The sequence below is a fragment of the Rhea pennata genome, chromosome 1, assembly GCF_028389875.1.
Source record: "Rhea pennata isolate bPtePen1 chromosome 1, bPtePen1.pri, whole genome shotgun sequence".
Classification (NCBI taxonomy): Eukaryota; Metazoa; Chordata; class Aves; order Rheiformes; family Rheidae; genus Rhea; species Rhea pennata.
This window is the reverse complement of record NC_084663.1, coordinates 28,379,252-28,451,340: the sequence shown is the minus strand read 5'-3', so window position 1 is coordinate 28,451,340 and position 72,089 is coordinate 28,379,252. Positions and strand designations below refer to the sequence as shown.

At 35.8% G+C, this 72,089-nt stretch overlaps 1 protein-coding gene across 4 annotated transcripts; it reads left to right on the top strand.

Moving 5' to 3' along the window:
* Positions 1-16,663: 16,663 nt before the first annotated feature.
* On the top strand, positions 16,664-68,331 carry MDFIC (MyoD family inhibitor domain containing). Of its 4 annotated transcripts, none has more exons than XM_062583482.1 (5): positions 16,664-16,740; positions 18,768-18,923; positions 29,839-29,970; positions 53,278-53,553; positions 64,807-68,331. In XM_062583482.1, exons 2-5 carry the CDS (start codon positions 18,833-18,835, stop codon positions 65,052-65,054), a joined length of 747 nt encoding a protein of 248 aa, XP_062439466.1. In that variant the 5' UTR covers positions 16,664-16,740; positions 18,768-18,832; the 3' UTR covers positions 65,055-68,331. The 4 variants fall into 4 exon arrangements, with proteins under 4 accessions (XP_062439466.1, XP_062439455.1, XP_062439473.1 ...); XM_062583471.1 differs by lacking the exon at positions 16,664-16,740 and adding an exon at positions 18,314-18,509; XM_062583489.1 differs by lacking the exon at positions 16,664-16,740 and adding an exon at positions 18,314-18,509 and having other exon boundaries at positions 18,743-18,923.
* The last annotated feature ends 3,758 nt before the right edge of the window (positions 68,332-72,089 follow it).

The window sequence follows — 72,089 nt, the reverse complement described above, 5'->3', positions numbered from 1 at the left end:
ATGAAGAAACTTCTAAGGAAGAAACTGAAAAAGACAGCCAAAATGGAAAATCATGAATTAAGGAAAAAATTGAAAAAGGCATGAAGATGTAAAACTTTTTTTCAAACATATCAAAAACAAGAAGGCTGCCAGAGAGTTTGTGGAGACACTAGATGGTCAGGGTATACAAAAGGAAGACTTAGGGAAAATAAAGATGAGATGAAATTACAAGTATTTTTTTGTCTCAGTGTTCACTGTGGAGCAACTTAAGTCCCATATCAGAAACCTTTCTAACACCTTCTAATAAATAAATAAATAATAAAAACAACATCTGTTTCAAACTGAAGGTTCAACAGAAGAATTAATGGAAAGAAGATACAAAATGAAGAGCAAAAAATCAATTGGCTTGTATGAAATAATTTTAGAGCAATTTAAGTATGAGGTATCTAAGCAATTTATTACATGTAAACTTTGGCTTTGACTACTTTGATGTCTGAGGAACGGAAGGCACAAAAGTGATGCTCAGGTTTTAGGTAAATATTCCAAGAGGGGCCAGGGAAATGACTTGTTCCTGTTTGAACTGGGCAAAGAAGAGTAGAATAGAAGAATAGAATTATCACACCCAATAAATAATATGATATATTGCGGAGGGAGAAGCAGTGTGGTTTTTTAAAAGAGAAGTCACATTTTACAAAGTGACTATGGCTTGCTGGAGAAGTCAGCAGGTATAAGGACAAGGGTAATCCAGCTGACAAAATTTTCTTGAAATTTCAAATGGTTTTTCACAATGGTTCTTACTAGGGACCTCTAAAAGACTAAGCTGCCATTGAATAAGAGACAAGGTCTCTGAATGAATGAATAATTGCTCAAAATGTAGAGAGAAAAAAAAAGGATTATACAATTTTCTCCATCGAAGGAGATCACTAGTGGAGAGTGTGTGCTAGGTTTGTGCTTTTCAACATAGTGAAAATGAGATGGAAAGATGGGTGATGTCTGCTGGTATTATAAAATTATGTGGGACAAGAAAGATGAGGATTGATTGAGAAGAGTTGCAGAATATAATATTGTTAATAAAAAAATCAAATGAAACGTAAATAAATGTTAAGTGATATCCACAGGGTAAAGTAACCTCAGCTTTAATTATATATAAAACCTAACTTAACATACACGATCTATCACTCAGGAATGAGATCTTCAAATTATAAATAGTAGATAAGTGTAGATAAACAATCTTAGGGAACTGTCAAATCAAATCAGAAAATGCCATTACGCCTCTCTACTTTCACAAGGTGTCCATATCTTGAACTCTGTGATTCATATGAACTCATACTTTAAGTTCACTTTGCCATCTCCCTCCCCAAGTCAAAAAGATACAGAGAAGGCAACCGCGATGAAATTATGAAATAGTTTCAATATAATTTTTAATCAAGCACCTTAAGACTTTTCAGCCTAGCAAAAGAGATAACTGAAGGAGGATGTCACAGCACTTAGTAAATTTATCAAGGTTATGAAAGAGTTAAATATGGAATGACTGTGCACTTTTCTTGAGGGAAGTGACTATTAGCTGAAATTAAAATATGGCAAGTTCAAAACAAAAAAGAGTTATTTCCTTGTGTAGTGTATAAATAAGTTATTACAGGGCATTTGTATATATGGGCTTGAAAAAGAATTGGAAAAAAATCCACGAACTACTCAGAAAGGCTATAAAATAGGAGGAATTATCTAGTTCAGGAAGTTCTTGAACTGCAAATCTCAGTGGCCTGGAAGAGTAGACTCAGGATGTATAATTGTTATTCCACAGGCATCTGCTGCTGGCTAATATCAGAGACAGGATAACGAGCTAGTTGGAACTTGGTCTTACCTGGTATGGAGATGAATGTTTTATTGTATTCTCTGCTTATTTTTTATGTTCCATTAAGCAAGCATTTCCCTTTCCTTATTTATCCCTAGAAAAAGAATTAACAATTGCTTTATTCTACTTCATGTAGTACTGACTACATTTTTCTTGTTAGACCAGTTTAATTTACTAAGATATTCAAATATACCTCTATTTTCATGCTATTGATGGAGCACAGTACATTGTGATTGTAGCTGTGACGAATAGCAGCATTTTATTTTTGAGAGGTTCATTGTAGAAGTATTACAGTGCTATTAATAATTAGCTTTTGTTATACTAAGCTCTTGCTCAAAACTGTTTGGGTTTGAGAGGCAGAGCATCTCTAAGCCTTCCTCCATTTTAAGGATGCACTAGCCACACTGATTAGGATTTAATAATCAAGTGCTATGCGATACATAGGTTATATCTATGTGGCCAAGTTGATTACTCTCTGTTTACTCCAACTTGAATTGAAAGCACTGGTTCGTTTGGCAGAGAAGCCCAGGCATAAATTAGAGAATTTATGCAAAGCTCAATATGTGACTTCCAGTAAAGCTGTGAAAGGTGACTGCCCCAGTATGGGCTAGAGACCATGGGACATTTTCCACTGTGGATTCTAGAGAGGAGATAGTCCCTGAGACCCCTGATTTTCTGTTCTGATTGTGTACCCTAAGGAACGACAGAGCAAGGAGCTTAAAGTCAGCAGAACTCACCACGCGCTTCCTCCTGGACAGCTTTCTAACAGCACCTTAACTGCCCTTTGCAATTCCAAGAATTAGATCTGTTTCCTAGCCCATTTCATATTTCACATGGCACACAAATGAATCAATCTTCACAATGTTCCTATGCAGAAGGTAAACACTGCCCTTAAACAAAAATAATCTAAGAATACAGAAGCCAGGCTGTGACAGTAAGGCATCTGAAATGATGTTGCAGCAAGGATTAGAACTGAGGACTTCTTTTCATTCCTGGTATTGGGCTGAGGTCATCTGGCTCTCTGATGCAGTTTAGAAAATGAAATGATCTATTAAAATCTAGATACATTTCCGCATTAAATTAGAATCATCTATAAATCTAGATTTGCACATAAAACTTAGACAGCAACTCTCATGTGATAAAAGTGATAACCAGGTTTTGTTTTTAGTACATTCTGTACTGTATGACTTACTGTCTCTCTATGTTTGGCTTTCAGTTTACTTTGTTGCATAATTATTGCATCTACTTAAAGGTCAGACAAAGTAAAATTATATTTTGTTGGAGGTGAGATGTAAACAAATGCTTGACCTTGCCCTGCCATTTTTCTTAGATCTTCTGCAGAGCTGGGTTACAATGTTTCAGTATTCATAAAAGGAGATTATATTTTAGAATCTGTATTGTATTATTCATAAACATTTCAATGTACCTGCAAACCTAGGTTAATAGCTATCATGTCTTGTGCAAAAGCAGCTATGGTGTATTTACTTGGTTATATACATTAAAACTGTGTGTATTTGCGACTGGATACACATGAATATTTATTTACAGTGTCCACCTTCTTCACTGCTTCCTCATCTTTTACTTACCTTGAAAATAATCAACTGAACTAAGAAAAGAGAGGAATTCTTATCACCCTTACTGCATCTCACACCAGTTGTTAAAATCTAAACCCCAAATATAAATTACTGAATACTTTGTTTTAAGAGTTTAGCATTTGTTCAGTGACTTTTTATTTTGAACACACAGTGTAGACACAAATGTAGTCTTTTTGTGTTTACATAGGGTTGGTGTTATTAGGAATACCCACATGAGGAAAGGTTACAGAAATGTTCCCTGTAAGAAGGTGAACCAGATAACATACATCGTAATATAGTGCACCTCATGCTGTAGCTCTCTGAAACATGTTTAGAAAAGCTGATGCTTTGATGAGAAGATCAACGGCACAAAATTCTCCCCACAGTCTCCTCAGCAGTCTCAGTTCAAACTAACATTCACTAACATAAGGATGCAATGTGTATGTCAAGAGAAATAAACACACATTAAACCAGAGCTGCTTCTCCCTCAGTCTAAGCACTGAAAGCATAGACAACAAAAATCCCGGGAAAACGTAGGAGTGCCAACTTTATAGCAACAGTCACATTTCAGATAAAGAAAAGCTTTTATCCATAGACCCTAGCATAAAATATTAACAGTTCCAGCTAAATCACTTTATAGCAGAGAAAGAAATGTTGTTCATAAAAGAGTATTAATTTGATTTTAAAAATCGCACTGTTCAACAAGTATATAACATTGCAATTAAAAATGCTTATCTGTTGACTAATAAGTAATAATATTAGTGAAAAGTTTTTGATGATTTTACGGAGGTGTGTGATAGGAGATTAACATATGGGAGCCTAATATAAAATTGCAAAGGATTACTGTTGAGCTCATACATTGAGACATTAAGTGACCTTGTTTTTAACAACTTGATTAACCTAAAATGTTTTCCCTGCTTTTCATGTGAGGAAAACTCCAGTTAAATATTGTGTTCATTTGTCCTATTTTCCTAAAATAGCCTGGGAGGAACTGAGCAGTATTGTACTTTCCCTCTATATATGTTGGAGGTCAAGCATTTTTGTTTCACGCACGGCATCTCTGCTTTACATTTTCTCACTCCTGTACAGCGTCCAGAAGAGGCAGTAGGCTGCTTTTGACAACACGAACCTCGCTGTTCGATAGGAAAAGTGAGCTGGTTGTGGTCAAATATGGGCAGCAAGTTGTCGTTTAGAAAATAGTTCCCAGCTAATGGATAAAGTATTTTTAAGCATGCTGGAACGGTTCCACAGGCGAGCTGTTAGAAATGAATAGGTCTTTTGTTGTAAGCCTCGATCTCTTCCCTCCTTCCTCCCTTCTTCCCCCTCTTTGTCAGGATGAGTCAATATCTTTCTAATTGGGTGTCCTTTTGGGACTTTTTCCCAGGTTTTAGGCATTAAGCAATTTCAAATCCTTAAACACATAGCCTTGGTGCCCAGAAACCATTTTTCCTTTAACAGGTTTATTGCTTCAAGAGGTATTCATCTCAGAAAGCTCAACAGCATTGTTATGGGTTTTCTTGCCGCACACAGAAATTGTAAAAGGAACTTAGTAGTACTTCAGTGAAACGGCATTACTATCCCAAGAATGAATAAACTGATTTGTTATGTCTTTAACAAGGAGCCAGTCGACTTCTAAATAGTGTTGTGGGATTGTTGTGAAACTGTGGCCCTGTGTGCTTTCCGATAACTATCCTGCTATCTCAGTGGTAGCTCTTATTTTGTCATCACATCCTTTCTAACTCTTTGAGGAAACTGAAAGTGGGTAATGTGATCTCTGCCAATAATACCACAGGTTCGATAGGCCAAACTTTATCACTGAGAGTCAAACAAAACTGAAAATTTGGTAAAAGTGCCTCCTAATGGAACCTCCTGACATCGTCCTGTTGAAAGTGACTGACAGGTATATTTGCTGATTTCCCAAAATTTTGTCTTGCCCTTTTTAACCAATAATTACTATTCGGAATTCATTGGTGTCTTCCATCCAAGGATCTCAAGTAAAGGAGTGTGGATATAACCTACCTTGAATGTAAATACTACCAACCTTATTTCTTAAATAAGAAAAAAAAAGGCATGCAAAGATTAAGCGTTTTGCTTGAAGATACAGTGAAAGTTTGTGGTAGATTTTAGAAGAGAACTGAGGATTCGTGCAATTAAAAAAAAAGGCAATGGCAGATGCAGAAGAAACTGGGTGTTTAAAAAATGCAGCTGGGCCTCAGAATTTGGATGCACGAAGACCATATTCAGTGTGAGGCTTGAGCTCTTTTTAAAGTTAAAAAAGAAAGAACGGAACCCCTCATCACACTAGGGATGAATTTTATCCATTGCTTTGCAGATATGTCATAACTGAACTATACAGACCATTAATGCATGGGGGCAGTCTCCTGAGCAGACAAAGTCCGATGCCTGAGGTTAAAGAAGCAGCAGCTCACTACAGCTCAGCATGAGAGCTCATTGTGTGTAGATGTGGGGGATTATTCCACACACTTATCACTGACTTCTTGCACTTTTCCTTGAAATTCCTGGTGTTGACCACTCTCTGTGAGAGAGTTTGCACTAGGAGAGTCTCCGGAGTGACTCAGTATGGCAACTCTTTGGTTCCACCCTCTCACCACATAGGAATTATAGAGCATCTATAAGCAAATTCAAGTGAAAATCAGTGCCCTCACGCTATGCTGCATTTCTCTGTGTTCCTGCCTTCTTGCTCTCTCCCTTCTGATATTACCTACGGAATGGAAATTAGACATCTAGCAAACAAGTAAAAGTACTCATATTTTACTATGTAGTAGTAGTCCATCTCCAAGCTTTGTTACTATGCTGTTAATGCATGTTAGGGGTGATATGGTGATCTTATCAGATCTTAGGTCTTATCTATGTTCAGCAATTCAGATTCTGAGAACTTCATTCCTACCACTTTTCTTCCTGCTCTCTCTGTAAATCACTGCTAGTGGACATAAAGTGAGAAGTAGGAAAACTGAATCAGAAAACTGTTGAGGCAAATGAAGCCTTTTCTTTTTCTCCATAATGGTCAATAACAAGGACAGGTCCTCTGTATTTTTTTCTTGGCTAAGAGTTAAGGAAATTCCAACTTGCTACTGACAGCACTGTTAACTGCTTCCTGTGTCTTCTACTTGAATCAACTCTCCAAGCCTGCCCGCCCGACTCTCCAGCATCGTCCTTCCACTTTTCTTTTTCAGTTCTATGAAATGAAAAGATGGTTGAATTTTTTGCCATTTTAGACTTACGTATATGAGTTCAGGGAATTGGACGAAGGAGAACCAGGATCAAAAATTTCACCTGGAGTGCACAAATTGGTTGCTACCACTTTGGATTCCACTAGATTATAATCTAATATTCTTGAGTTTAGAGGTTCTACTGTGGAAGATGTTATCTAATTTTAACAAGAGTACCTGTGGAATCTTCTTTAAAAAGCAAAATAATCATGTAAACATGATATTCAAATAAATATAGACTAAATAAATATGGAAAAGGCACTGGCCTTTTACTTGCAACTCACAACATAACTAAAAAACAAAACTTTGAGATTCAACTTAATCTCCAAGCTTTTATGCAGATTTTCCACCAGAACCTCCCTTCTCCTGATCCCATTGTGGCCTCTTCCTAAGGTGCCTTTATTTTATTTATATTTATATAAATAATTATTCATTTATATTATTGGAGGTGTAGAAGAGACAAGTCTGTTCCCACACAGGTAACACCCTCATGCGATTATTTGTCTCTGCTCTTAGGCAGATGAACATATTCCTTCCAAATTCCATATATGCTTTATGTGTCCTTGCTCTTCACACAACTTGGGAGGGCTCTCAAGCTGCAATCACATGCAGAAAAGTTTGAAAGAGCTTTCAAACTTTCATGTATCTAGAAAAGTGTGTCTTTTTATTGTGGTTTGTTAAATGTGCATCTCTTATTGGCTGATGGAAAAAGTGTCCATGGGGCTGGAGTATTCTAGCAGTACATCGTTCCTGTGATTATCAAATGCCTCTGCTGCACCTCAGCATTTAATCACCCTCAAAAGCCATGAACTGCCTTGTATACTCCTCCACTATGAGCACTGTCTCCTAATCAAATTGGATTAATAAGTTTAGGATACATTACCTACTTATATGTGAATTTTGGTGGGTTATGAGAATGATGAGCCAGCTGTACAGGAGAGGTGGAGAACAATATTAGTTGTAAAGGTTAAATTTGTACAAGATGCAGAGAGTAGAAATATGTGATATTAGTAAAAAAGGCTATCAACAGGCTCATGAACATTTAAATTTGATTTAATATACTTTATTTACATTAAACATGAAAGTGTTTACATTATTTCTCGTCTCTAATAGTGTCAAAGAAAAGTTTAGATCTTTTGTCAGGGGCATTTTTTCAATACTGTATGATACTAGCTATCACTTATATTTTTACTTCAAGCCTGAAATGCCTCAGAAAGGGTTTTGTATCCCAAACTAGAGTTAAAGGCTTGTTACAGGAAATCTTACTATATTGTTTTTATAGTTCTGTGAAGGAGCTTGCTGCAGAGATTATATTACTGCCATTTTTGAAGTTTAAAGGAATATTTCAACTACTGTGTTGTTAAGCCATATAACCCAAATACATTCTTATTCCAGGGGCTATAAGCATTCTTGCCAACAGCTGTCCGTAAATGTCTACTGTATACACCTTACCACTGGTCATAAACCATAATAGAAATTAAAGTTTTTACTGCTTGCATCTCTCAGTGTACTAAAACTCAACTACGTGGGCTATCACAAAATACAATACAAGCAAACCACCTCTGTGCTTGGCAGAACAGAGCGTGTGTGTTTGTGTTTTGAATCATAAAGTTGAAGGGCCTGTAATGAAAATATTTTATGGCAGGATCCTCTCAGTCCTAGTTCAAGAGCTTCAAATTTGTGACACTATGATACAGGCACTGCTAATCTAAATATAATACTGACTTGGTACATTTTTGTGCTTGTTAACAACTGGAAATAAAAAAGCTGGCTTTTTGCTAAGTGATTGAAGGCATAGCCTATGTTTGTGAAAGACAAGTGAGATATAATAAACTGAACAAGTCTAACTTTTCTGATTTTGCACAGAGTGACAATAGTACAACTTTACAATCTCAATAGAGCCGCGTTCCCTTTAACTGATTCAGTTATACTATCAATCCCCCAAACTGAGCATGGTGCCCAGAAGACTGATTCTCTCCCGACAGTGATATTTTATGAGTTGGCCTTTGGATTAATAAATAGCCAAAATATTTTAAAATGCAACCAAAAACCAAAGACAAAATGGAGGACATAAGTAGAAACAAGCTAGTCATAAATTAATGAAATTAATTATTGCTTATGTATTAAAAAAAATTTTGTACTATTGATTAATGTAGTGAGCAACTCTATTCCATCCCATTGGTACCAGTTATTACCACTTCAACCTGAATGTGCAATTTTCACAAGTTACAATAGTTGCAGCATTTATCTCTGGAACCGTCACCTGTCACGCTTAATGAGACTAAGTGACAATTGTATTTCTTTTAATATATTAATATAATTAGGGTTTTTAAACCCACTCTAGGGTTAAAATAAATTACTGAACTTCATTAACTATTGCATGATAAGCTTTTTTGCTTTTTTTCTTCAGTAGTGTAGGTTTGCCTTACTGTTACTTTGTCTCTTTTAATAAATATTGATTAGGATTAAACTCATGAATCGTTTGCCATTCATGAGTTCTAGGCATCCATCTTCACAAATGAGGATAAATGTATAATCTCATGGTCTACTGTAGCATATCCTTTATACTGGTGTCTATATAGGGTGTCTAGACAGATACTTAGGTAAACATTTATGTATATGTACAGAATTCTGTTATGTATTTCTCAAAAGCTTCACTTTAATTTACCAGATTCCAAAACTGCATATGATTTTGCAAACTGCAGAGCAAATTAATACAATATTTTAAAGACTACTCTTTCCATGGGTCAAGAATCTGATTTCATTTGCATCAGTGTAAAGCCAAAGTCACTCCACTGTTTCTGAGTTTACTCATTTGCATTGAGTAAATGTGATCAAATATGTCCTGCTTTCTTTTAAAAAGTATTACACTGTCTCCTTTGTCAGGGGAGCCTGATGGTACTATTCACCGCATTGCATACCATATCAAATCTCTCAGAGGAGAAGATTTTAGTGCTGCTTTCACAGCAGGATGTTAGAACCTGTGGGCATGATAAGAGACAGTACTTTTTCAGAATTTGTAAAGGAAAAAATAGCACACCTTTGTAGTTTTGTTTTCTGTCTTGTTTTGTCTTTCCAAGTACAGATTTGTAACAAGAAAATGTATGGCTGCTACATTAGATGTGTCTGAAGACTCATTTTTTGCGTACTAATACTTCATACATAGCATTAAACTTTTACTGCATCATTTATATAAGTCATTTTTTATGTTTTCACAAAGTATTTAAGGTCCTTTAAAAAATTAGTCTATTTAATTCCGTTGCAATGGTTGGCAGAAGATCTTCCTTATTAAATATAGTACTTGACACATTTCTGGGTCAAAGTGTCTTTCTTTGCTGCAAAACTTGACTGCCATTTTAGTCAATGGCTAAACTTGGGATTTGGGCAAAGCACTGTGCAGTTATCCCTAACCTAGGATTGTGTTTTGGGACTCCACGCCTCTGAAGACTAGCAGAGTCGTTGTTAGAGTGCTCCTTTACAGAAATTTCTAGACATAAACTGTATTTTGTTTTCAAGAAAATGAAATCTTAGTAATGTTATAGAGTTTTGAGAGACCATTTCAATAATTCTTTTCTAAATTGTATATTAGTCTTTACAGAAATATCCATGAATGGTAATAAAAGAATAAAATATATCATTCTGGTGAGAAGCATTTACTGTTTTGGGGTGAATGCAAGGGGGTGACCATAGAAGGAGCACTGCTGCTCACAACATGAGGACATTCCAAATTTGAAGTGAAAGAAAAATGGAGAAGGCTGGAAAGCTTCATGCCCCCTCTTCAAGTGACAAATAGCTGAGAAAAAGTGGTGGCGGCATTTGGGCAGAAAAATCCCCCTTGATTTACTTCTTAATTGTATGTATGGTGTAAACCGATTAAAACTACCAAAGCACAATATGTTCTTGTACCCATCACAATCTTCCACATTTTTAAAATTAAACCAAAGACTACCTGGATACTGTGACCACACTGTTGAAATTTATCTTCAGCTCTGTTACCTGAGATTAACTGCTCATCTTGGAGATGTTAGTAAGCTTCATTTTTGAGGGGCTGGGTAATCCATTTAAAGAACTGCTTCCATAGTTGTGGAGTCAGGAGGCTGTGACTGTAAAAACAGTGCTCCTGAGACCAAACCTTCAGTCCGGGTAGGTCTGGGTCCGTCCACAGAGTTGCTGTTTGAATTCTAACTACATTTAACATTACACGGGCAAGCCCAGGTACCTGCCCAGAAGTTAAGAAGATGAGTTTGAAAAGACTGAATTACCTGTGTGAAGGTTAATTTTTTATCTTTCACCCTAAAAAATTGGCATCAAATCTTCTTCAAGCCCACAATAAAAATGTACTTGAAGGTTTTACAATTAGTAAAAGGTGGTAGATGGTAAAAAGGTGTAAAGATTACTGGAAAAAGCTCAGGACTTCTCTAACACTATTAAATTTAAAAAAGCTGGGTTTTTTCTATTTTACTAAAATAATACAATCTGTTAAAAACAGGAAACTCATCAGTGATCTAGGACTGGAATATCAGAGATTCTCCAACAAAGATATTATGATATGGTTGCTTAAATCTTACTTGGCTGTAGATCATATTTAAAAGATTCTTACTTTTATTATAATTACAATAAATTGCATTAAATTCAAAATGCAGATAATTTATGGAGAAGATCTAAATCTCACTCTGAAAAAAACAAAGCATTTTAATTTGTTTTTGTTGATCATTGATGATCAAGGTAATACACAGACCACTGGTATTTTAAACCATAAAGAAGATCTGAGAGAGAACAGCTAATACATTAGAATTATAAAATAATTGCATGCATACTGTCTTATTTTTATTTATAGCCATAAAAGAAAAAAAAAATAGCTCAGACCTCAAAATAACTGCTTGTATAAGTTTACATGAGCCTGTTTATAGCTCTTATAATGTAAAACAATGTTAAATAAAATTATACTTTAACATTTTACAGCATTTTCATTAATTCTTTACAACAGTTGAAATAAACCTCCGAAAAAGGAAAAGAGAAATAAAGGAATTTGTACGATATAATAGCCTTCCTCACTAAACTATAACCAAACCATTTATTTTAAAGGGAAAACATTAAAAGTCCAGTGATTTTACATACTCTCTCAGTCTGTCTCTCTCTTTCTCTCTCTCTAAATTCCACAAATAACAATGTGACAGACATTCATGTGATCATTCAATGGACAGAATTACATTTCTTGTGGTCCAAAAGTACCAGCTCTGTGGGGGAACATTTTGAAACCATTTTGTGTTTTCTGATTTTTTTTTTAGCTGAGGTGTTATTATATTCAACTACATGTGCATAAATATTTTGTTTTTTTATGACTGGTAGTTTATATTTGCTATTAATTGCCCAAATGCCTGCTTGGATGTATTGTGGAGCTAATGTCTCTGAAGTAATACCACAATACTTTTCATGACTGCTTATTAAAATAATACAACTGAATGCATTTTAAAACTAATGGTTGGCAGTGTAATCACAACACGAAATGGTGTAGATAATTTTCCCTTGTGTCTTTCTAGTTATTTCAGCTAGTCCACAGACTGGAGAAAGAGCAGACAGACAGGTCTTCGCTAGCTTTGCTTTTGCTTCCTGGGGAAAAATCTTCCTATTATGAGCATAGGTACAGAATTATATCAGACCTGTACCCAAGATTTGTCTTATTTTTATTTATCTAAGCAAGAAACCAAGGCAGAAGGCTTTTTTTTTTTCTTTAATTTCCTAGTTTATACAAGTAATGGTGCCTTTTTCCATCTTTATTCACATGGGTTGCCAAGATGCTCACTTGTCAATATAGAAAAACAACTGCTTGTTGATCCAAGTGAAGTTTTGTAATCATGTGGTTTTGTAATGCAAAAGGATAATTTTGTCCAACCAAGAGAGCTGACCCTGATAACAGAAGGATTGCATGTTCCTGGCTGGAAAAAAATAAATAGCATAACAAAAAAACCAAGATAGTAAGAAAAAAAAAACACTTTTACCATTGTCTGAAGTTCATTTTTGTTTTTCTTTTTCTTTGTTTTTAAGAATTGTCCTGATGAGCTCTATTTTACATGTAATATCTAAATAAGCATTACTGTTCTTAGTCTAAGATATAAGATAACATATCTAAATAAAAATTAGCTTATTTATTCTATTTGTAAAATAAGCTTGCTTTAGGATTTTTCATTTTAATATTTTTAAGAAGAATTGACTAGATTTTCTTTTTATATGGCAACATTTTTATTTTTGTGGAATTCTAGATACGGCATTTTTACAAAGACTTTAACATAAGCATTTATATGGGTGCCAAAATTAAAAGCTAGGAAGAAATATTTAGATAATTTTAAAAAAATCTTAATTATCAACTAGAAGAAATAGAGGAAGAAATGACCTCATGAAATATTTTACTGTAAGAAAACTGTAGTTCACAGAGTTGTTGCAGTACCAGAATTCTTTTTTTTTGTGAGTTGTACATGTCTGTACATGGCGAGAAATGACTGTGCAAGATGGCAAAGGTATGAGTGAGACGGATGAGTAAAATACTTCTGTTTTTATGTATCAAAGATTTTTTATCAAAGATTTTACTGTGCATTCAGGATTATGGACTCATGATATGCAAATGCATTCTGCTGTTAATACACATTCACAGCATACAACTTGGTGGTGCCAAAGGAGCTGTTGCAAGATATGCTGTGAATATGTATTAGGAATAATATGCAATATGTAACTAAGAGCAATCTGTATTATGAAACAATGATACAGAATGCACAATATTTTAATATCCATTCACAGCACGCCCTATGACAGCTCAAAAGGAGCAATTGTACTGTGTTATGAATTCATAGTAAAGATAACACACACAAAATTAAATAAATTTTTATGGATCCCTGCTTGCGATACCATGATGTCACAAAACAATGTATCATATAGTCTTATGTTCCACTGTATTATTTATTCTATCTATAAAATAGACTTTCTTTAGTATTTTTCATTTTAATATTTTTAGGAAGGATTGACTAGGTTTTCTTTTTATATGGAAATATTTTTATTTTTACAGAATTCCACATATGATATTTAACAACCTTCATTTGATATCAGCAGTGAGTTTGACATTGCTGAGAAATGTCAATATAAATTTCATGGATACTCACAATTGTTAAGAATATGTATAAAATAATAATGTAGAATAACGTTAGATCTAGGTAGTTTCCAAACTGCAGAAGCAAAAGGAGCCTCGTTTACTTGAAAAGCAACAGAAATATTTGGCTTAGTTTTCATTTATTTACTATGCAGTTTCTGGGGTTATTTTGACCAAATGGATTAGGTAAATTAAAGAGTTATTCGAAATTTTCTAAGTCTCTGTATAGTTCATTTTACGGAATTGTGTTCAGTTAGCTGCACTTTTTTATCAGTCTTCTCTTAAGCCTCCTGTCCCATTGATTAGAAAGATGTTGTTGCCCATCTGCTTGTCTTTGCTGACTTGATCTTTAGCGTCAAGACAAATTCCAAATAATCTTGAATTCATTAAAAAAAAACTATATCCTTTGAAGTGTTTGAAATGTTCATTTTTGTTGACTTTTAAGTATTTTTTGAAGTCTTAAATAAGTTTTTTATTAAAGTTACACTGGAATGTGAAAATCTGAATTGCCAAAAAGAATATATGCAAGTAAACTAACTGTTGCAATCCAGCAAACTTAGTCATATTTGAATATTGAATAATGCTTCTTGACTTATTTGTAGGAATATAATGAATTACCAGTTGACATTTTGTTGTGATGAAATGTCAGTTTGCATGCCTCAATATATGATCTGTTACTTTTTCATGTGAGATCTATTACCTGCTTGAGTGAACTACTTGCTTGAGCTTGCTAAGGAATAGCTGAAACTACCATAAACCATGCCATGTGATGTGTTTTGCCTCAAGTAGGATAAAGCTAGTTGAGCTGAATTCTTCTTTCATGCAGCTTCTTTGACTTCATTGGAGTTACATCAGATAACTCATCTTAGAATATTTTATTTTTCTTTACATTATAATTTACTATTTTTAATGAAATCTTTTCCGACAGTGGTAGAAAGCAAAAGGTCTTAGAAATATTTCACTGAAACAAAATAGCTTATTGTAAACAAACAAAAAAAGGAAATGGAGAAAAATACCTTTTCCTATTTAAATTCACTTCTTCTGGCTTCTTGGGATTCAGCAGGAGAACACTAGTTTCTGGTTATGGTAGGAGTTAAATTTGTGTGTCTTTAATTTCATTTTAGGTACCCTACTGATTATTTATTTGTCTTGATTTTTGTGCTCTTTGGAGGTAGATTTCCTGGGGCTAAGAGGGATTGGTTGCCCTGTTATCACCAGCCGGTGTCTAAGGCACTGTCAATCCCACAACACTTCAGTTGTGGTGTTTACAGAGTAGAAATCCTAATCTACATCACAGATGCATCCAGCTCTGTTCTGGCATGACAATTTAAATGGCTTTTAAATGGGATGTTTAGGAAAATGGTAATATACAAACTAGGCCATGAAAATTGAAAACCAAAAATATTCCAATCCAGGCCTGCAACTGTCCTGCAAATTCCCCTACAGTGCTTTGCACTGCTGAACTTCTCATATTGCATGTAGTACCTCTTTCACTCTAAATTAAAAATCAACTTGCAAGCTTCACTTTTCAATGGCATTGTTGAGAAGAGCAATATTGCTATCCAAAACTTCCCTCACAAGAAACTATCTGATATCCAAAAAGTTCAAAGACTAAAAGTTTGACTTGGAAAATTCAAAACAAGAATACAGCTCAAGTTTTTAATAATGTAAATAAATAACCACTGGAGAAGTTTATTTGGGGATATTGTGGATTTTCTTTAAATCAACAGCTTGTGTCTTTCCAAAATACTTTCTCTGGTTCAGTGACAACTCTCTTTTGGCTGGAGGTAATATTTATATTAGGGCTTGTGTAAGAGCTCAGATTAGGAAACGGTGATAACCCATTTTTGTCCTAAGACCTACAACTGTCAAAAATTCTGCAGTTTGTGCACTTTTAGTAGGAATCTGTTTTACAAAAATTTTTAATAGAAAAAGAAACTTGGAGGAGGCTTCTGGAAATCTTTTAGCTGCCTGCAGCTTATACTTATTGCCTTTTACAAGTGTTTTGAGCTTCCCTTCACAACCATTCCTAATCTGCCATTATGGTCTGGGAGAGCATACCTGAATTTTATCATCTGGTAATGAAAGAATATATTAGAATACATATGTGCAACAGCCCATAACTAGGTTGCTGTAGTAAGAGTCATCATGCCTCAAATTTGTAGCCTACTTGAAGGGCTGCTGATGTTAAAGTCTTAACTGCTCACTTCCTGAAAATTTGAATGATAACATTTTAGAATGATAATTCTTTTTGAGGAAAAGAATAAAAGAATCAGCTTACTTTAGATCAGCTGTGTATTTGTTAGAACTATTTTGTACTATCAGGAAAGTGCTGTATTGTTGGCTTATTTTGATGATTTTTGCCTATCTGTGATATTTCATCAACAGTGACCACAACTGGACCCATCAGCTTAAAATAATTGAAATTCTTGGTATTTAGTGTATTACTTGTTGAACAATATATTTAATATGTCATTTCAGTGAATTGCACTTTTTTGTGTATTGAATTCTCTTAACTTATTTTGATTGATTTTGCTTAGGGCTATCTCATACTGCATCAGCTGGAATATGGCTGTATCAGCTGTTTATTTCTTCCTTTTATTTAGTTGTTTCAAAAACTATTTAAAAACAGTTTAAAAACTATGTAGGCTCCCAGTAGCTATACTGCTCATCCCCTCATCTTTCTGAAGAAGATAAACTGAATACTGTGAAGTTTACTATGTGTCTTTCATAGATAAGGCTCAAAAAAAAAAAAAAAAAAAAAAAAAAAAAAAAAGAAACTCTGCTCTGCATGGGCATTTTTTATCCAATGAAACTTTTTGAAGACAGGGTGTGGTTGGCTAAATTTTTGCTCCTCCCACTGTTCTGTGCTATGTTTCCAGTTTCAGAAGGAAAAACACAAGCTTGTAAGTTGAGGACTATGAGTCATAACCTCTCTTCTGCTACTGAGTCACTTGGGAGTTTTAGGTAAGTCATTATACCTTATGTCTCAGTCCCTCTGTCCACAGAAGAGAGAAGAAAGGAGGAGTATACTGGAACTACCAGAACTTTATCCAATGCTTTCTTAAATGAAAAGTGTAGATACCAATATTGCTATATTACTATGCAATAGAATACATAATTTTGTGTACAAGAAATGGAATCTTCATACTTAGCTCTTTCACACAGCATATTTTTTTTTCATTTTATCACAGAAAAAGTTTAAAGATTATGCTGTACCTAAAAGCATCTTAGGTTATTGAAATACTTTTAAAATGACTGTATTTCTCAGAAGAAAATATTTGTACCTTAAAAAGCAGTGTAATGCAATTGGTAAGAAATGCTATCTTTGTCACCAGTAGTGACCAGTCATAAAGCTATGCAATGGTGCAAAGTTGTTGATGACTTCTGAGTAAGATGAGGCCCTAAAATGTATGGTATCTCACACAGAAATGTTTCCACTTAGGAATTTACCTCTGTACTAGATGGTTTGCAAACATTGCAGGGAAATGCTAACCTTTAAGAAGAGAACTTATACCTGAGCACATTCCTTAGCGTTTATGGTTTCAAAATCAATTGCCATCAGTTACCTTCTCTTATGTTAGGTCACAGATTGTTTATAACTGTGTCATTATTTTTTCTACTGAGTTTCAGTTTCTAAGATCTGTGTTTCAGATCACTGTGTTGTTAAATTTTACAGAAATTACAGTTTAAATGTGACCAACCCTGTCTTTGTTAGAGAAATTGAGATACGCTGTGATAGTGTGAGCTAGGCAAGAGAGTTTATGGATGCAGGTACTCACATGAGCAACTGAAATGCTCCATGGTGTGGGCAGGAGCAGAGTTTAAGGCTGATGATCAGTGAATCTGTGTAGTGAGAAGGATATTTCTTCTACAGACAAGAACCAGTAAGACTGCTTTGCAGGTGCTAGTGGAGGAAGTAGTTTGCTAAGGTTTTACTTCTGTAAAATCTCTGTTCTCCCCTTCTTTTGAATATTTTTGTGTGGGTGTTTTAAAATCCTTTCTACATACATGTATGTATGTTATCGGTTAAAGGATGGGAGAGCATCACATTGTGCTGGACCTGAACTTTAAGCGGGGAGGCAGGAGAGGCCGAGAGGCGCGGAGGCCTGCGCGGGCTCACGTGCTTGCTCACCCCAGCTTGCGAGGTGCAACTGGTTGAAGGCGAACAGTAACCGCAGCGGACAACTTCTGAGCCAGCAGCTGCACTATTAAAAGTGTCCCTGCACTGCTGCCAAACGCTACAGCTGCAAGCCCTGTCCAGGCATGAAAGCCTCCCTTTCAGATTTTTTTTTTTTTTTCCTTCTTCCCTATTTCTGCTGGACGGGTTTCGGCCTCCTCGGGCATTTCCGCGGCGAGGGGCCCGGCTGCGGGCGGGGGGCAGCGAGGCGCCCGCGGGTCCCGGCCCGCTCAGCCCGCGGCCCGGCGGCGGCGGCGGGCGGCGGGAGCTGCGCAGCGGCCGCCCCCGAGCCGCGGCGGCCGCCAGCCGCAGTGGGATGTTTCATTGTCCGGAAATGATGGAAAAGGAGTGACTGGGGCGGCGGGTGTGTGCGCGCGTGTGAGCGTGAGCGTGTGCGCGGGGGAAGGCCCCGGGCGGCGGCGGCGGCGGCGCGGGGAGATGCTGCCGCGGCGGCGCGGGCAGAGGCGCTGAGGTTGCCCCGCGGTGCGGAGCGGAGCGCAGCGGAGCGGAGCGGAGGAGGGGAGAGCGCGGCGGCAGAGCGGGAGGAAATGCCGAGGTAGGCGCGCGGCTGCGGCGCGGGGGGGCGGCGCGCCCGGCCCGGTCCGGCCCGGCTCGGCTCGGCCCGGCCCGGCTCGGAGCCGCCCCCGGCCCCGCGGTGCTCGCCGCGGGGGGCGGTCGGCGCTCCCGCCGCCCCGCCGCAAAGTTGCCGCTGCTTTATTGCTGCCCCTCCGCAGTTGCTCGCCCGCGAGCCGTGAGTTTTCTGCATAAAATACATTAAAAAAAAAAAAGTCCTTTCATTTGTTTGTTCCTCCAGGGTCGTGTGTTAGTTTTGTTGGAGGGGGGTGCAGGCTCTTTATTACTCGGTGAGAGAGCTGGCAGATGTCCCAAGTGAGAGAACCTCTTCCTCCAGGGCCTGAAGGGCCAGAGCAAGCTCCGACTGAAAGCAGCTCTTTGATCTCGCTCCCTCGAGGTAAGTTGCTTTAAAGTTTCTCTGTAATTGTTGCGCCTTTTATTTGAATGATACATTTACTGATTTATTTTGTGGGTTTTAACCCCTCTCTTCTTTCCCCGCCCCCCCCGTCTTTGGTGTGACTCTGTAACACGTTCACTTCCACATCTTTATTGTTTTAACCAGAATTTCCTATGTACAGAAAAGAAGAAGAAGGAAAAAGAGATGCACTGATACCAGCACCAGTTTTCCCTACCTAGCCATTCAGAGGCATAGGAGGCTGTTTCTCAGCCTTGTGTTTGTGCTTGGAAGCTCTTCTCTGTAAAGCTTCCCTTTACCATTTCTTACAGAAAATTGAGAAATGTAGATCTGAGGGCAGGACCGTTAGATTGGCGGGTGGTCACTTTGCCTTTTTTTTTTTTTTTTCTTACAGTATATTGTGATGCTGCAGCTAAGACTACTTTCTGCAAGTGTTAGCTTGTTTCTTACCTGCTGTTCAAAGGGTCTTTTAAAAGTGCAGTCATCCTACTGAGAAATTCTTTAAATTATATCTTATTTGCATTTACTTAAAATAAATTATATTTTATATATTTGCTTATATTATCAGCATATCCCGATCACTCTTAAGCAGATAAGTTTGACAAGGTATATTTTAGGTTATCCTCAAAATAGAGAATTATGTTTGCCTACTGAACATTGTTCTGGTCTGCGAAGATGAAACTTTTTTTTTTCCCCCTACTGCTACAGTTTTGTTGTCAAGAATTCTGACAGTGGAATAAAAATTCTCTGTAGAACAGAGAAATGAAATGGTTCAAAAATTGTAACTTTATACATAGCTAGTTAACTGGAGCAGAGCCTGGTAACACAGTTGTGCAACTGCAGATTAAAGATGAAGTCTCTGCTTTGGTAACTTGGAAAATCAATAGCTATGTGAAATCAAAGTTGAAGACTCATTTGAGAAACCAGAAAGTATCCGTAGCTAAGTAAGAAATGCTTTGGCAGGGAGACATGTTAAATTGGCTTATACTTATCTTATTGTTTTTTCTTTTTTTTTTGTCCTAGGGTATGACTAATAGCTTCTAAACAGTAAAAAAAAAAAAAAAAAAAAAGATTAGATACAGAAGATCAAGCATGCACAACTGAACTGTTAGAATCATATTTTTGCCAGAAAAGTCAGTAACTGTAATATGTGTTTACTTTCAACATGTTTTTATCTGTCATGTGATCAAGTGGCCACACTGGTTAAATTTTGTATGTAGGCCATACATCAAAATTATTGAAAATGTAAGTCAGACAGCTATCTAGCCTAGCCTGGAATATAGTCTTTTTTATGGTATCACTTTGAATTATGTTTTTACTATGAAAAAAGGTCATGTGTGATTCTGTGTTGTAAATATATGCTGTTTTTTTATGAAAAGCAAGGAAGGAAACACCGATCTGTCCACAGAAAAGTTATATGCAGAAAATTTGAATGACACAATTATAGTTCACAGCTTTTGAAGTAAAGGATTATTGAGTTGCTTCCTCACAGATCAGTAAGGTACAAATAACGGTAATATATTGATTCAGGTTTGCTCACTGGCCACACCTTTTAGGGCACTTAAGCACATGCTCAGTTTTAAAGTGTGTGTATACATATATATATATATATACACACATATATATATAATTTACAGAGAAAGGAGGCTTTCTTTACTGAATTTAGCATTCAAATATATTTTTTGTTCTAGTGAACTTAGATCTAAGGATAACTGTGGATATTTGTTGCTTTTTTTTCTAGCCTAAGTCTGTTGGGGAAATGGGGGTGGAAAAAGGAAGAGGTGAGTTCATAACATTTCCAGTCTGTTTTCCAGCATTTCTGTTGTCAGCTTTGCAGTGTGTAGTTACAGAGTAAGGTAGTCCAGATATTCCAGGACTGAAGATCTAAGAAAATACATCTGGGTCTTTCAACTGCCCCCTTCACCCCAGCCATTAATTCTTTGTGGTGCTGTAAGTTATTGTACTTGTCAGGGTGAAAAACTGAAACCCTAAAGTACCAGAATAAGACTGAGATCCCAGGCATTAGGTGTGTACATAGGAATTAGGCATGTATTTTTAAGACCTGGACTGAGGTCCATAGATGGGAAGTAGTGAAATGATAATAATGAGCAAATGTTACACGCATTTTATAGCAAAACAAGAAAACCCTCTAAACCTGTTAAATTTTCTAGGACATCAAAAACTACACTGATGTGTCTAGAATTTGTAGATACTTTAAAAGCTTTGGTTGAAATTCTTATTATTTCTGCAAATAGGCTAGAGGTATTTGAAAAATCTATAATAAACATAAATACTTGTCTTAGAAGCATCTCTTCATCTCTTCATATTTAAGTGATGATTCCATATGCTTACAATGAGGTATTTAATTCTGTGTCCACCTAGGAACAAAGTTTCCTTGATCAGAGATAACCAGCTTGTGGTGTTTGCGTAATAAAGTATTACACACATTCCAATGAGAAAGAAGTTTTGACTGGTGACAACATACTATAACATGTTTTTTCTATTTGTGGAACTAGTATAGATACTTTATTTCTTGAGAACAAACTTCTGTTCTTATCTTATGTAGTTCTATGAGATATAAAAAAAATCCAAATATTCAGGATCCTGCCTTGACTTGGTATCATATACATTCAGATGCTGAAGCTAGTTGTTCTCTTCCATAAAAGGCAAAGAAATTTTGATTGAATTTTAAATATTTACCAAATAGCTATCTCACAACTTAAGGAAAAATAAACAGAAAATAAACCTTTGGTAAGTTTCAAGGATATACATAAGTTATGGGTTGAGAGACGGTTTGGTCTACAGATACGGTATGCCCGGACTTCTGCAACTTAAAAGATTTTTTTTATTACTTTAAATAACATGCTCTCTGAACATCTCCCCAGTCATTGTTCTTCCTTGTTGGCTCATGTTTGAAATAATGCATAAATATTTGTGTGAGATAATTGGAACTTGCCTCTCCATAATTGGTGTACTACAAGAGAGACCAAACTGTTAAAGCAAATGATAGCAAATGATACTGTCTTTTCTTGTAGCAATGTCAATAATCAATTTCAGTCTTTAAACCTTCACCCATGTCAGTGAAATCTGCAATTCTTGGGTACAGACTACAGAATGAAAGGTTTAACCTAATTTCTATAAGTTTAGTTCATTTTTGCCACATCCTTCCAAAAGCGTAACTCTACTTGTGCATAGTTGTTCAAGATCCTGTTCATGCTGTTTCTCCCCCCTTATGGTTGCATAGACCTTTGAATCGGATTATGGCTACCTCTATTTGTAAGCTGTGCAATGTAGTCAGAGTGAATAGTGTCACATCTACCCTAAAATGACTTTATTTTGGCTCTTATGAACTGTTTTCTGCGTTGGTAGGTAACAAAATAACATCCCTAAACAAAGAATCCGACAATTTGTGACCATCAGCCTCTCTGCTTTGAGCAGAGTATTTCAGATGCTTGTAGGCATGTGGTCATGAGCAAATCACTTACTGCTGGTATCTCTGGGTAGGTTTTTTAGGGAGTGGGGAAAGAAATTGGAGAAGTCGAGTAGAAATATTTGGAGTCAAATTCTGTAAGTGACCCTTCTTGTTACTGTATTGGAGTGACACTCCAGTACAAATCGTGTCACTGTTGCTGAATAGAGGTGTGATTCTGATTTAGTGTTTGAAGAAATGATATTCAGCAATTAATACCTCCATGCAGGAAAGCACAAAAAGCATGTGCTCCTCTTCAAGAATGTGATTTGAGTCCCTTAATGTTTTATGTGCAAAGTGTTTTGCTGAATAGGAATGCCAAAGGAACTTTCTATCTAGATTAGGTATGGATGCCAGAAGTCTTACTTGAAGGGAATGTCTGGAAAGTCTTAAGGTGACAACTATTGCTATCACTGTAATAGCTGCACTTTACCGGCAATGCCTTGGTGGACTTTCTTTTTAACAGTTAACCAGTACACTCAAATAGTTCTAACTTAGCAAATACCTCCTCCATATTTGTGTTTTCACTTGCAATCTGACAGTCTTTTAATGAATTTATGTTAATTTGTTTTGTACTTGTCTGTCAGTACGTTTATTGAACGTTACTGACTAAAATACCCACAACTTAGTGGTAAGTGTCTAACTCTCATTTGTCATAAAAATGCACTTCTGCTTTCGGTTTCATGTGGTTCCAGTAAAGTGATTCCAAATGGTAAAGTGATCTCCATATGGGTGTGACACACGCTTTACAGAGTTGAGTGTAAAGGTCTTGCATCAAATTTGAATTATTTTTGCTCCATCTCATTGGTTAAATTTATATCACAGTTATTTGTCACAGATTTCATTCCAGACTTCCACGAATCAGACTTCTCTTTGTTTTAAACAGTCATTTCTTTTTCCCTCATAAGTAGCATCCAAAGATGAGCATGTCTAGTGTTTTCATTTGGATCAGCAATGCAGAATCTCCTCTTTACTCTCCCTTACTGTGCTTTGGTTTGCATTGTGGAATGATCTTGGGCACCTGGACTGGATTCCTTCCGGACAAAATAAACTGGAAGATGCACATCAGGAATGTGCCTGCTACTAATGAGTCTTTAGTCTTTGAGACTACGCTAGAGAGCAAGTCCAAAGTAGAAAGCCCCAGGAAGTATAGTATAATATGCGACAAACGTCCTTAACATCAGCTCTGTCAGTGTACAGGTTCAGTTTTATTGGACCAAGCTACTTGGTAATGTAGGCAAAGCCACTGAGTGCAGTACTGCTCAGCATTACCACGATCTTAATTTTTGTATACATATGCAAAATACTGTTGAATGAATGTCAAAAATTTGTAACTAACTGTTTGGCAGTTTGTATGACTAAGTGTAGAAAGAAGTTTTGACTTATGTATTTGAACTTTTAAATGCTTTTAATAGTATTGAGTACCTATTTGTACTTTGATGTTTATTGTTCCGTCATTCTTGAACTCTGTCAAGTGATGTTAAACCTGTAGTATATCAATAATTGTTACCTTGCTTGCACCTGGAAAATGCGTAAGAGTTTTCCAAGAAGTTCAGCTGAATTGGTCTAATTTTAAGAGACTGTTTTTTTTCAGTGGCATTTTTTGAGCTGTTGAAGGTTGTAAGGAGACATTTCAGTGAAAGCCATGAAATGACATACAATCAAATTATATAGTTTTAAAATAATTAAGCATCTAAATGGAAGCCTCCAACTAAAATTTGTAGATTTTTTTCATATTAATGTTTCACTTACGTTATAGAACCAGTCATTTATGAAATGAGAGCATTTCAGGCACAACATGAACTGCAGTAGGCGTTCTGTTATACAGATAGCACAGCTGAACTTGTTGGAATGCGTAAGAGTTTTAGGCATTTCATGAAGTAGCTGATGTGACTCTTAATAGTTGCATTGTGAAACCTGGTATTACGCATGTTCGATTCTGTTATTACTGTGAGAAGTGGAATTTTCTGTGGGAGATAGTATCCTCAGATATTTCTTCCCAGCTACAGTGTTAGTGAATGAAAGAAATGTTAAAAATGCAATGTTAGTTACATGCTCTTCAATCCCTCTCAACTACTGTAGGCTTGAGACAGAGAACCCCTTTGTTACCTTTTCTTTTAGGAACTTTCTTAAGTGTTTTTGTTCCTCATAGACCTTCTACTTTTTAGGTGATTTTCCCCACTTTTATAATTCTGATCTTTGAAGGATAAAATTCTAGTTGTATTGGTTATGGCTTAGCATCATGTATGTTGAAATCTGCACCTGCCTCTTCAGAGGTAACTACTGAGGAAGTTGGAGGATTCACATTTAGGCCCCAGCTACTCTGCCAAATTTAGGTGCCTAAGTACTGTTGCTTTCCCATGCTACCGTCATTGCTCTGCCCTTAGATAATACAACTGCTGAACTGTTCCAGTTCCTGCATTTTTTGTGGCCAGTGGCTTTTGTGCCCTCCACTGAGCCAGTCCTTTGTGCTTGTCTCTGTCTCCTTGAGGAGAATGATGTACTTCAAGGTGCCCAGAAATTGCCTGTGCTTTACTTTCTATTTGTTGTTGCTGCAGCATTTTTTTAAACTTATTGTGTATTTTGTAGCATCTGTACGTCAATATACAAATGCTAAATCTGCTTCTCATGTTTCCATACTTAAAAATTCACTTTCTGGAAGAGAAGGCTGTATCTATACAGTCTCATATACTCATATCTAATGAATAGAATCAGCTGTCCATGATGGTCTAAGGATGTCTAACCTGCTTATGTGGGCTTTTGCTTCCCTTTTCTGCATGTTCAGGCATTGAATATTGCGTAATTACCGATACATTAAGGTATGATGCCGTGTTAGATAGAATTGTCTTGCAGTAGCCATGTTTGAACACTCTTAAGACCCATTTCTGAGTAAACTCAAGAGATGTGAGTTGAGGGGATAGCTAAAGTGTAAATGTACGAATGGACTAGCATGTAAAAAAGAAAGGGGATTATTTGTTAAAGGCTTGAATTCTTTGAGGTATGTCCTCTCAGTGTGCATCCATTACCTGTCTTTTCTGTATCGTCTGTCAGAGTTTTGCATGTTAATAGGAAATCCACTCAATATGCTCTGTATTATCATAGACAAAGATGAAATAAATATAACTTTGAAAAGTGGAATACTTCACTGGGAACTTCTAAGAAATTTGTAAGGTTTTAAGAAGTTACAAAATTTAAGAAATTTAAGAGATTTTAGTTTGACCTTTATACCAGTTCTTTATAAAAGCGTAGAAGATAGGAGTGCTAGGGATCTTGAGAAACTGCATTGTGTACCCTTCTTGCCCAACTATACATAAGTCTTTTTAGACAATTCAAGCCATTAATCAAATTTTGCTTTTGATAAGGCTATTATGATAGCTATCTTTGTGGTGAGCCAAACTGCTGCCAGTATTATTTTGGTGGAGTCTTGTAAAATATATTTGTCATGAGGGAAAGGAATGTATGTAATCAGAAGAACATGCTACAAACCAAAACAATAGTAGAAACTCAATTGTGGAAAAAAAGTATTGGTGCTATGAAATACGTGTATTGCTGTGTAGTTTTAGAAATAAAAATGAAAAGATTATGGTAGAATTAAGAATATACTATAAAAGAGATTGTTATATGTTTTAAAACAACAGCCCCAAGCAACCAAAGATTAGGAGTTTGCTTAGTTCAATTATTTCATGAATTTGAGAAGTGCTTAAAAATTTTATTTATGTATTTTACTAAACAGCTTCACAGTTGACTGTAGTGTAGGTATGATTTGGGTTGTTAACCATCTCAAGTCTATACTTTGCTTGCATGTTGTCTCTCTTCCTTGTTTAAATCTTAAACTTGCATTAATCTCTACACAAGTGGAGTTTTGGCCCATGCTGACCTCCATGATAAAATGTTGTGTGGCATTACCAATTATTTTTATGTAGTCAATTAGTTTGCTGATCTGGAGACTGAAAGGTGGTACACATGAGTAGTACCAAGCACCAAGATAAGAAGACCATATTGCTTTTATGACATGACCTAGAGTAGCTCACTGTGGTTCTGAAGAGACATTGAATTTCTATCTCAACATATATTATTATTAAATGCAAAGATGTTAGATTTTGGGACGGAAGTACCACTAGATAAAATATGTTCATTTGTGTAGCGTCAAACGTTCCTGCTTGAGTGTTTAGCAGCCATACTCAGAAGATAATGATTCTTTTCTTCCCGTTATTTAAACTGTTAGGAAGTGCATGCCTTTTACTTATTGGCTGTCAGTTTTGGAGGTTAATCACATGAGAGCGGAAGGGTATACTAGAGGAAGCAGAAGCTAACATACCAGGAAAATATTACATAAAATTTCTTAAGGTCAAGCTTGATTAAAACAGAGAAGCGTTATAAATTTCTTCAGAAATGCAGTTCAGCATACCTGTTTTATGGCCAGATCCTGCCATTACTACTTGTGTCAGCTATAGCCTTTATTAAAACTACTCTGCAACAAGCATAGCACATCAGAGAAGATTAAGGTCTTTACTTTGTGTGGATTCTTACTGGACTTGTAATTTTTAAATGTATTATTTGTCATAAACTACTCTTGATAACTATTTCTCTGCACCTAACAAAAATAATAATATCAACTAAACACAGACTTTAATTCGGAAGTGTTCTTAAGGCTGTTTGTTTTCGTGTATGATTGGTCAGTTGGTTGTAGTTGCATTTTTAGATTAAAAAAGTGAGATGCTATGATCTCATCAGCTGTTTATTTTAAGGGAATAAAGGAGGAATTTCCTTTTTACTAAAACTGAAACTTGGTATGCAGTCATAAAACAATAACAAATAATTAATCAGGATATTATGTTTTGTTTATGTTCTTTCTTCTGGTGCGTTATTTTTTTAATAGTGTGGGTGTATGAAAGAATCATGAATAGATATAACTTAAAACCTACTCTTTATAAAGCTCCATATTATAGAATCTGCCATTAATTTAGTTTTTCTAGTGAAATATCAAATAAACTTCATGTCACTGGTGTAGGCGTTTGTTTTGGACATTGATGGGGAAGTCTTCAGATTGACTCAATAGATCAAAGACCAGATATTCAATGTTAATTGTAGCAAATTTTCTATCAAGATTGTTTGATATTCAATAGCCACGTTGTTTTTCTTTTTAATAGTGCACTTTCCCTTTTTGTTGTCAAATGTTGATATTGTTTATATGGTTTTGACAGATCGTTTACTGTATCCAGCTGGAATAATAGAAGTAAATGTGAGAAAATATACATACAACTTATTAAGCAAAAAAAGATACTGGACAGAAAACAAATATAGGATTGAAAACTAATTAGCTATAAATAATGATATTTGATTGCATTCTGCACATCTTCCAATTTATTAGGTAAAAATGTAATCTAGATCACTGAGTGGCTAATAGTATTAATATTAATTTTTTTTTGCAGTTGTTCATTGTTTGCTACATCAAATAGTAGAGCTGGCAAAGTTGTGTCCTGCACAAGACAATTGTGTAGAGTGGCTCTGCAGTTTGGTACTACTGGTGCAGGGTTGATATCATTGTAATCTTAGTGTTGTTATTGCAGCAAAGTAATTCAAGAGTAAAATCTTTTAAGTCTTTTAAAATAGTTCATTTAGGCTTAGCTTCTCTATATGAGAAGAAGAAAATACCATACTTGGAGTTCTTTTTTACTAGCTCTCTCCAGGATGCCACTTATTTTCATTCAGTCTATTTCAGGGTACATTTGAAATACATTTTCAACTAGTTCCTAACTGCACAGACAAAACCATCACACTTTAATACAGCTGTATATGTATCTGATAGATATCTGGTGGAAATCATTTGTGGTTGACATCTGCCATAAGGCTGGAAGATTTGGTGTTTTTTTGGCTAGAATGAGAATCTAGGTGAGATTAAATCATATGGGGCAAGACGCAAAACTCACTGAAGTCTTTCTGATTACTTCAGGAATTTACTGTCAATCCCTGTGACACAGTTCCTCTCAGGGTGAGCTTGAGGAAATACTGGCCAGTTTATTGAAGAAATGGAATGTGAGGGAGAGTTGAGAAATAAATACCATGTAGGAAGCTTGGGCAGATACGTCAGAGGTGCAGATTAATAGAAGGAGAAGAGCTGTGCTTGAAGGTGCATGCTATATGCATACATACAACATAGCATGCATTATTTTCAGTGAAGTTCAATGACTCACCTTAATAGGGTGAATAACAAAGGCAGAAAGTTAGGATTTAAAATCAAACTGCTGTTAGTTATGTCAAGAAACTAAGCTTTAGTATGCCATAGTAGCAGTAAGTGATTTCTCTGTGTTTCAAGACTGGAATCATTTGCTTTAGCTGGGAATATGATATTATTACACTGTGATAAGTTGTTTAAAAACATGTTCTAGTTTGAAACAAAGAAATGGAGCTAACAAATTTTTCAACAACTGCTCACTTACTGTAGATTAACTGTAAATATGAAATTTTGTACTTACATTCAAAAAATACTTCAGTCTAAAGCTATTTAGCATTTTACACATCCCTCAAATGTGAGATATAATTGATAATCATTGACAGTGAATAATGAATAAAGTAATTCCAGATTTACAAATGTTTTCTTGAATGCTAGTAGGAAAATCTTGTTGCAATAAAGAACAGAAGGATTTGTCTGTGGGTTGAACTTCCCCATTAAGACAGTAACAATAGCGAAAGTGAAAGCTGTCACTTATTCTCTTGGTTTGAGAAAATACAGGTCTGTCTTTGTTAACTGGGGAAACCATCAAAACAACAGGATTGCTATCTTGTGAAAAAAAAAAAAAAAAGTTTAAGAATCCCTCAAACAACTTTACTATGTAAACTTCTATGCGTCCTGTATATACCTGGAGGCAGGGAGTCAAATTTTCCTTTCATCATAGGCTACAAGTTGACTTTTATTCAAGAATGTTTTTTAAAAGACTTAGTGAAAAAATAGGAAACTGTGTCATAATAAAGGTTTTATACTAATGAGATTTGAAGTCTTTATTCATACTTTGAATTTTAAATAAAAGAAAAGAGACTTGTGGAATTTCTGTTATTATATTATATGCCAGAGATGCATCTACATGGGGAAAAAATGTTTTTTGTGTGTCAATAGATTCAAGTTTTTGTATGAAAATAATGTAGAAAGTACACAAACTTATCAGTAACTTGTCATTATAAAAGTTAGAGTATTATTTTGCATGACTAAACATACAATTGCTAAAATACTTTATTAAATAGAAATTATTTTGCTCAGAAGAAGAAAAATTTAAAGTTTACTTTATTAGGAATTATCTCTACGGAAAGTTTATAAGATGTTAAGACAAGTTGTATTTTATGTTCTTAGTTTTTAACTTTAAAAGATGAGTTTTGCTCCTATTAAGGAAAAATATGTCAGAAACTAATATCTTAAAATTTCTTTTGACTTAGAAAAGTCCGACCAGGAGAATACTGCTGTAGGAGACAAAGACATAATACAGCCTTCCAATAGCCAGAGTATACAACCAGAGATACAGGAGCAGGCTGCCTGGGGAAATCGCACTGATGTTGACCTCATCAGAAGTAAGTATTTCCAGAGTAGATTGCTGCTATTTCGGCTCGCTTTAGTAGCGTACCAAGATACTACTGCCAGCTGACTGAGTTAAATGCATGTCAAATGCAATGTGTTACAGCTATAATGCATGCCTACAGAGCTTCTTTCCTGGAGTGGCTTCTGCTATCAGCATGTATTGGTAAAGAGTCAAAAGGTGTGGTACGAGTGTCTTCCTGCTGCAGCATGTTCAAGAACTCTATAGCATTTACCCTTTAAAGCCTTAAGGTTATATTCTTTCGTTACTGTTCATGATGGGAAAGCGGGTTGATGAACTGCAGTGTGCTGCTGTGCTAGATAGCATCATCTTTGATTTCTCAGGTTACATTTTTAAGTGGCAAAGTATTTGAGAACAGTTTCTTTCAGATACACTGAGCACTGGTGAGGTAAAAGTTGATCAGGAGTTTTGAGTCCTAAAGTAGCATAAGCGTTGGAAAGCCTATGTAACCAAAGGTAGTCCTTTCACAAGGACAAATTTACAAAATTAGAAGAATGCTGTAAGACAGTTTTAAACTAAAATGCTATGGAATTATGTTTTTTTTTAAGTTAGTATTTATGAGCCCACAATCCTGATTTAAGTTTTGGATCTTTTAAAATTTTTAGAAAACTATGTAAGTTTATTCCCATTTTTATTTGAATTGAAGAACAGATGCCCAAAAGATCATCCACAAATACAATCTCCGAAGGCTAAAATACTTCTGTTAACCACCAGAGCTAAGGCTACTTTAACATTCTGTGACTATTTGAATGTTAGATGCTCAAGGGAGGGGGAACATGAGAAACTTAGTTAATTATAGAGTGTATTCAGAAAACAAATGGACTAAATGCTAAGTGGTGCTTCAGCTTTCCCTCTGAGATCCTTGTCTGACCATGCACTCCTGGGTCAGTTTTTCTTTGCACTGCACATCTATTATACCATACACAGCAGCCTAAATTCATATTTTTGAGCCTGCTATTGTCCTAGTTGGTTATTCTCTTTGGAATTATCTGTTTTTTTTTAATCTGATCTGTGTGATAGCTATGTCTTCTGAAATTTGTGTGAGCATTTGAATAATTCTTTTCAAAAGTTAGTTAATTCTTCTTTTCTAAATAATGAATCCCAGTAAATACTTTCTTATATCCTTAATGCATTGTATAGTTAGGCTAGATCCTGTACAGGAGAATTTGAATTTAGCATAGTATCTGACAGCTTTAAAATAATTCTTAATGTCCTATGAAAGGGAAGAATTGTCCTGAACAGTTTGAGAGTTTACTTACTCCTATTTTTTGAGAAATGGGAAGGTGGGCATGGCATCTGCTACTTTTGTAGTGGCCTCTTTTTCATTCCCTCTTCCTAGAGGCTTCCTTCTTCCTAGACCTCCAGGAAAGCAGAATTATTTGGTTTTGCGGAGTGCCTGAAATGACAAAATATATTAGAATGGTGCTGTAGTTCCTTTAACCTGTTCACTGCAGAGACATACTCTAGCAGCTGAACTGGAGGAAGAGGGAGAAGAAAAGGTAAATTTTTTCAATGTATGGTAAAAATTGCAGCAGACTTTGCAAGTTCCTAGCAGTAAGAGAAGTGTGAAGTGGCATGACAGTTATATACAGTTATATGTCTTTGTGATGAGAAGGTTATCTATCTTTGAATTAAAAAAGTGACAGGAAAAAGGGTAAAGATATGATAAAAATCTGAGGTAGATTGTAGTGCTTCAATGAATAAATGTGCTGCTGTGGAAGTCAGTAGCAGTTTTACCCTTCACTCTGTTGAAAGCAGGCTTAGGTGAAAGCTGGGATAGTGGCTTTATTATATATACTTGAGTAGCTGCTGTGATGCAGTCATCTCTCTGTTTCTCTTTCATTGTTTCTTTTTTACCTTTAGTATTTCTATTGCCAGATAAAATCTTCCAGAAGTGAAAATGGTAAAATTAAAGCAGCTTGTATTCTTTTCAGGTGTGGCCATGAGTAAATAAGTCTTTTAAAAACTGAGGAACAGTGTTTGGCTCAATTACAAATAACTCTTGCAATATGTAAAAGTTTGAATAATAGAACAAGCAGAAGAAAGAGAAGCTTGTTTGTATCAGAGCTTGTTTAGATGTTTCATCACAAATAACAATGACAGTGATTCAACAAAATCTATTACTGCACTAGACCAAAGTTCATAGAATACCACTTATTAAAAGAAGGCTGAGATTAGAGGTAAACAGTGTTTTGACTACTCAGGTTTATTTTAAAACTGTTTCTTTAAATTGCTTTAGATAGGGCACACTTAAATTTTCTCAAGTATTGACATCTATTTACCACTATCCTAATGATTCAATTTTTTTTCCTATACAGATTGCTTTCCACCCCCACAGTTGATGCATAGTTCATTTGTGCTAGCCTTAGCTTTCACTTTATAAATGTTTCCAGCTGTTAATTTCCTAGGTTTTCCTTGTTTGCAGCTGTTTTACCCTGCTGTTATATGGAAGTGAATTAATCAGTCAGTTTTATTGGCACACCAACAACGAAGTCCAGTGTTAGAGGCTCTGTAATGACTTCATTATGTATGATTTCTCATTTGCACTTGTAAACTCAGTTTACCAGGCAACATCAATAAACTAAAATGCTGCAACCATTTTCCACAGTAAGATGTTTTCAGTTCACCTTTACCTTGCAGTCCTTTTCTCAAGCCCCTTTTTTTCATCTCTAGACGAGGAGATTTTTCCCAGATTCTCCCCCTCCCAAACTCCTTTGGAGCATCCTTCTTCCCAGAATGAAGACTTTCATAATATCCCAGGGAAGTGGCTAATCTTAAAAAAAGCTCTTGCCAAGGAATTAATTGGTTCCGAAAAGAGCTTGAGTCATAGTAGATGAGGAGGTGAATATTAACTTTCAGGGCAGCACTGTGCCTGAGAAGGTTACTGTAATCTTGGACATACAAACAGGGGAGAGCTAAATAAGAGGAAAATGGTTGTATTATCTTTCTGTATTAACTGTTAATGCACTTGCGTAACTGTTACTGGAATACTGTGTTTAGCTGGGATGAACCACAAATATCTCAGGAATCACTGAATATTTGAAAACATGTCTTATTGTGAAAAACTCATGCAGTTCAATCGATTCAGTGTTAACAAGGAGGAGATTAAAGAGTGGCTTGCTTAGTCCCTAAGAAACGTGGTACCATGAGGAACAGAAATTTGATAATTTTTCACTGTAGTGAACAAGGGGAGAACTTACAACTAATGTCTGGAAGCTGAAGCCAACATAATTAGGCTAGAAATGATGTGTACATTTTTAATAGCAAGAGTATTTGAGAACATGAAGAACTGCCAACTGTTTGGTTTCTAGATGTGCTAGTTAGGCTTTACTTTTTGGCAGGTTACCGTAGCTATCCAGATTCTTGAATTTTAGCACCTAAGTAAGGGGCATCCCCTTTCTCAAAAGCTGGGACAATCTTAGTTTTTTTTTACCTCAGGTGTATTTCAAGGCAATATTGAAACCTGTCCGTTTTCCCTCACAGACATGCACACATCCTTTGCATTTTGTTTCGATCTACAGAGGTTCAAATTTAAAAAAAGCTTAGCCTTAGAATAGCTTCATTGTTTTTTCCTTCTTCAGTACTGCATTTTAAATACCTGCAAGCACCTTCTGTGCATTTTCACTGTATGATCTGGTGGCCTGTAATGGAGACATTCTGCTTCTGTTGTCACTCGCCTTTGGCAGACGTGGAAGACTGAATGTTTAAACATGCAGCAGGGTAACCTGTGGCTATGCTCCGTTCCTGTGAAGTCAAAGAAGTTTCTGCTGTTCCTCATTGCCGCAATGTCCTGTTTGGGAAAGCTTTTTATTTATTTATTTATTTATTAAGGTGAAATGGCTGTGATGGTGGGTTTGAGACTATTTAGGCTGAAGGTTTACAGAGAGTTATCGTTAGCGTGTGTTGTTATGTAGGGGAAGGAATGTTTAGGAGATGGAAGAAAATGCCAGTGTCTTGAACACTATTTGCTTGTGAGGATTTAATCTCCTTTCTGGTTCTCAAGCAGGACCTTAGCTTTGTGATATTTAAGAAAACAAAAAACATCTACCATAGATTCAAATTGTCATGAATAATTGATTAATAATAATCCAATTCTCAAGATTAAATACCTAAAATATGCCCACGTTTTACAGATGGAAAGGTCATTGCTATCCATCATTTCCTAGCTTCAATTGCCTCTTTCTCCTCCATGAAACACCCTCCTGATAAGACTGTTCTTCAGAGAAAGGGATGCTTTTTTTGACTCTGTGGGGATTAAACAATTACGTTTGTTGTTTGCCCTATTTTATTTAGTACATTCTTATTTATTGCTTTTTGTTGTAGTGAGATATAAAATTCGATGCCTTTTATCTTTTGTTTTATGTATTTTCATGTTAATATTTTTACTTTACATGGCTATTCAAATCACAGTGTTGTCTGCAGATTCCCTTATTAGCTAAACAGCGAGGTTGTTTTTTTCCCATAGTTTAAATGATGCAGTCTGGGTTTGGGATGTTTTTTGCTAATAACAAGGAGATGTTAAACTGTCTTTTTGTTCGGTCTTAATCTCAAATATCTCTTACTGGATACCAAAAAGTGCACATTAATCTTACAAATATTGTGAATTCAGATGAATGTTTTCATTCTGTTTAAAAAATAATGCAGGCACTAGAGATACCTTCTAGCTTTGAGAAGAACCATTTAAGTTATAACTCATACAGTCTTCTTTCAGTGTAACTCAGTGTGTGGGCGTAGAAATCTCGAAGAATTGATTAATGGAAATTATTCAAAATATCTTGCTGAATCTAGAAAGTGTATTATTTTACTTAAATCAGTGATTGCATGATATTCTCAGTGTACCCACTCCATCTGTCTGTGACAAAAAGTGTGGACCTATGAATGAATAAAGTTTAGTCATTTCAATACTTAAACATTGAAATATAGGAATGGAATATTTGGTATTTAGGTCTGTCTTTAGAGAAGATCAGTCTTTGAGGAACTTAGCCAGTAGAAGTAATAATGGAGGTATGAAGGACCTCCCCCAAAACTCCTCCCTCAGGGAGATTTTCTAATCCTTTCTCCAGCAGACAAGTATCTTTTTTTTCTCCCATCAACATGGGAGATCTCTTACTATTCTGGTTCTCAAAGTCATTAAAAAACTTCTCACATACATACTGTTTGTCCTGATGTTTTTTTTAAGCTTTTCATAACCAGTTACAAGAATCCTGACAAAGCATGTATTTTTGAAAAATTACTTGAAAAGACTGTACATCAGCTCATTCTTTTAGCACAACACAGGAGCTAAAATGTGATTTATTATAATAGTTTTCAGCCTTTGATTATTTAAACTGGAAGAAAGCTAGATAGGAAGTTTTACAGTGTGTGCTACACAAAATATTCACGCCACCCAAGATAAAGCGTCTCATGAATGTGGTTGTGAAACTTAAGCTCTTCAATAATGTTTTTCAATTTTGTCAGTTTGAAATCAGGCTACTGATTTTGTGCAAAAAGATTCCTAGTAGGGCCTGTGAAAGTCTCTTGAATCTAATCCTGCTGAAGATGTATCAGTTATAGCTGAGGAGCAGAATGAATAATAGTGCTCTTGCAATAAGCTGGTAAATATAAGAGCGAAATCATAAGTCACTACTATGAGGATACCAATACAACAATGTTTTTCAGCATTTAAATAAAGTAAGTGGAGTTTGGATCCGGTGCGTGAACATATGCAGTTGGGTCTCAGGTTCACTACTGTTCACCTGAGTCTTGGTGATTGAACTGGAGTTATTTCGAATCTCCTCCCCTCCTTTCTAATGGACAATGAAGATGTGCTGTTCCTAGTATTTGATTGGAAGACTTTTTTAGAAAGATAAGCCTTTTTTTTGGTCCTGAAAGTTCACCATTTTGATTTCTCATAAGAATTTTTAGGATCAAAGTTTCTCAGCTGGTAAGATCTTTTATCTGGAGAATTTCATACTCTGTTGTTTCACAGCTAGCATTTTCATTTAACCTTGTCCTGGGCAGAGGGGTTTCTTCTCAGATAGTCAAACCCTTAAAATTTTAACCTTTAATGTGGAAGACTGAGTCTTCAGCATTAACATAAGTTTGTGGAATGAATGGGATCTCAGAGTCACACAGTCGCTGGGGTTGGATGGCACCTCTGGAGGTCTGCAGGTCCAACCCCCCAGCTGAAGCAGGGTCAGCTAGAGCAGGCTGCGAGGACTGTGTCCAGTCAGGTTTGACTGACTTGGAGGCTGGAAACTCCACAACCTCTTGGGCAACCTGTTTCAACCTTCAACCATCCTCACAGTGAAAAAGTGTTTTTACATTTGGTGGAATTTCCTGTGTTGCAGTTTGCCCATGCCTCTCATTCGAATACCTTTGAGTGCCACTGATGCGTTGTTAGTAGTACCTTAATAATAAAGAGAGTTGCTGTGGGACTAATACTTTCTATGGAATGTCTCTCCATTGACCCTAGAACAATGTTCTGAAGTGATGTTAATTGCAGTGGCTGTCTGATCGGAAGAATTCGCAAACAGTATGGCTGACTCTGTGTGAGGAGAGAAATTTCTTGCTTTCGTTGTTACATATACAGAAGGGTAGTTAAACTTCTTTGAGAACTTTAAACTGCACCAGATGACCATAAGATACTTGCACACACTCTTGTTTATGACCAGTAGCCAGAATTACCTGCAGTCTTTCATTCACTGCTTTACCATTTACCATTCTTCTGACTCTCAGAACATCATCTAAATTTATGGTCTGAGGCAGGAAAGTTTGGATAGCAGTAATCATCAGTACCAAAGGTGAAATTTTTGAAGTAATGTAAATATTACTGTGCTTGCTGTGTTTGAGCCTGAAGTAAATTATATCTTAATTTCGGAATATTTTCCTTTGTTGTATTGGTACTGTCTCAGAATTAATGTGCTGTTATGCCTAGGTGGGAAAGAATATTTATATTCTTTTCTTGATTAGTTTTGCCTATAGGAAAAACCATACAATATTTTTGTAGTGGTTCCTTAAAGAGGAAGAGGAATAAAACTCTGACTATGTTCTATGTAAAATATTGTACTACAAAACCAATGAGTCAGTGTGGTTTCAGTCTGCTATTTTCAGTAATAATGGTATTCAGTTGACCATTTTTAGCAAAGAAAACACCAAATTACAAACTGTATGAAAGTATCATCATGCAAGTTGTGCTTTTAGGAACCTGTTTTCTGGCAAAAAAAGTCTTGAACTTAAGTTATGCCAAAAATTCTGTTAGTCTTTCTCTTTTTAATTTCTCTTTTATTTGTGCTGTATATGAATATGTATATGTGTATGTATTTCTGTATATGAAAAACTTGGAATAAGTTTGTACAGTTAAAATGTTTGTATGTCAAAATGACCCTGATGGGAAGTACCCACAAGTGCTGAGGGAGCTAGCAGACGTCATTGCTAGGCCACTCTCAATCATCTTTAAATGACATGGAGAATAGGAGAGGTGCCTGAGGACTGAAAGAAAGCAAATGCCACTCCAGCCTTCAAAAAGGGCAAGAAAGAGGCCCCAGGGAACTACAGGCCAGTCAGTCTCACCGCAATCCCTGGAAAGTGATGAAACAGTTTATTCTGGATGTCCTCTCTAAGCTTATGAAGGATAAGGTGATCAGTAGTAGTCAGTATGGATTCACCAAGGAGAAATCATAATTAACCAATCTGATAGCCTTTTGTGATGGAATGACTAGCTGGGTAGATGAGGGGGGAGCAGTGGATGTTGTCTACCTTGTCTTCAGCAAAGCTTTTGACACTGTTTCCCATAACATCTTCATAGGCCAGTTCAGAAAGTGTGAGTTAGATGAGTGGACAGTGAGGTGGATTGAGAACTGGCTGAATGGCAGAGCTCAGAGGGTCGTCATCAGTGGCGTGGAGTCTAGTTGGAGGCCTGTAGCTAGTAGTGTCCCCCAGGTATCAGTACTGGGGCCAGTCTTGTGGAACTTAGTCATTGATGACTTGGATGACAGGACAGAGTGCACCCTCAGCAAGTTTGCTGATGATGCCAAACTGGAAGGAAGGGCTAATACATCAGAAGGCTGTGCTGCCATTCAGAGGGACCTTGACAGGTTGGAGAGATGGGCAGAGGTAAACCTTATGAAGTTCAATAAAGGCAAGTGCAGGGTCTTGCACCTAGGGAGGAATAACCCCATGCACCAGTACAGGCTGGGGACTGACCTTCTGGAAAGCAGCTCTGCAGAGAAGGATCTAAGAGTCCTAGCGGACGACAAGGTGACCATGAGCAAGCAATGTGCCCTTGTGACCAAGAAGGCCAATGGTATCCTGGGGTGCATTAGGTAGAGTGTTGCCAGCAGGTCAAGGGAGGTGATCGTGCCCCTCTACTCAGCCCTAGAGAGGCCTCATCTTGAGTACCGTATCCAGTTCTGGGCTCCCCAATACAAGAGAGACATGGAGCTACTGGAGAGAGTCCAGGGCTACTAAGAGGACTGGAGTATCTCTTGTATGAGGAAAAGCTGAGAGTGCTGAGATTATTCACCCTGAAGAAGAGTGAGGGGGGATCTTATCAATATGTATAAGTATCCAAAAGGAGGGTGTAAAGAGGATGGGGCCATATTCTTTTCAGTGGTGCCCAGAGATAGGATGACAGACAATGGGCACAAACTGAAATGCAGGAAGTTCCATCAGAACATGAGAAAAGACTTCTTCACTATGAGGATGACGGAGCACTGGAACAGGCTGCTCAGAGAGGCTGCAGAGTCTCCATCCTTGGAGATGTTTAAAAACCATGTGGACAGTCCTGGGCAATGTGCTCTTGGTGAACCTGCTTGAGCAGGTGGGTTGGACTAGATGATTTTCAGAGGTCCCTTCCAACCTGAACCATTCTGTGGTTAAGTAAAAATAATTATTTTAATTCTTGAAATTTCAGAGAGCTGAAGTAGGTTCCATAGAATTTCATACTAACTGATATGAAAGGAAAGATTTGAGGGACTTAAGGCCACATCAGAAGGCTTATCTAAGTAATTATGGTTAGACATATTTCTTCTTTAAATAGCTATCCAGAAGAAAGAAGGGTCAGAAAACTAGTTATTTATTCTGCGTTCTGGTATTATCTGCAGTGTGAAAGTACCCACAAATACGTTTACTTGCCCTTTACAAAAATACTTTCAGAGAAAAACAGGGGCCTGTGACCTATTTGTGTGTTGTTGTTGTTGTCTTTTTTTATTTTTTATTTAATTTCTTCATGACTCAAATCCAAAGAATCTCTTTTAAAAAACATTAAAATGTCAAATAGCTGTGGTCACTCAGGCTATTTCTAATATCAGCCTTGTTAACTCATTATATTGATGAGGTAGGCCATCAGAAATGAGCCTTGGTTGGAGAGAATGATGCTTAGAAATATTTGCCACCGTTAACTACTCTTAAATGAAATGTATTCTTCTAGCGTGTAAGAAATGTATTTTCGTATGGAAGCTGTTCATGAAATTTGTGCTGATGAAATATAAACCAACATCATTCTAACAAAATGCTTTTCAAATTCTAAATTTTCTGTCCAAGTATATGAAATTTAGAGACTTAAACTTTATATTAAAACCTACACTCCTCAAATTCTATGCACTGCCTTGATTAAATATTTTTACTTTTATTCTGAAGCTATAAATATTATGACACTTCTAAAAAGAAAATTGCAAGATTTAGTAATGCTAATATTAATTACAGTAGAAATTTCAAGAGACTATCTCATGATGCAGAGTTGCTTAAGTTTAGGGGAGTTTTATTGATTTATTAGACTCAAGGTTGTATAATGTTTGCATAAAATGTTATAAAGTTTGCTTTTGACATAAATCAAGTAGAGCAGACTGTTAGGCAAGCCTTTCAAATATGTAGCTTCTGAGTCAAAGTTGACCTTCAGGGCAAGTTTTTGCCCCCGAGGGACAGCACATGTCATTTGTTCATTCCATGGCTGGGCAGGGGCAAGGTTGCATCCAAGTCTGGGTTGTTATGAAATAGAGTGTGCTCCTTCAGCAGGGAAAGCACTGAGTCGCTTGGAGGGCCTTTTCCTACCTCTCTTTTTTAGGACAAGCACATATTTTAACTGCATTCTATAAGTTGCAAATTGAAATAAAATTCACACTTAAGGGGAAGAGCAGTGGGAGATTCTTACACGGACTAAAATTTGGCATGAAAGCAGCACTAAACTAGAGAAGAATGAACATCTTGTAGATCTGTACAATTCAGAAGTACAGGAAGTTAGGGGGCAATACTTCTTTTGCTTGAATTTCAAAGTAAGGAAACTTGTAAGGAATGGTGAGAAAATTTGGGGGATTTGAGATCAGCATGCCTGGAACTGTTTGCATGAATGGTTGAATTGAGTATTTTGTAGAAGTCATATAACAAATACTCGCATGGCTGGATAGGTAAGTCTGAGTAATGCATATGTAGTTTTCCTATATGCAATTTACTAGTGTATTCCAGCTCATTTAACAATTCAGTATTTCCTAACTATTCCCTTTGTAACTAAAATATTCTTATCAAATACTTCTCTACCTAAATATTGTCTATGAATATTTGTATTTTTAAAGCATTGTAACTAAGACAAGCTCAAGCCAAACCTGCTCAGTAGCCTCTTTCCCATATTTGAATTTGTTAAGGAGAATGAGATAGAAATGACTGACCGTCACTCTTACAATTACTCTCTCTAGCCCATTTTTATGTTATATTTGCATAATTTTCTTTAGCCACCACCCTACACCTCCCTTTTTTTTTGGATTTGACAGTTCTTTTCCCTGTTTCTCCAGGTCTTTCTCTATTGTGATTACATAGTTGTAAGCAATGACAGGAAGGTTGTGCTTAGAGAGTGACTGGAAATACTGTAAAAGTGCCTCAGTATAAAGGCTTGTTCAGTATGTCGTTACTGCCAGCATTTAGTCCATTTTGTAAGTAGCAATGAGCCTTCCTGTGAGAATGGCTGATTTGACTGTAGGGTAATTAATAGTAAATTAAAAATTATGAAAAGCTACTGTGCATGCAGGTAGAAAACTGTTAAATATTACAACAAGTTATGAAAGGCAGCTTCTGGAGTCATGTGATTATGTGAGATTTAAATTTTCATTAAAAGACAACAACATAACTTGGCCTTAGTCTTTGTAGCTACTGACAAAAGAGTAAAGATTCAAAATTAAGAATGACAATACACAGAAATTATTTAAAAATAAAATGATTCATGCTTTTTGAGTAATTTGGGTTGGCAGTACTGCACTGGACAGAAATCCAGAATTTTATCTGAATTAGCGTAACACAAATTAAATACAAGGTAGTACAAAGGTGTTGCCACTGTAATTTGTTAATTCTGGCAGCCTAAAAAAAAATAGTATGGCACAATAAAGTGAAACTGGTTATGCTGAAGGAACAGTGTAAAATAAGGATGCTGAAATAAATTCCAAATGGCAGAAGTATGGCAGGAGTGCGAATAAAATGGCAGATGGAGTGAGGCGTTACTAAAGTAGATAAGGAAGTATCCAAAACAGTGCAGTTCTTTTCTTGAGTTTTGTGCTTTTGGCAATTAGGTGATTTCCTAAGAGCTTTTCTCTTTGAGGCCAAGAAATGTGAGACGGGGGACTGAGGTGTTCCCCAAGGACTGAACAGCTGCGCAGCGCACAGGGGTGGTGGCAGCATGTTGGCTCGCTGATCGGTCGCCTGGTTGGGCTGCTGTTGCCAGCGATGACAGGAGTGCTGTTGCTGGGCTAGCAGCATTTATAACCGGTGAGGGAAGGCTGTTTGCATGTGATGTAGTTGCTGTCTTGGCTCTGAGACAGCAGAGTTGCCTCTGCGCTTTTAAACCTCTTGGGTAAGGGGGGGGGACTGCTGCTTCGGCTGTGACTTTACAGAGCTCCTGAATTGGTGCAGGATACAAGATGAGTGTAACTGTAAACTTTAATATTGTCACTTAAAATGTTGTTTCTTCCCTGTGAAATCCCTCAGCTTAGTTGCAAAACCTTATAAGCAAGAGTGGAGTGGAAGTTCTATAAGCAAGAGTTAAGTGGAAAAACTGACACTTTTCAGTATTGTGAATAATGCTGATAAAACAAAGATTTCATTTGTGTATCTCTACTCCATTTTAATAAGACAATTGTGGTTAGTGTACAGAAGAATCTCTTTTCCCCTCAGATAAGGGGAAATATCTAGATCCAAGTAAAATACAAAACCGAAGGCTTTCAGAAAAAGGTCCTTGTTGCAATAAGCACTTGAAACCAATTCAAAGCACACACATCAGCCAAAATTAAACGTTACTTATAAATTTTTTTAAACAAAGGTAAACTGAATAAGCTTCATGGGCAAAATTATGTAGCTTCATGGGTTAAAAGAAGTATTCCTAATTTAGAATGAAACGAATCCATATGTAATTTTGAATGTTTTTAAACACGTTTAAATAATAGTCCATTTCTGTATGTTGGAATGTATTCTGCTGCTATTCAGTAAATTCTTCCAGATAAGAACTTGCAAATGCTACTGGATTGATTTAAATAGTATGAGCACAGTAATTTCGTATAGATTTATATCTCATTTCATGAACAGAGAGGAGAATCAGAATTTCAGCTCATTTGTGGGAAGGAAGAAAAAAGTTATGTAGATAATTTCATCCTGTTTTCTACCTATTCTTTCAGATACTTTAGTATTTTCCCCTTTGTATTAGTACATTTGTTCTCTGAATTTTTTGTGCATTTCTCTGTGTTTCTCTGTGAATTTTTTGTAGCAGCCAAAATTTGTAACTGTGTGGCTCAGATATCAAGGTTTTCATGTGAATTGTTTGAGCAGCTTATGCTTTACTTCCTTTCAGGAAACTACGTGCATCATTTTGACAGGAAGTTCAGACTTCACCAGACACGGTCAGCAGTCTGACTTTTGCACTCTTTTAAGGGGTGTGTGCTTGACTAGCAGGCAAAAACTCGTTTAATATACTTTTTATATATCAGCTCCATATAATGGATATAGTGTATGAAAGCATTGCAAGGATGATTATCCAAGTGAGTCAGAAAGCAGACTTCCCACATCATTTTGGTAGAATATGGTAAATAAGAAGTAAGTAAAAAACCTTTTTGTGTTGCGCCAAGTATTTGTGACAGTGATCATATGTTAAACACATTCAGCTTTGAATTGAACATATACGAATCTCTTAGTTAATATACTTTTACTTTCTGAAATACAACATTGCCTTTCCCTTTAGCATTTGAAACATTACTGTTTAACTGTGCCAGGGTAAAACAGTCAAACTGACGGGAAGGGCAGTGAGCGCTGATGCAAAGATGCAGTCTTTACTCCATGGCTGCTTGCAGTTTTGATACCTAATTTGGTATGTGAGGGAGAAGGCAAAGAAAATTCAAACATCTTTAATGACTCTAAGAGGATTCTTCTACGTATATTCTCAAGAATCTGATTTATGCAGTTTACACATAAAAACATTTTGGGTAAGGTTGTGTTGTCTCTCTCTTTGGGGCACACCAAAATGATTGGTTCAAACTGAGGAGAAAACCCCGTAATTTCTGAATCATCTCAGTGCCAACCTAGTGCACTCTATTTTAGTAAAAGCTACTTTTGGTTGTGTTAGCTCTGTGTGGGCTTTGTGTGTGATTCAAAAGTCTTTAGCACCCTGAAATCCCGGGATTGCTTTGTGATGGGGAAACTCTTCTCGACCTGCCCTCAAGTATCTCAGCTGCGTGAGACAGGTGAAGGGGGTCCTGTGCGGATCTCCAATGCACTGCTTGGAGAGGGGTTCCCATAACTGGAGGACGCCAGTGGCACATCACGTGGTAGCAGAGAATAAACCTTTCAGTGTGCTTAATGTTGTGCATGCAGATGCATGTTGCTTCTCTCTCTCCTCACACCTTGGTTTTTCAGGGTTAGGAGATAGATGGATACCTGCCTCACTCTCTGCTATGTTTGCACTTCTTTTTTCTTCCACTGACTAGTAGTAATGGAGGGTTAGTAGAGTAGTTCACTCTACTAATTATCTGGTCTGCAGGAAAGACAAATTGGATTATGAGGTGCTGTGCACCCCAAGTCCTTCCTCTACTTTGTGAAACAAAATTTCCATTTTTCATCATTCCACTATGTGAATGTGGCTAATTTTTGGCCTGGGGTCCTGCAGCCTCTCTGACTCTAAGTAGAAGGGTGAGCATTGTATTAACTCTAGATCAGTGTGCTATGAAAAGTACGATCAGTTTATCTTCATTTTATTTTATTGCTTATTGACTACTGATTCATCATTTAATTCTTTCCTTAGATGTAAAATTACAGCAAATTCTTAAGCTACAGTGAGATTTCACTTGTTTTAAATTCTGTTATTTCTTATTCTCTGCTCTTCTCTGCCCTCACAAACTAAAATGGCGTAGCTCACTATATATTTTCTCATTTTATGTCTCCTTTCCTTCCAGTGCTGTCTTCTTCTGGTGGATGTTATCTCCTGCTTTTTTCTTTTGATGTTTTTACTCACTTGCTGCTTTAGTAAAAAAAAATCCCAAGTTTTAGTCTGTTCCTTGTGATTACTACACATTTGCTCCTCCTGTTGTTCCATTTTCCTTGCAGCTGTGCTTTACCTCTTTTTTCCTGTTCTTCTCTGGTACTTGGTATCAGCTGATGCCAAATTTCACATCAGCTGTAGCTTTCTAGAAAGAATAGCAGAGAGAAAAAAAAATGTAGCAAAGGTTCCAGGAAAACTCAGATACCTATGTATATACAACTATTTTCCTACTGATCTGCTGTTGTTTTTTCTCCTATCTGTTGATATTACACTTTATTTTCCACTGTCCTGTTTTTACTTCTATTTCTTTCTGCATTGTTAGTTTTGTTAATAATAGCATTGGGTAATACTTAGTATTATAGAGATGACAGAAGACAGAGAAATAAGAACAGTGGGTCAGGTTTATTCTTGTGGTGTAACAGTTTTTGAAGTCCTCTCAAATTCTGTCACTTACGTAAGTGGAGGAGTGGAAATCCAGGGAGCAGTGAATTTTAAGGAAATAGATCATTTCAACCATTTGCTATTTTGTTCATTTAAAAACTATGTTACTGTAATCTTGTCATCTGAAAACTCAGTACATAGGATCGATGGAGAATAAACCAGGCCTTTGAATGTTTTCTGGGTTAGTGGACAGACTGCCAAGCCAGGACTGGTGTTTGCCCATCTTCATCATCCTATGTTCTTCTCTTGCAGAGAATGACACAGTGTTTGTCCGTTCGTTTTTTCCAGGTAGCTGGGGCTTTGGGAGAGGGAGAAGGAGACACTGGAGCCAGAGAAATTGGCTGTGAACTTGCACAGGTTACGAGCGTTAATGACATTGACAGCTCCATTCTGTTGGGTTGAGGTTATCGCTCCTGTTTGCTACATCCTGTTGTGCTGCCTATGAGGCAATACCCAGCAAGGGGTATCCTGTTGTTTCTAGCTTTCCCTTTGATGCTTATTATCTGATTTGGGAACAAATAACACAATGGGAGAGGCAACAAAACTGTGCTAAATGTTTGATTTATGTCTTAGTTTCATGGCACACCAGTGTGTCTTTTTGCAGTGGTATAACCATATGTTGTAATAGGTACTAGTTGTGTAACTGCTGTAGTTTTAATACCAACATCTTGGATTGTTTGTTTGTGTCTGGTTAAAGGAAGGTTAATTAACTTTTCTTTTAAAATTAGAACTGCAGAAGCAGAGTGTTCTGTTTCTTAGTGAAATGGAATTGTATTGATTTTGCATCCGTTTTGAATCCTTTATAGTTTTGGAGACAATCTTCACATTTACTAAGTTATCAATTATTTGTGTTTCAGAAACAGATCACTATGAGCATTTCAAAAATTAAAAATTAATTCTCTTACTCTTAATTTGTGTATTACTTTGTCCGTATATCCATTTTCTACAAGCCTGTATGCATTATAAAGTAAGATTTAACAAAAAAAAAAAAAAAAAAATCAAGGAGATCATTCTGCTTCTTAAACAGTAAGTAACATTTGGGGAGAACACAGGAAGAAACAGCTATGCATTTCACCTCAAATACTGTTTAAGGAAAAAAAACCTCTTCAAAAACAATTAATAAATGTGTAAAATATAATAAATATGAACTTTGACTTTTGGAATGATGACCATAAATTAACCTAGTGCTGCGTGTCTCTACGCAATGTTTGCTGCTTTTGTTACTTGTAACACTGCCAGATATAAGAGCAAATACACTGCAGTTCTTTTCTAGCCCTCTAGCAGAAAAATGTATGGAGAGAAAACTGGGTAGATAAATCTATAAATGGAAAGCTTGCAGTAAAATTCCCCACTTTTATACACAGCTTTATGTAGACATTCATGTCTAGGGAGTCTTAGTGCCTGCTACCTACGATGACCTGTTTCTGTGTGTGGATTCTCTGCTTGATTTTTCATAACAAGCTACAGCTGTTTTCCAGAAAACGGAAAGCCATGTTACAATATGAACCATATTCAAGTTTATTTTGATATTGCTTAACATCCATTGTGAAATAGTTGTATGTGAATCATCTTTATTGCTAACTTTGTGTTCTAGCAAGGATTTCCAAATCACCTGCAAAGTTTATCATGGATGCCAATGTATGTATAGCTTCAGTCTCACAAAAACCTTGCTATTGATGGCAAAATACAGAAGGAGAATTTTCTCACCATCTAATGTATTTAGAAGACAAAATGATATTTCAATTTTGAGATAACTATTAGAAATTAAGAAGTTTAAAAGAAGTTAAGGCTTTGCTTAATTCAGCAATGATTAAGAAATCATTAAAAAATTCAACAGGCATTTCTTCATTTTGGAAAAACACTTCAAGAAAGAGGATTTGTAAATTCACTTTTAATTTTCAGTGGGAATGTGGGAATGCTTATCAGCTTTGTGAATTTATGGCTACCTGTCCTTTTTGTGCTTCCCTGTGGTTCTTTTTGAGTATGTCAGACACCTGTATACAATGTCTGCAACCCTTCAAACAGTGCATAAGGCTCTGCAGTGCTTTCGGAGGAAGAAACTGCAGGTCTTTGCACAGATTCAGGAGTATGCTTGGCACTCTCTTATGTACTTGTGTCACCTTCACAACCCATAAACACACGTGCATGTACATTTGCTGTTCTAGTCACCTCTTCACTGTTTGAGAGAGCTGATCGGATAAAGTGTATTTTTCTTTTGTCCTTGCAGCTCCATTTTTGTTATGCTTGGTGTTCCATGGATATGTTTTCAGACAAATTTTAACATACAGTTCTCAGTGTGGGTCTTTTAAAAATTGTACCAGCAATTTTACTACAGTGTTTTTGTTACAAAGGACATCCTGTTTCATAATAATATATTGTATTCATTTTGAAGATGTCCTCGTGTCTTACAAGAAGCAATTCAGAAAAGGTAGTTGATGCTGTTAGTTGGTACTTTGTTTTCCCTGTAAAGTCAGCATGGTATAAAAAATTCAGTGTAAAAAATTGATTTTGTAAGATAGATTGTACCTTGATGGTACCTTGTTATTTAGTTAATGTATGCTTTCTGTGGTATGGAAGCTGCAGTATATGCTATTTATGTCCTAGAAAATATTCAAAAATAATTGCTGACAAAAGCCACTTCACAGGTTGACTCAGAGGTACATCTTGTAATCTGAATGTTAATATTCTGAATAGCTAAGCAGAGAAAACTATTGATGTAGTTTGAAGATTCATGTAGAGACTAGTCAGGATTTTAGTTACAAAAGTGGGGAGGGAGAAGTGTTGAGATATTTGAGTTATCCTAGCTTTGCTGAAATTTTATGCTTATAGAGCATATGGATGCACACAATTTGTAATATTTTTGAAAAGGTAAGATTTTTTGCTGCAGTCAGTTTGAAATGTTGCCTTTTATATTTCAGGAATTATGTCTTTTCCAGAAGCAATTTGGAATCACCCTAATTTTACTCTAGAATGCAGACAGCTCCTGGTTTTACTCTACAATCCATAACTATCCATCATGTGCTTTATTTTTCCCCTCAAGCTTAGGTTTGTGTTGTGAAGAAGTACAGATGCCTGATTCTTACCTAGCTTGCGCATATGGTCTCTTCAGTGCAATCCACCACAGAATGAGTAGGAGCAGCCACCACTGAGATCAGAACTCCAATTAGTGTGTAGAGCAGGGCTTTCAGCATTAGTAAACCAAGGCAGGACCTTTCTATTTCCTAAAAAAGGGTTTGTCTTCTTATTTCAGTTAAAAACAGTTTGGGAGGTAGAGAAGTGTCAAGGATATTTAAAACTGAAATGGTATTTAATATTTTCTGAATATTTGAAAATGCCAGAGATTTTCCTTTTCTACATTTTGAAGTCGTGCCTTTTTATTCCTCCGTGGCTCACCTGCAAAAATGTTGTTTCTACAGTATGTTCTGATTTACTGTCATAAATTAAGAAAACTAGGATTCTTACCTCTCTGGATGTATACTCAGATGACCGAGGCTATAAGTAGCAAAATATTTTTTCCATTGATGGTGCTGCCCTGTGTAGTAAACTCCATGGGCATTTATTTTAGCAGCCTTCGAAAAGCTTTTGAAATGTGATTGAAATATGAGGTTACTAATTAGCTGCCTCAATTTTTTTCTTCCTCCTGATGTTTTCTTTTGATTCACTTTGAGGAGTCTGTATTCTCTGTGTATGTTTGTTTTTGTGTTTTGTCTAAAATCCCTAATGATATCTTAAACTGTCCTGTTTATGTTGAAAGAGTTCCCCTCTGTTTACATACATTTTCCTATTAAATGCATGCATCAGGATTTTTCTCATAAGAATAGTTTTAGAGGTATAAACAAAGTATTACCAGTGTGCATATATATATGCATGTTTATTTTAGCTGTTACGCATTTCACACTTTAAATGAGAATGAGCACAGTTACTGCATCCAAAACCATCCAAATCACAGTAAGTGTTTAGTACTTGAATATTTATTCACCATGTAGTAACCTCACAATTAAATTATTTTATAGAAGTCAGTTAAATAACAGCAGAAGTTACTGTATTAAGATCCACTTTGCAAGGAAACCAGTGACAAGGAAGAAGTGAAATACACTAATAGATTATATGCTATAGCAATATATTGCCTTTTTTATTGCTTTTCCACAGGCAGCAGATTCATGTATAGTTATTACTAGCTACATTATCTGCTAGTTTTCTATCAAAAAAGATTCACTCTATTGAATCATTAATCCAATATTTATCATTCTTATTGAAAATCCACTAGTGTTAGCACTGTATAAAATATTGACTTAAATCTACTGGTTTTGCTAAAGATTAAAAACATATTAACCTAAAAAGAACAGTATTTCTTAGGACATCTGAAACTATTCATTGTGGATGTTTAAAATGACAATATTTCTGTGTTGTCTGAGGAATGATTTTTTTTTTTTAAATCTTTAACATATAGTAAGTGACCAGTGCCATCCTAATTTGAAGATGCTGAATGTTCATACAACTCACATTTGAAATTTTGATGTGTATTGCATTAGTTACTGAATATCAAGAATAAAATTTTTGCTCATACATAGAGTGTAAAATGGGATCTTTTGTAGCAGCACACGGCCTGTTTAGAATGATATAACAGGCGCTGAATGTTCACATATCAAACAAAATGCCATCTTTCTGTAGAAAAGAGGTGTCAAAAAGTTTCTTTGTACCTTTAACGCGTGTGATTATGTAGTACAAAATGCAGAGTTTGTAAAATTTCTTGAATATACAGGCAAAAAATGAATAATTCAAAACAACTCATAAGTTCTACATTCTATTGTATCTTTTATAACGCAGGCAGAAGATAGCATTGTGTTCCCAGTAGAGCTGAATTTGCACAAGTTACACCTCTGAAAATGCCAGATGGTCTATGGTCTACTTTTGAGAGCTGTCACATATGTAAAGATTTGAAAAAAGAAAGACAGCTGAATGAGAGCAGTGGATCATTAAAGAGAGAGTGAGAGTCCCTGGGTATCACTGTGTTTTAAGAAGCATTGTGTCGTTCCCCATATTACACTTTTTTTTTTTTTAAGATATACACAACCTTTAAAAAATAAGGTAAAAATATTTCTGTTTTAAACTGAGCGGTTGTGGCTTAATCTTGGAACTGTCAGTTGCTTTTGTTCTTTATGCTAGAATGCGGTCATATGGTTCCTAATTGGTTTCAAGTGTGTTTAAACCATAAGATTCAAGTCTCCCTCGTGCAAAATTATCAATAAAGTTAAAATAAATTTAAATTGAGATAACTAATACATTTGGGGGTTTATTCCATTTTGATTTGACCTGTGTATCACATGTGAATACTCTAAAGCCAGTCGGCTAAAAAGTTATATGTTAATACTAAAAGGCTGATATAAGAGTGTACTTTGGGAACAGGATTATTAAAAAAATAAAAAGAAACATTAATAAAAATAATTATAAAAGGTAAAATAAATAACCGTTTATTTAGATTCCGCAAGATTTAACCATTCACCTACAATTTGACAGATAAAAGCATAATTTTGAAGATTGAAGATTGGATAATTTGTCAAGTTATTGTATTGTAATAAAGCGCCAAACATATACAAACAATTGTAAGCTGCCACCACCAGTTTAGCTGGCTTGAAAAAGGTCATATCTGTCAGTTTTAGAAACTGGATGTCTAGACATACAGAATATTTAGCATAGTCTATTTCTTATTTATTGAGGAAGGCTAACCCCTCCCAGGTAATTCTAGGTTATTGGTAGAACAGTAATACTCCACAGTTTGGAGTCTTAGGCTGCACACTGTGAGAAAAGCATCCTTGTATGGAGCACAAAAAGCATTTCTTAAGAATGCAGAATAAAGAAAATAAAGCTGGGGGAGTTACGGATATGAACACTGAATTTTAGGGAGTAAAATTTTTGATTTCTCATGTTGCTAATGATTTTATTTTTGACTGTAATTAATATTTTTGGCTGACCTTGACCATTTTTTAAGTGGAAGAATTACCTTTTGATTAGATATAATAAAAAATGCTTTGTACATGAATGGAAAGATGCCTTGTGCAAATGGTTCCTGGTAGTGTACTTTTATTATGCCTGTTCTTTTTTCAGGTAGGAACAAACTTCCCAAAAACTTGTTTCAGGGCTTTTATGGTAGTCTGCAAATGTTAACAGAATATATGATACAAACTGAATTCCAGAGTCAAGTAAATACCTTTGCTTATGTTTCTGTTGTAATGTTTGACAAGGACTGATGCCAGATTGAAAGGAGCAGCAGCTTTAATATTGCCATCCAAAACTTTTGTGGCAAAACATGGCTAACTGTTAACTAACAGCGGTTATATATCAGGTATCAAGATTGTTTTGTGCTCCTGCTGTGTTGGACTGGAAATTTAAGAGCAGTTACTGCTGGTAGTAGAAAGAAATCATCTTTTTCTTTCCTGCAAAATTGTTAGGGAAGCTAATATCATAAATATTTTACCCAGCCCTTTCCTAAAGCCAACAGAATTTTTTGCTTTTGTAAAGTGGGGACAGTTAGGGTTACTCTGACCTAAATAAGTATGTGGGCAGCCTAGGTGTCATGTTAAAATATTAGCTCCAGTGACTAAGAAAATGTAATGGCAAGAAGAATGAACAATTACATTTTTCAGTATCTAAACTCTATTTGGGGCTATTTTAAATGAAAAATCTCTCTCTTGGTCTGTGAATATAACCAGGACTTAGTTGAAGGCTTATTTGAAGTTTAATCTTGACAAGATCATGATAGTTGGAGGAAGCAATCTGAGGATGGTAGGTACCAGTGTCTTTGATAAAAGGGCAGTGTTGAGGGTTTGTTAGGCAAGTTAAGAACTGAGGACTTTTTTAAAGGACTAGTTGGTCTGAGTATCCCGGTAGTATTTGTCCAAATGTTTGGTCACCTATAGCTGAAGTGATTAGTGTAGCTCACTCTTTTAAAGGAAATTAACTTCATTTGGTTATCTTGGTTCTAGGATGTAAAGTTGTGATTTATATAGGAAGCTATACTGTGAAATCATCCGAAAACTGATGTGAATCTACTGAAAAGAGAATGAGCTGCAGTTCTGAGCACTGTTTCCCTTTTCTAGAGATGCTGTCTTACCTCTTGTCAGCTCAGAGTTCAGTAAAATACAGGCTTTTTTCTTGACGTTAAATATATAAATAGTTGTGTACTGGACTCTGTGAAGACCTCTGTAAGTCCAAGCATGATACCATAGTATTTTGATTGGGCTGATACTTTTTGACTACGAAATCTTGTTATATTACTATGTATGTATTTTAATTAGTTTTAGACCTAAGTCTGCATTTGTTTAAAATATGAATCCTAAATTGTAAACCAGTCTTTTTATTACAAAGCGTTACATAAAAAGCTGTGTCTTTTCTTTCGATATAGACTTTAAAATTCATGGAAAGTATATTTCCCATGTTGTTAAAAATACTTTCCTTCATGATATGGTAACACAACAATGAATGATCGAGTTTTGTGCCATCTCATTAGAATGAATTTATAACAAGCACTCTCTGAGTCTTAGTCAGACTACTGCAAATTCCTAGCTTGACAGTTTTTGTATAATTTTTTCCTTGAATTGTTTCAGTTTGTAGTAATTAAAAGCCCTGACTGGTCCATTAGGGTCATTTTTCAAATAATGCTTTGGAATTGAGAAATAATGGTAGGGGACTGTGGGTTGCCATAGGTACAGTTGAGTGGTATCTGAACATATGTTTCTGCTGTTTACTGGATCACCTCCTCCAATTCCTGAAGATTTTGACTGTTTTTTCCTTCCCAGAAGTCCATGATCCTTATGAGTTTAAGGTCAAAATGTCGTTGGCTACCTCAACAGTAATGTTCTTCTCTAACAGCTTGGTCTCACGTGGTCGGTGAGGATACTTTCTGAAGCCTGCAGGTTGGCCTGCCTGCGGTATCACTTCCCTTTCTGCAGCTCTTACTCCTGTTCTGTCACATTTCCCCCTTCTTCATTTGTGGCACTTTAGCCCAATTTTACCTCAGTTTTATTTCTTTTTCTCCCATTCCTGAGTTTTCTTTTTTCAGGTTGCTTGTCTTACTCTCTCCTTCTAAGTCACGGAGAATTATGAACTGTTTGGTGCCATGTCTAATGAGGATTTCAGGCCTCACATATACATGAGGCACTTTCTGAATATCTAATTATCATTATTTTTAATCCAGAGGTACTTTTTATTTTCTCATTTTGATGGGAAGATGTTAACTTTTCAGTCTATTCTCTGGTCCCTGAATAAGAACAGTGAACGTTACCTTCCCAGCCTATCCTTAATGTGTTCAGTTATCAGTTTACAATTTAAATTAACCCTTTCTTTTGCTTTCATTTTAAGCACAACCTCAACGTTTGCCTCAGCCGAATACTTCAGCACTGGAAAGGGGTGAGGAAGAAGCTGGCAAAATACAAAATGGTCACGTGGGTCTGAGCAATGGAAGTGGAATTCACAGTGGGGTCAAGCATGTATCAGCAGACAACAGAAAACTTTCTGCTCCTGTTTCAGAAAAAATGCACAGAAAAATTCAGTCCACCCTGTCTGTCAACAGTGACAGCAGCAAGAAGAGTAAAATAAGCTCTGCATTTTCTCAAAAACCAGGTACTTCACCTGAAGGTAAGCAGAAATTCTTATTAAAGAAAGAAAAAACAAACAGAATAAAGACTAGCCAAACCCCATTCTCACTAATAATTACACAATCAACTGAAAATAATTGAAGGGCATGACTCATGCTCCAGAAGCAAATAGAAATCATTATGATAAAACACAAGTTACTTCCCCAAAGGAAAATATTAAGTATTTGAAGGAAATTGAAGCAGTGGGAGATTTCTTGCTTTCAAACATTTGGCCATCCTAGCCTGATAATGTTTTAGTATCTCTAAGTTAGTATCTTAACTATCAGAAACTCTTGTCAACACCATCACAGATATACTAGAAATAATTTTAAAGCACAAGTTCAAAAGACAGTAATTACTTAATTCCACTAACGGCAGTTTCCATGAGGACAGAGTTTACTTTTGAAGATATTCTGTTAGCAGATATTCTGACTAGCCATGATATGATCACTAAATAATGAAATTTGGACTTGTGCTTTAATGATGAATGTGCCTTATGTTATATTTAGACTGTAAATAAACTGCTTGAAAGAGCTTCCTACTCCCTACACACAACTTAAATAAGCAAAAGTAAATAATTTTCCTTACATCTTAGTGTGTGTGTTTTCACTGCTTGTAATTACCATAATGGTCCCAGAATTCCCGAGCCTGTCCTCAACCCACTGCCTTCCCATTTGCACTAATATCATTGAAGGCTTTGCTGCTGCCCGTAACAACAAGGGGACAGAAGCTCTGTAAGCTTCGTTGGTTTGAGGCAGGCTTTCTTTCAGCATGTGGGGAAGATGTGTAGACGGGACTGGTTAAAAAGCTCTGGGGATGCTGGCAAAGACATAGGTTCTTAGAGAGATGGGAGACTGTTCAGTGAAATGGGGAAGATTCTCAGCCTGGATGAAAGCAAAAGGATCAGAAGGACTGTATGTAGCACGCCTGAATCAAGCACACAGATGTCAGTCGCGTGACTTCTCTTGACTTGAACTCCTTCAGTCAAACCTGTTGAGTGAATGTGTATAATAATATCAGGAACAGCTTCACTCGTACTGTGTCGTGTGCTAGTCCTCCTTGCTGAGGTTTATTTTCATATATACCTTCAACAACCCTGTTATTTTTCTACTGTGCTTTTAGTCCTCAAATGTAACATTTCTTTCTAAATTCAGAATTTGCACCTTGCTATATCCTCATGTCTCTATTATGTGATAATATTCTATTATCCACTTTAGCCGCAACCCTGATACTTTTCTTAGTTCCTTTGTGCAATATTGAAAAGTTATTAATCAAGAGAACTGGAGCTGCTTACATAGCTGATATAAAGTGTAGGCCCCTGAATTCAAGAATTCACACACTGAAAAAGAAATTCCAGAGATAGTACATGTCCTGTTCATGCCTCAATCAATTTTAATTGATTTAAGGTTTACCAACCTTTCCTTTTTCTTCTAAAATTATATCAGAATAAGTTCAGTCAGGTTGTTTATCACATTGGCAACAATCTTATCGAATGATTGAATTACTGAAGAAAAAGATACCTTCAGATTTAGCTGTAAATTCTCATCTCATATTTTAGTATCCAACACATGATTGTGAGCGTTAGTCGCATAAAATTGCAAATTGCATATTTTCTATATACAGTCAGTACTGTGGATATTTTTAAAGATATAACTGATTACAATATAGATATCTATATTATGTTTTCAAGCTACCTCATACACATACTTTCAAAGTACAGAAATATAGGGTAATCCTTACTATCACATGTAGTCTCTTGACTCATCTAGTACCTAAGGTTAAATATATTCAACTTTATTCAACTAATCTTTTAATATTCCTCTTTTGAATGTGGGAACTTAAATATGTGTTCTGAATAGCATAACCAATGCTGCTAATATCTGCTCCTTTAAGTTTTTTGTTCCCAGCCTGAGTGAAGCGCAAATTTTATTGTGCCATGATTAAAGTGCATCCAGGGTACAAAGGTTGCCTACAAAAGAATATTTATTTTTTAAAAAAATTCCTTTTACCAATTTATATTTGTTTTACAGTTCTCTGGAAGACTTTTATATTTGGGTTCATACATCTGCACGAACAAACCTTCTGACAGCTTCCTCAGCTTGTCAATAATTCACTCTGTGGGCTGCATGGGGAAACTGTAGGCATTAGGAGTATTTGTATCAAGCTGTTACCTTGCACAAAACATCAATATATACTTGATCTGTTATTTCTGATTTGTTTGATAAGATGCATGATAAGATGCATGTATGATAAGACGAGAAGAGACCTTAGCAGTGGTCGGTTGACATACATAAAATAACAGAGAGAACATATCATTATTTAAAGAAAGATAATTTATCCATCATTTAAAAATGTTTATATACTTAAGCAAATGTTAACCCCTTATGACTACTGTAAGATTACACTTAGAAAAACTTACTATAATTAGATTATTTATTCAAAGATTTCAGTTCCATTTAAACTAATAGATTTACTTCCTGAATACATCTAACTATACAAAACCTTAAGATGACACTAGTAAGTTCTGCAACTGAGGATTGTACAGACATCCATCCAAAATATTGTACACAAATTATTTTGAACTGAGCCTCTACAGCATTTTTATGTCATGGTTCATATCTTTCTGGGCATAGAGATATTTTTGTGAACAGTTCTCTCTTACTTTGGATCAAATAACGTTTTTGTGGAAACTGTTGGAAAGGTTTACAGAAGGATGAAGGGGACTGTTTGCAATTAGTTACAAATATTGTAACTGCCTTTGCTTTAACTTGTGTTAACCTCACAAGCCATTGGTTACTGCTGAATTTTATCTGAAGATGTCTGCCTTTATGCACACCCATCTAAGATAGTAATATGATTTGTATGTTAATTTGTATGTAAATTATACAGAGGGAGACAAATTAAATTAATTTTTTTACTGTGAATATTGAATAATCTCCTGAAGTTAACTCAGCTGCTTTAATTCGTTGTAGAGTGCAGATAATTTCAGGAGAAAGAAAGATATATAAACTTGCATGCTTTCAGATGTTCCAATTCACTATAATGCAAAAATTTTGTCATTTCTTGTAGATTACTTTGGAATTTATATTATAGTTCACAGCTTTTTTTGTCTGCTCTGTCTTCCACCTTGAGTGCTGCTGCTGTATTGCTGGTCAAGAGAAAAGCTTTCTTTTTTGTAAGTGAAGCAAAGTGGCCAGAGAAAAGAAAATGAGTATTTTCTCAGAAGTGCTTCTTTCCAGGACTTAAAAGTCTGTATTTCAGAATAGTATAGTTATTTAGCCTGCAAAGAAGGATGTCCCATATGAATAAAAAGGACATCAGAATGGCTGTGTATGATGCAGAAATGAGAGTATCTGAGAACAAACAGGGCTTCAGAACAGATAGCCAGGGAAAAAAAGTGGAAGTAGTTGCAAGAATAAAGTCAGGAATATCAGAATTGGTGATGCAGAGAAACTTAGAAAGAAATAAAAGTGAGTAAGAAGCCCAGAGTGTTTCTGTAGTGAAGGAAAACATACATGTGAGCTTTAGGATGATAATTCAAATGAGGCACAGGCTGGGAGGAACACAAAGGTAAATTGTGTGTGTGGTAGTTTTCTGACAATAGATATCTTGTTATAACACTATTCTGAAGATTCTTTTTTACTTTTACTGCTTTTACAGCAGTGAAGTGAGATATTTGGTTATCAAGATGAATTTAGACCATAGGAAAGAGAGAATATTTTCCCCAGGTTCTTCCTCCTTCCCTAAAACTTCATTTTTCTTGTTTCTTCTTAAAAGACAAGATGTGAGTATTTTTGCAGCACCACGCCTATTTGTAATGCTAAGTAAGTCAATCTGGTCATGTCTGGTTTGGTCTAGAAAGTAGTATCTATTGACAGAACGGAAAACCTGTCAGTGTTTTGAAACAGGGTAGAGTCAAGAAAGATCCAAGCTATGCATAAGAGCATTTGGGCATTTATTTAAAAGTTAGCAAATGCTGCATGCTGCTTCATGTAGTGCAGACTTGCACATATTATTCAATGTTGTTTTACCTAGGAGAGCACATGTTTTCATGAAGGAGGTCAGAACTGCTGCTGTTGTTTTTAGAGTACTAGACAGCCCTTATGCAACTATCAAAAAAAAAAAAAAAAAACAAGGGAAAAAAGGAACCACCCCCAAGAAGTTCACAGCTTATTTACTTATTGCTAAAGTTCCAAATTCCATTTGTGCTGTAGATCATACCTTGGGAGCTTTAGGAGTTGGGATTGTGCTGAAAGTGCTTAAAATGCACCAAACATTTTGGTAGTAGCAATAGTAGAGAACATTTAAAATCTGCCTTCTTAAATGATCACGTATGCTATGGAGCCATGTCAGAATTCCAGAAATATGCTGTTTAGAAACACTTTCACATCCCGTGAGGCTTAGGAGATTGTAAGTCCACTCACTAGTTGTGTTCTTCCTCTCTATCCATTATTAATCCATATTTCCCCTGAAGAAAACTTACTCTACTCTATGTCTTATCATAAAAACAAAGAAATTATGAAATAGTAACACTTTGTTCTTAAAAACTCATTTTAAATACTGTCAGTGTAGATTTTTTTTTAATTCAAAAATATTAATAAGATTTAAAGTGATTTATGTCAGAGATAGGTCGCAGGAAGTGTAACCAAGCTAGGAGGAGGAGTGAGGTAGAGGAAGAAACCCTGCAGTATGTGGGCGAATGACAGAGGCAAGGAAGGCCCGTTGACAGGTTTAAGTCACTGCTGGTGCTTTTACAAGAGCAGGGTCTTAAGCATGTTTTTGACCTTCTGGATTGTGCAGCCTGTGCTACTAAACTTAGAGATGCAGTGCACAAGTTTCATCCCACGTGCATTTTTGAAAATCAGGTGTGTAAATATTTCAAGGCTCATTTGAATCAGCCTTTTTTGTTTCTTACTACTACTACTTTTTTTTTTTTTTTTTGATATAAAGAACTTCATTATCTTGTTCCAGATGTTGAATCCAAGCATAGAAGTGGTAGACAGCTATTTGGCTCATGCTGCTGGCTACATTAATCTGTTAGAGTATCCAAAGTGATACTGGTATCTTAACTGAAGTGAAAACAAGTCCATCAACCTTTGTGTTGAGCCAAGGTCTTAAGAAGCAATATGTGCACATATATATGAAAAGTAGAGAGGATTTCTCTTAACAGTATAACTGACCTCTACTTGAAGTACCATAGAGTCTTATTGGGATTTACATTATTTTATATATACTGAAAAATTTCAGTTTTCAGTCAACTTTTACTTTACATTTGGGGTATATGATTTTGCATAGGATATGCAGTGGTGAGCAATAGGAATTGTAAAGAAGCCTTAGGTATTTTGAATTGGCATTTTTCTTACTATTTCTATAGGTTTAAAAGAGGATGATTTTCTCCTCAGGTTATGTCTGTATTAAGAGTGTAGAATACAGGGGCTGATGAAAATTTCCTTTCGTCTTACAGTGTAATTTGCCTGTACAGCCATCCTTTTAATTTTCTTCATCGAGAGAAATGATGCTTTTGAATTTTAAAATGTTTAAATATCGTGTATCTTATGATTTGTAAATCGGTTTTCCCCCGTGTAAATGTAGTCTTGTTACTTAGGCGCTACAGCACACGCGATGTGCCGGTTTGTTTGTTCTAGATTTCGTATTTCTGCTCCTGAATTCTTCTAGGCGTTGTGGCTTTTCTACAGGGGTCGGGCAGCAGAGAGGCTGCGCACAAATTACTTATTACAGGAAACTGTGCAGGGGCTGCCGGCGCGCTGCAGCTCTGTAGCTTTGCACCACGCCTCTATTCAATGTCTACTTTTTAGAAACTTCTGCTCAGCTGGCTTCTTCAGCTCGTGCCCTGTTTGTCATGAGCGGCGTCTCCGGCCGGCTCCCGCTGTCTGCAGGGGTCCTGCGGTGCCTGCCGAGACTTCTGTTCATCGCTCTGCGTGGGCCGGGAGTAAGCCCCCGCTGCGGACCTCGGCTGCCACTTTGATTGCGGTTTTGCCCTTTTTGATTCTTGCTGCGAGACAGCAGAGTGCCTGGAGATTTGTTTGGAGTTGTCTGAACTCTGTGAATATAGTTAGTAAAAAGCTGACCAAGGTCAGCGTTCTTTAAGTGAGCTTATTTACCATTATAGACATGAAAACCTTTTATCATATGTGACCTGCCTGCCTGGCATGAAAGCTTATTGGGTCAGTTTGTGACAGGTTAGTGTCAAATATTACAAAAGCAGCACAGATCAGCCTGCATGTGTGTTTTCTGTACATTTTTCAGTTTAACTTTTGCTGATCTTGTACAGTTTAGATGGTCAGATGATAGGTCTCTTAAAATCTGTTTCATAAGTAGAGCTTTATGTTCTTGCAAAAATGAAGGGGAGGCGATAAAAAGGAAGTTGAACTAAAAGAAATACATATTTCAAGATTTAAAAGCAATTAGACTTGAGAGTAATACCTATGTGAAAATTATTATATTAGTATTAGAAATCCTGAGGAAGTACAGATGTTTCAAGACATTTCCATGTATAAAAATTAAATTCATGTTGTTTGGTTGTTATATTCATTTCCTTTAATGAGCATTGCTGTTAGAATGACAGTGGATAAATACTTTCAAGGGATTTTAAGCTGCTTCTTGGGTTGTCTGAGGTATCATTTATAACCCAGTTAAAGTAGATGGTATATGTGCCTTTTACACTTTTTGATTAAATCAGCACAAAGTAGCTGAATGTGCGCATATGATCTAAGCAGTAAAACATTGATGCATTTTTTGGGTTCCTGTTTGTCTTGGCATTGTCTAACAGTTTTCAGAAAATTCCCTAACATATCTTTAACTTTTGGGCAAGTTCCAAAGGACTAAGGAAACAGCTTTACTTATACTGGTATTTAAAAATGCTGAACAGGATGACTCTTTTAACTTCAGGGTGGCAAGTCCAACTTTCATCCCAGGCATAACAAAAGGATAATTGAAGATGAACTTGCATATCTGAAAACTTACCTCTTTTTTTCTCCAGCTGTAAGCTGAAATCACAAATGCAATTGATTAAAGAACTAGTGCAGGCACACACTTTTGTTTTATGTATACAAAATAACCCTCTGTAAAGTTTAACTGGCCACATTTACATTTTTGTACTGAAAGTATTGAAAAGCAATGGTAATTTGAGACTGTATGGTGTAGTGTGGAAGTCCTGAGGAAAGGAACTGCAAAGATGAAGGTTTATCTTCCTTAATGGTAGGCTTCTGTAATGAGAAATGGGATGATTTCTTCTCTTTATGTGAAAATACTCAAGTGAAAATTTAAACATCAAAAAACTGGGAAGATAACTATTTATCCAGTGTAATGCATCATGAATATCAAGGCAGACAGAGTTCTGCTCTTGGTAAAGGAACACTCCCAATCCTTAATTGCATTAGTATATCAAATAGAAAATGAAGAACTGTTGCTGTAGTCTCTCTTCAGATGCCTTAGTGTATTTAGGAAACCTTTAATTCGAACCAAAAAAGATAGAAGGAAAGAAATAGATACTTTTAATATAAATACAGGTTCTAAGTTGCAACTGACACTGTAGCCTTTTTTTGGTGAAATGATGTCTTCAGTTTCAAAAAAATAGTCTAAGAAATTAAGATCACTGAATTTACTTTTTTTACATATCTATCCCAAATATGTAAATTAAGTTTACTTCTAGTAGGATTAATGTGTTCTACTACTCACTCACCTGCAAAGTCTGTTAGGATTTTAATGTAGTAAGGTCAAAGATTGTTTTCAGTGGAGTTAACGTCCAATGTTTGCAATTTTTTAGGTATAGTCCTTATTTTTAACATACTGTTTTGAAAAATCAAATAATCAGTAATTTAAAATTTCTCTTTGATCTTGGAACTAGTGAAGTATTATTAGGAAGAAGAGTTTTTTTTAGTAATCTCTAACATAGTACTGAAAAACCTGATATTATCTTGTTTGGAGTCAGTTTTATGTAGTAACTTCTCCATGACTGGATTTTACTGAACATGAGATCCTAAAACAGCAACTGGAGGAAGTCCTTCTTAGCTCTATAAATTTAACCTCAGAACTGAAGTTTAGGGTATGAATATAGGTGCCAGAGAAGAATATATGAGTTTTCTTTAGCGTGTTGGTTTGCTATAAGACCTTCTTACTGCCATTACAGAAACCACTTTAGGTATCTTTTACTTGTTTCCTTATAATTATATCTGTAGATAAGAAGTTAAGAAACAGGAATAATACATGGAAGAAATTATTCTTCTACCCATTTATTTTGTCCAGTATGTATTACAAATCTTCAGAGTCATGGTTCTGAATTCAGCAGGTTAGGAAGGGCTAAGTAACAGCATGCTGTCTATGCATTGAACAATTTCTGCCTGGCTAACTATTAAAAGCCATTAACATGAAAGAAATAAAAGCATGATTATTTCAGATATGTCCTTGAATTATGGATCAGAGTTTATGTTCATTGTACAAATGACTAATTGAAAGAATGAAGAGAGCAGTAAAGGGTATCTCAAGTTTATGTTAAGTGTTTATGCACGTTAAGTAAAATACATGGGGAAAAATGTTATATAAAGATTTTCTGAGTGGAAAATGAGTTTTGCAATCCAAATGGAAGCAAATCAGAATAAACAGTAAGTAATAAATCCTTTCAGTATTTCTGTCAGTAAAAAGAGATGGAAAGAAAAAACCTCCAAGTATCAACTTAGTGTAAAGACTTGTAGATTTGGGGAAAAAGTTTTTGTGGGACCAAAAAATACTTTCTGAGTGCAATCTCTTATTTAATCTGTAAATAGTGTCCCTTGCCCATCAATATGTATATAGTTATAGTTTCTGTGAGTGTTTATTTCACTTTCCTGTAATTTTACATATCCCTGCACAGGGCAAGGTAAGGGAAGGCAGGCAGGATTTTCTTATTTTCACTACTGATAGTCATTCTTTTTAATGATGATTTTATGATGTTTATGATGTTTTATGATGATGATAAATTTTAAGAAGACATTCATAGAACAAAACTTGTTTACATTATTTATTTGTTCATTTGTTTTTTAGCATCTTTCAGTAACTTCTTTTAAAGATACAAAACAGTAAAATACTCAATTTCTGAAATATGAAGGCTTCTTAGATACAACTATTAGCTTCTTTATCTTTTTCCTTCATATTAAAAGAAAATCTGAAAGGAGATTGTACCTGAACAGATTTAACACCATCTCCATGACAACCAGCTAATTAATTGCTATTGGTCTGGCTTTGGTCCTCTTCAGTGAACTGATACTCCCTAGCTTTATTTCACATATCTTCTGGGCTTTCGGTGAAGGTCATTTATATAGCTACAGTTCTTGTTCAGAAAAAGACGTCTTTTAACATAGGCAACTACTTTCTTTAAAAACAGCTCAACCTTATCTGTGTTTTAATCCCACAGTTTTGGACAGCTTCCTGTCCATAGCTACAGAGTTTCTGACGCTTATTTCTTCTTGGTTTTCCTGTTGTTCCCATTTTTTTTTTTTTTTTTTTTTTTTGCTTTTGGGCCTATGTGTTCATTTTGTATATGATGACTGTGACCACATTGCAGTACAGGTATTCCCAGGCTGTGTCTGACTCTGACATGGTAACTAGGAGAAATCAGTCTGCAGCATTATGGAGTTTGGTATGGGCTAAGAGCTCAAGTAGTTACTTTGCTTCCTGGGACAGATTTCCCAAGCAGTGTTGAACCATGTGCTTCTATCACTACCATGCTTGCTAGTGTCAGCTCTAAAGCTACCATAGCAGGCAGCCAGTTCTACAGTGCTAGATGTACTTTGAATCAACCAAGATATTTGCCAAGCTTACTCCATCAGTATTAGTATAATAGAAGTGTTTAGAAGATGTGGTTGTTATATTACTATTGCAAATAATTGCAGGCTTTCTTCTACAGTAACAGGCTGTGAATTGTACTGGGTCAGGTGAAAAGTCCATATAGCTCAATATCCTGCCTCATAGTGGCCTCTCATAGCAGGTACTTAAGACAAAGTGTAGGGTCAGGGGAAGGATGTGAGGAGGCAGAGTAACATCCCAGAACCCCATTCTGAGGAATGTTTGCCCCAGATGACGGTCTCAACCTTCAATGGGTTGTGCTAAAGGAATTCAAGTCTTGCAAGCAGTAAAAACAAGAATGAAAGCTGAGGCTAAGAAAGAGCTGTATTCTCTAGCCTGAAGATTTCTTGTATTTTTAAGTTTTCCTTTTCTTTCTGGATTATTGTAGTAGTGAACATAGTATATGTTCGCACAAATTAAGTGTGCTTTATGTGTATTATATGCTTACTATGTGTGGACACTGAAAGCAGTTGAATATATCCTTCACTCCGGCAATTTTCTTTTCATTGGTCCATGTTTAGTTCTGGAGTTTTTTCTCCTAACATGTCTTGTGGACATATTAATTGTTTGAAGTTATTCAATATATTTACTATTTGGGTACCATAGTTTTTGTTGACAGTGTGTAGAATACCTCCTCAATTCCTTAATATAGTTTAGTAGTACTTATGATAGATGGAATCAGGTGTAGGTATAAACTCTACTGAAGCTTGACGTAATGCATAAAAAAGATTACCAAGGTATTTGTGTGGAAAAGCAAAAGAAAAATATATATTTCAACTAAATATTTCATATATTGTTGAAAGTACAGAAATACATATAACATGCTGTTAATGTTTTAACATAGTGTTTTTAAAGTGTACATAATACTGTAAAGAAAGCAAAAATGTTATGTTGCAGTAACTCCCTTGTTTTTCTTCATAACCATGAAGGCAGAAAAACATTTTTGAAAAGACAAGATGCACTGGGAGAGGCTGGAAGTCGTTTTAGCTATTTTTGTTCATAAGCTAGAACTATGTTTCTCTTACAGGCCTGCTAGAGGGGGTTACAACTGAAGATAATAATTTTGATATTATACTTAATAAATTATAGATTGGAGAAGTAGATCTAAGTGGACATGAAGTATTTGGGAGTTGCAGGAAGTCAAGAGTGATGAAAGGAAACGCGTACCAAAGATGATACTGAGCTTGAGACAAGTTAGGCTGAATTTTATTCCATTAGCGAACTTGAGGTTGAGAAATACATTGTTTACGGAGTCACGTAATGTCAACTTGGGATCATTGTTTTTCATGTGCTACTTATGTGGCATTGTGATGCATTTTTATTTAGAATGACATAATATTTTTTTCTTTATTTTTCTCTTTCCTTTTTCTTCTTTATTAATATGTGAAATTCTACTGATACGGTACGTGTGAAGATTGCTGTGTTCACTGTATCCTGGCTTGCTTGTTCTGTGAATTTCTCACCCTCTGTAATATTGTTCTGGGACAAGCATCCTGTGGCATCTGCACGTCGGAGGCCTGCTGCTGTTGCTGCGGGGATGAGATGGGGGAAGACTGTAACTGCCCCTGTGATATGGACTGTGGCATAATGGACGCATGTTGTGAATCTTCAGATTGCTTGGAGATCTGCATGGAATGCTGTGGGATTTGCTTCCCATCATGAAATATTTATCTCTTTTTATTTTATTCTCTTAAAAACTGGAGAGCTTTTCTTTAAATGCATTTGAAGAAAGACAAGGTAAGATTCTCACACAACCAACTGGTATTGCACTGTTAATTCCTATACATAATTTTTTAAAAAGCAATCCATGAATCTTGTATTCTAACACAAATTGTATAGTTTTGTATGTGAAACTCAAGCTACATTCCAGCTCTTTTTGGCTTTGCGAATGGGAGAATTTACTGGAACTGAATTATAGGCCTGATACTGCAGGTTGTACAAGGGCAAAATTGTCATTTGAATTTAGTGACAGGTTTTGGTCAGAGAAAAGACTGCAAGGCGAAGCCTTAAGAATTTGCCTTTAACTACTTCAATGCTTAAACGCTCGAATGCCTCCATGCGTAACATACTCTTAGAGGAGTTCTTAAAAGCAAAATGTCTTTATTTCAATCTCTGTGGGTTGAAAGTAACCTTGTTCTTTAATTGTAAAAAGTCTGCAGCAGGAATCTACAATTTGTTTTGCTACAGAGGTCGCATCAGAAATATTTCTTTTGTTTCACATTTCCCGTAGGTTTGAGAGGGATTCCTGGTATTTTCCATAGTTAATACGGATAATAGGTGAAGATTTGGGTAATTAAAGTCAATCTGAGTTTTGCCATCTCTTACAGTACCAAGATTTCATTGAGATAAGACAGAACAGAGAACTTAACATTTTGCTTCAGTATTACTTGAAATGTTTGTTTTTAGAAAGAGACTTTGGAAATCTGGGTGGACATAAAATATATCTTGATGTTTGGACTAAAAAACTCTTCAAAATTTGTCTATGAAAGGGAAATTGTCAAAAATTAAATCAAAACTCTAAAGCTATATATTAGTGGCCCTGTCAGTTTTTGTGGCTTTACAACCAGTATCACCTAACTTAATATTTTGTTATTCACTGTGGAAAAAAGACCCATAGAGGATGGTAGAAATTAAACAGGATATAACAACCAAAATAAGTTGACTAATTAAGGAATTCTGTCTTCAGATGGAAAAAGTAAATGTAAAAATGTTTATTCTCAAACATTTAATAATTTTTAAAATAATTACTTGAAAAAGGTTATTTTAAAATGTTTGATATCCTTTTAAAATAGAAGTAATATGGTAATATGTTAAAAGTATATATTTAGGATTCAGTGGGCAATTTTTTACTTATGATACCATTGCAGATTTTCTTAGAAAATATCTTTTTTGTCATTGTAATTGTGAGATGAATCTGGTCCAACACACAAAGAGATTCATGGCATTCCCAGATTTAGGGAAAAATGGCACCCTTTTTGTTTACCATTTGCTAGTCTGTAGCTCATTAACTTTTCTCTGTAAACCACCTGCATGTTCTTGATCTCACATATGTAAACTTTGCTATCTACACTCCAGATTTCCCATTTATAGATTGCTGTATCTAGTAAATGTGGGCCTTGCTACAAGAGTCATGATAGCTGATACTATATCCCTGTTAAGTGAAATGACCATAAATGTCTCTTTCCACTGTAGTGAATTCAGTTTATATAAATGTGACAATCTAAAGATCACAGGAATGTGAAGCTAACTCAGCATAGTGTCTATTATTAACCAAAGGCTTCTTCCTATGAACACTGACTAGTAGTGCTAACTACTGCAAGTTACCACTGACAGTAAAATAGCTGTATCCTCTACTATGCTAGGGAGCTGGGAGGTGGTACATTTTGCATTAGCATCTGCAATATTGTGGTATACTCTAATGCAATGCAGATTTACTCAGAGGGCATCTTATCTGTTTTTTGATAGTTACTACAAGACGTGATTCTTATCTTTTTTTTTTTTCTTATTTACTGGGCCAGATTTGGATCTCTCAGTTGCATAAACTAAGTGCATTTCTATTAATGTCAGTATTTTCCGTTGGTTAAGCTTGAGATAGCACAAAGATATTATGGTAATAGGCACACTAATAAGGAATGATACAGTTAAACTGATACATTCACTGAGCTCAGAATCAGGCCCATGGGGCTCAATTATGACTCCTAAAAGTCTGAACCACACTGGGAAGGGGGACGAGTGCATTGGTTGAGTGGCAGTGCCTGGAGGCATTTTGCCTTTGTCAGGCATAATGCCTCTGGGGAAATTGGGGGCATCAGAGTGAGCACTGGGACTTGATGCACCTTGGAGGAAGTGTAGACAGGGCTTTGCCCAGTGTAGGTCTATGGATGGCACAGTGGTGGTGAGGACACACTCTCCGGGGTTAGGTAGTCCTGTTAATTCTCGGTCCTGGTGTCCCTCTTGCCACAGAGATGACTTATGGCTGCATCTTGTTCCAACTGTGCTGTTGGAGGCAGAGCAAAGGACTTCCTGTCTCCTGTCCTTCTAGGACATCTGTGCCTGAGCAGTTCCAGTTTTGTGTTTGGGAAACTGCACATCTGTATTTCAAGCTTTTAGTGAATACTGAATGCTAATAAAAAAGACACCAATCTTGGCAATCCTTTTCTTCACAAAAGTTTGTCAATACAGTTTAGTATACACAAACCATTATTGTATCTACTTACAGGAACCCAGATTTTTTTTGGATTGAAATTATGAAAACCAGGGAAATGTATTTACTAGTAAACATTTCTTTTCAGTACTGTTAAACTGAATATAAGAAGAGCTCTGTTTCTGCATATATACATATGTACACAGACTCTCTCTCTCTCTCTCTCTTTCTCTCACACACATACATACACAGAGGTGTATTATTTCTTTTCCCACTTCATTTGTGAGATACTAGGAAGTGAAAATACTATGTTTATTAACCCTTATAGTGATTAAGAGTATCAGATTATTACAGACTTAATTAAAAATAAAATGTTAATTGTGTGATTTGTTTGACAGTTAAATATAATCTGCTACTATTCGTCATAGAAATATTAGCACTTTTGAAAAATATATCTTTGTAGCAGAGACTATTAGTATATAGATTGAGTTCCTTTCTATATTTATATTCATAAATTCTGTTTTGTAATGTTCACTCTATAGCCAATCTTATAAGCACCTTGTGTAATTAAAATGAGTAGAATTAGAAAGAGACAAATGTGAAAATCTACTTTAAATAAATTTAAAAATGAAAACTTGTCTATTTTATAAAAGGTCTTGTGAACTTGTACAAAGTTTCAGTATATAGTTCCGCAAACTGACTTATTAAAAAATGATAACTTGCTATTTGTATTTTGTATCAACTAGAAGTGCTATTCTCAAACACTATTTTGAAATAAAGATCTTTATTTTGAAACTTTGGTATTTCTTCTTGTAGTCTTGCCCTGCTACTGTTTTGATTGATGATTTTGTGTCATTTGTGATTTTTCTGTTATAAAATTTATTGAAGGCACCGGCCTTTGGGTGATAAGCACGGAGAGGATGAGACAATATAGATGAGCTGTCTTTTGGGTGGAGCTATAGCACCTCAGGCATTGAAAGCTGTGATAGCACGAATCTCCAGCATGTGGACCAAAGTAATAAGTTCGTTATTAACAGAGAAGGTTCATTCCTTAGTGTAGTTCTGTTATTTAAGGGGAATTGCAGTAACGATAAATTTTGCTCAAAGTGAAAGTTACTTTAATACATCTACTGCAGTGGGCTTCAATTACAAAAAAAAAAAAAAAAAAAAAAAAAAAAAGCAAGCTGAACATAGAGTGTAGATAGTTTATAGTATTTCAATAGATAAAGGTGTAATGGATTTTAATAAAACTGAAAGCTTATAAACAGTACCATTATTTTAAATTAAGGTATACTTTTTAAGTCTGTTTAAATAAAGATGCGGTACATCATTCATCTGTGATTTAAGCAGAGATTTTTTTCATGTTGGTTTAAGCTGAGTATCTAAAACAATAAGCTTGTATCTAAAACTGAAGGAACTGTGTGTTTACTGGTTTTTGCACTGCTTTTCCTCCATCTGTTTAAAAACTGCTAAAGTATTTTACCATGCCTGTGTGTATATATATGCCCTTGGAGGATCTAAAATAATTCTGATAACTGAGATCTTAGAGTCTCCTCTAGGTGTTATAGAGGTAATAGGCAGGTTTGAACTAACAAAATTCTGTGCTTGTGATTGTGTACCATGAAGTCTTGCCTTTGGGACTGTATACTACAATTCTACTAGAAAATCATTTGCATCAGAAAACTAAAAAAACATAGAAAAATAGCACCATTTGAGACTTTTTGTAGGTATTCTAGCTAGTATGCATACTATGTCAAGAAAAAAGTGGCATTTGGGGAGCTTTTTGATTGAATTGTGACTATTTTAACTACAGTACTCATGCTAAGAACTATTTGTTAAGTTTAGTGAATCATGGCTTTTATAAAATTATCTTCTGTATGAACAGCTTTTCTGAGCTGTTAGCTCATTTTATTAAATATTTTCTTAATGAATCTTAATGATTGCAGTACTCGATGTGTGTTCTTGGAAAGTAATGCTAATTGTACTGATGTATTTCCACAGTAAAGCTCCTTTTGGCAGCAGCTCTGTATCTTTCTGAAAGACAACAGATACACCTGAAATCTTATTCTAGCCCCAAAATGTTTCATTATTTGGAAAATACCTCTCTGATATCTCCTCCCTCTGTTTAATTTTCTAAAAGTTGACAGTTCTTTTCACTTTGAAAGAGAGCAAGGGAATTTTAGCTCAATTTTGGCATTAGGATGTTGGAGAAAAATCTGTAAAAATAATACCCTGCATCCACTTCCAAGATGTGTTTTTTCACTATGCTGAACCTATGTGAATATGAAGTTGATTACTTTGCACAAAATTCAACCTCTTGATCTGGCAGCTTCTTCATAAGCACTTGCTTATGGTATATACCAGTGATTTGGTGCTAGTGACATAAAAGAATGTTTTTTCTCTCCTTTATAAATCTTTGATATGAGGGACTATTTCTGCTATAGTTGGAAGGAGATAAATTTTTCTAAATAATGATTTTGCAAGACAGGCAGATGTTGAATTTGATTAGGCGATATTAATCTCTACATGGTTTTCAATAATTAAGTTCATGTCACTTGAGAATAATTTAGTAGAATGCTAAATGCAATCCAGTTTGCCTCCTTTATGTGTATACAGTATAGCATTGTTAGTATATTACCTCTCAATACTCATAAAATAATAATGTCAGATGAAAGAGTGTGTACTACCTGTTATACCTTTAATAGTATCTTACTAATTTTTGTTCTGATATGCATATGGTATTTTAACTGAACTATACTTCACTGTGATTGAAGCTCTTTGTATGATCTCAGTAGGGAATGTGATTGGTGCCCAAGCACTATACAACTCCTCTTCAATCAGTAGTGTAGGCTTCTACAATTTGCCTCATCTCCCATCTGTACAAAGTAACCACATTGTGACTACACTGTATGCCAACTTGCATGTGCTTCGCACTAGGTTTTCTAGACGGCCTTTGTTTGTTTATTTATTATTTTTGTTTTTCAAAGAACAGCGATGGCTGTTTTTGCAGAGGTCTAGAACCCTGCCTAGATATGTGTCCTGTTGTAAGTTGTTTCTTCATCTTTTCTATGTTCACTATATGCAAATCCTAGTCAAATAGATTTGTGAAAGTGATAAGTTTGGAACTTTGGGATATACCTAGGTAACTGTTACTCAAAAATGTTTTACTTTGGAAAATGTAAAGTTCAAAATACGTAAAGTTCAAAATTCATTGATTCTTTAGAATGCATACAGAAGTTATGTTGAAGTATTGGAGCCTCTGAACTTGTGCACTTCAGTTACTTTACATGTTCATGTAAAATTGCAAGAGTAGCTAGCACTCTCACTGCACTATAATGTAGAGTAAGTAACCTCTGAATGTAGAGTAATATAGGTGAAATAAATGACATTTCCCATTGAATAATGTTGTACCTGTTCACAGATGTACAATAAAAGTCCAGGGAGTCTGTGCTGTGGGTCCGATACTACACAGTAGGGCAAAATGATCTTACTTAGGATTTTTCACTATGCTACTATAGTTTCATTTAAAACAGAGAAACCTATCTTTATCCATCATAATTTTTTTATAAAACAGAGCTTCTAATATCTGTAGTATTTCTACAACTTTCCGTCATCACTGTAGGATAAATAATGATGTTGATTCCTTTATAAAACACTTTGGAGATGCACATGTTCAGTATTTACACAAAGCTTGCATTTATCAAGAATAGCCCAGTCTTACTCATTGAAATAAAGAACTGAAATTTCCCCTAGCTGAGATGGACTTTATGAAGTCTTGCAAACTAGTGATCTTCGATATAATTTTCCTCACAGACTGAGATCAATACATTATTCTAAAATTGCACTGTGGAATATTTTCTGCTAGCTTTTGGATTCTGTACTCCTTTCAGTTGTTGAAGACTAATAAGAACGGGCTTGAAAACAGAAATGCATGGGTTTGCTTTCCTCCCTAGGAAATGTAACTCCATTTGTCTGTTTCTTGATGTGATGAGGAGACACCTTGATTACATATTTAATGTAGACTAACAGCAATGACTTAGAATTCACAATATTGTCAAGGTCGTTATGGGTACTGTGTGAAGGATAAAGAGAAACACTATGCAAGGATTCCAATGCTGTTGAGAACTACTGTCTTTGCATCAGTAATTTGCTTTGCAACTACCAAGCTTTTATGGGGTTAAGTTTTAAAAAAATTAAGGTATACATTACAGAAATTTCATATTCAGTCTTGTTTCTTGTAATTGTGTAAATACATCGAATCATTTCAAGGTAGTAAACTATTATGCCAACTTAACTGTAACACATATTCTAGTAAAAGTACATTAAACAGCAATCTAAAAGCAATTTAGCTGCTGAAGGCATTATTTTCTATCTAATTATTCACAAATTAATGAATAAAATTAAATTCCAATCACTGAAAAAATGAAGCAATAGTGAGAATCAGAACTACAGATTAGTTAAAGCTATGCAATGCATAACGGAATTAAAGCTTTCTTTTATTCAAATTCAATGCTTAAAAAAGAACAAATCCATCATCTTGAAATTTGACTTGT

Bases quoted from the DNA above. Each gene is read 5' to 3' on its own strand.
- MDFIC (XM_062583482.1), top strand. From the start codon at position 18,833: ATGTCCCAAGTGAGAGAACCTCTTCCTCCAGGGCCTGAAGGGCCAGAG. The intron at 18,924-29,838 runs GTAAGTTGCTTT...CTTTTGACTTAG, and splicing joins TTTGATCTCGCTCCCTCGAG to AAAAGTCCGACCAGGAGAAT. The intron at 53,554-64,806 runs GTAAGCAGAAAT...GTACGTGTGAAG, and splicing joins ACCAGGTACTTCACCTGAAG to ATTGCTGTGTTCACTGTATC.